Source organism: Falco cherrug, chromosome 12 (assembly GCF_023634085.1).
Source record: "Falco cherrug isolate bFalChe1 chromosome 12, bFalChe1.pri, whole genome shotgun sequence".
Lineage (NCBI taxonomy): Eukaryota > Metazoa > Chordata > Aves > Falconiformes > Falconidae > Falco > Falco cherrug.
This window is the reverse complement of record NC_073708.1, coordinates 26,343,745-26,396,548: the sequence shown is the minus strand read 5'-3', so window position 1 is coordinate 26,396,548 and position 52,804 is coordinate 26,343,745. Positions and strand designations below refer to the sequence as shown.

Below are 52,804 nucleotides of genomic sequence, written 5' to 3'. Positions count from 1 at the left end.
GGTTCTGGTAACTTGGCCAATCAAAATTGAGGTTTCTCTTGTACTTGAGGATTTTCCTTAATTACGATTTATGCATAACCCATACAGTGATGCATCCCGTGGTGCTCCCCAGTTATTACACCCAAAACAAGTGCTGAAGATTGAGATATAACCCAAGCCATTTGGAAATGACAGGCATTAAATGCTCTTAATTTTGCGTTGATCTACTATTGCGTTTTTTGGTTTGGTTTTTTTGTTTGTTTGTTTGGGTTTTTTTAATAGGTGATGGGCATGTTAAGGGATTGTACTCCTCTTTGTTGTCTTCTGGCTTTGTAGAAAGTAACTCTCCATTGTTTGAAGCTGGTACTGAAAAGCAGCATCTCAAGACTGATGGTGCCCTCCTGTTTAATAAAAAAAAAAAAGTAATTTTCCGTTACAAATCCGCTCTGGTTTCCATTCCCTGCCCCCCATAATCTTGGCCATGAGCCAATAGGTACCATCAGCCTTTAGTGTACTCTCGGTATGTAGCAGCACAGCCCTGACTGTTTATTGATAGTAGCCGTATATTGTCAGGTACTGATCTGGTCTGACGAAAGCGTTTTAGATCCGTCTCAGTGACCGTGACAGAGGACCAAAGTATTGCTGGGATTCTGTAGCTAGAGCTCAGAAACAGAAGAAAAGGAAAAGAAGGAACCAGAAACTGGTTTAAAAGGAGTGCATATTGAACTGGTTTAAAAGGAGTGCATATTGAACTGGTTTAAAAGGAGTGCATATTGAACTGGTTTAAAAGGAGTGCATATTGAACTGGTTTAAAAGGAGTGCATATTGAACTGGTTTAAAAGGAGTGCATATTGAACTGGTTCCCCTTTGCTGAGGGATGAGGCCGGAGGGAGAGGGCTTGATACGAGTGTGGGGAGGAGCAGGGAGGGAAATGTCTGCGGTTCTGACCTCAGGTGGGTCAGAAATAACCAGCTGGAGTGACATGAGTGTAAACCTGGCTGAAGTGACAGGCAGCTCAGCTCCTGGGACTCTATTTACACATGTTTGAAACAAACAAAAAAAGATGTGTTTGTTCCCCAGGAAAATCTGTTTACTTGGCATTCAGCTCATGTAAAAGCTGGAACTTCTTTTCATGGAAGACATAGAAACAAAGCAACGGACATTTCTGCTTTGATGTGAGGCTGAAGCTGAGATTTGATTTTGAAATATGAAAGTAAACTGAAACTACCTCCAATTTAAAGGTGTGGGGGGTTTAATGACCTTAAAAGTTTTGAGAAGATTTTTTTCCCCTCTCCTTAGGGACCAGAAGAAATTATAACAGTAATCTTACTTATAGCTGTAAGTCTATGGAGACAGTGGCTGCAGGTTAATGAAAAATTGACACTGCTACTTCCCTGTGCTTCCAGCAGAATTTTTTTTCTTCAAACTGATGAGAACTATTGCACTGCGTGAGCTGGTTATGAGTCTCACGTATTAAATTGAATGCTGCTTTTCTGGAAGCTACGGGAGCAAGTCACCAGCTAAACGTTTTGAACAACGTTCCTTTTTTGAACAAATCAGCAGAAATTACGGGTTTCTTAAAATGGCTACCCTGCTCCTTGTCCTCGTCCTCCCCCCCCCAGAAATAAAACTTGCTGTGTTAGACTAAACCAGCAAGTGGGCGGAGGAATTGTCCCCAGTGATCTCCATCCCAGCACCGAGGCTGGAGTGCAGTCAACCCAGCCAGTAGCCGTGTAGTAGGGAAACCACACCGCAGAGCAGTAACTGAGCGCTGCAAGTGCAGTTGCTGTTACGTTTTGCACACACGTGTGTACTGCTACACGCCGTTGTGCCCAGCCCTTGTGTGGCACTGGGACTCCTCAGGGAACACCCTGCGGCTCACAGGGCCGCGGGCAAATGTCCTCCCCAGGGGCGTTTCTGCAGCGGTGTTTGGGGACAGCTTGTTCCTCGTTCCTGGGAACCGTGCACTGAAATGGCACGAACTCAGCAGTGCCGGCTGACTTTGGTTTGTACTCTGACAACTTAACGTCTGTTGTCCTTGGCGGGGTGGTGCCGTCTGGTCTTGCTTGGACAGCTTATCTGTAATATCGCACTGCATGGTATTTCAGGTTTTGCTGATGAAATCTTGGGCTGTGCTCGAATGGCACAGTGACACCTTGATGCCAGCCTTGACCAGACGGCACATGCTTAGATAACACACGCACATGCCCCACCCCACCCCCCTCCATGTACCGTGATGGAGATGGGTACGCAGAGGTGCTGGAAGTCACGTTTGAGGTAAGTGGAGGGAAGGCGTGAAGGTGGCTTCTTGTACTATATGGGATCTCGGGTCAGGAGTTGGAGCCACTGGGTGTCCGCAGACTTCCCTGCTCCCTTTGAAGGACTAAAACCTATTACAGACTCTGAAGAGTGCCCAGTGCCTCTGCACCTCGGGGCTGAGGGGCTGTTCTGGGACAGGAGCATTCTCCATCTCTCCCGTCAGAGTTTCAAGACTCGGGTCACAGAAAGGTGGAGAAAATGTGTGACTCCGAGGATCAGGGGCCACTTGGGAAAAGGCAGTGCTGTGTGCAGCGGAACTTGGGGCAATGGCGGGCAACACCAGCAAGGACTCCTCCTTAAGCACTTCTCCAACAAGGACATCTGTATTTTCGTGTTCCCAGCGGATTTGCCATCTCCGTGGGGGGCAAAGATACATTTAGGTGATGAGGGAGCTGTCATCTTTCACTTCTCTGACCGGGCAGTGACGTTTCCTTGCAATCTTTCGCAGCCTGAGAGGGGACCTTAACCTCCATTGCAGCAACACCCTGTTGGGACAGCAGCTCGACAACTGGCTGCTTCACTCACGTTCACCTGCTTCAGAGGAGGTTGTACAAAAATCTCACATTATTGTGACACCAACGTTTCACCTATGCTAAAGAAGTCGCTTTTATCTGTTGCTCCTTGTGTTGCCTTCACAACATGCTGTATGTTGCTCTTGCTGCTCCAGGCAAACAAACAAAAAACTGTTCATACCGGGCTTTGGGGAATCACCGAGGTTGGCTGACACCTCCCACATTACACAGGCATTGGTCTGAAGTGGGGAAAATAATTTAAATCATTTGTACTAAATGTATACACGGGACTGTGAGGTGAGGCTCGAATTTGTTTTTTGCATCTGCTACATGTTGTCCCTTTCCACTTCCTTTTAGTTTTGTCCCCTTTTTTGCCTTTCCATGGTTATAAAGCCCTGTTTCTCTGCATGCACTGTCTGTGATGTTTGTTTATGTGGAGTAAGTTCATAGTAGGCAGCTGCTTAACGTAACAGAAGGGGCTTGATGAAACCCAGCCGCTGAAAGCTGGAGCGAGGTGCAGCCACACTAGAAATAAGGTGCAGATCTTTTTTATTTTTTTTTTTTAATGTAATGGGTATTTAGCTTTTAGAGTAGTTTAGCCAGAGACTGTTTTCTTCTTAGCTTGCAGCCTTTATGCCAGGATTGACAATTATGCTAAAAGAAACATGGCTAAGCTGTCAGTTTGATCAAGAAATAGGCAGCGATGTGCTGCCATATGCATTGCAGTTGTTTCTCAGTCAAAGACCACAAATTCTGCCAGTAAATGTTAGGTCCAAGTAGAAGATCAGACCTTTTAGAAGCTCAGTCTGGTCCTGCTTCAGTATGTATGGCCTGGGCATGTGCAGCCTGAGCTGTCACCTCTCTGTGAACTACTGTGTCCCCAAAGTAAGTGGAGATACAGCTCCAGCTTAAACAGAGGGACAACTTGCTTCTCTTATTAACACATTACGTTTAATCTGCAGGCAAGCCAAACCCTGCATTGGGGGATATTCAGGTTTGTCTTATTTGTTGTAAGTTTTTCAAGACCTATGCTACATTGATGACTTTTGTTTTTAATTAAAACAAAAAAATCCAGAAGACTTTGTTATACAGCAGTAAAATGTACAGTTAAATGCCAGCCAATTCAGTAAGTGCTTTTGCTGCTCTGCAGAGATACACAAATGCAAACTCGGAAATCCTCTTGCCAATATGTTAGCATTCTGAAACTGCTACAGCTTGAGGTTAGTGGGTTTATTTTCTTTTGTCTGGGGTTTAAAACATTGCTTCCAACCTGGTATCTGGGTAAGATCAGATGAATCCGCTCCACTGAAGGTAAGAAACTGACTTCATTATCTATAGGAGAAACACTTCTTGACCACGTAATTCAAAATTGTTTTAAGCAGCCTTCTCCTCTCCTGCTGGGCAAGGAAGAGGAGTAATTTGCTGGTGTTGGAAGCACGGGGCACTGAGAAACAGGCAAGTGAGCTGCAGTACCGGAGAGGGAGGGATACACCTTCCAAGACGAGGGTATGGAGGGGAGTGATGGGATTCCCATTGCTGGAGATGTCGCAGCCCAGAGCCAGGCACATGGGGGAAGTCCTGCAGAGACACAGCGGTGGGCACCTGCATGAAAATGGGGCTACAGTTGCAAGTTCGTGGGTATAAACAAAGCAATGCAGAAGCAAAGCTGATATTTTTTGCATTACTATTCGCAGTGAAAGTAGGAGGGGGGTCTGATATGTTCTTTAGTGTATTATTTGTTACCATTTTACTCAAAGGGAGGGGAAAGTAAGAAGAGAATGCAGAAGAAAGGAGACTAAACCATGTAAATTTACTGAGTTTGTTTAATTTCCTCCTAGGGACCAAAAGTGCAGAAGGGTGCTGTGCTGGGACTCTGCCAGTCCACACGTACCCTCCTCCCCCTCAGACCTCAGCGAGCTTTACCCTGCTGAAGTTTCCCTCTATAGGAACACAGGAGGACGGTGCTCCCTGCAGGGACGACAGCTTGTGATCCCAGGTAGGACCCACTTTAACCCAGAAATAGTGACTTCCAGCTGCAATTCACAGGGGCAGGTGCCCATCTGCACACACCAGGAAGGCTGTGAGCGCTGCTCCCTCCTTGTCCCAGAACACGAGCTCAGGGATCCAGAGAAAACATGGTGCCCTCTTTGCTAACTTACTCTCCACCCTGCTAAAATGCATGCTGTTTCATTTCTTTCCTTTGTAATAAACTGTGCCCACCATAGCGTATATTCTTTTAAATAACATTTTAAAATATTTTCCGATAAATTAAAGTGATGACATGTTTGTAGGGTTCATTGTTAATTTCATTTCCTTTGGCTCAGCCAGCCAGATAAAATGCAATGTTATTAATCTCTGTTTAAAAGAAGTTCCTTTGCTGAACAGTAATAAATGATCTTGATAGAATTGTCAGGAAAATGAATTATAATCATTTGCAGATAGACACAAGCCTAGTATGGCAGATTAATAAGAAAATATGTATTGACATCATTAATAACATCTGCTGCCAATGGACTTGTATATTGGTTACAGCTCTGGAAGTGATGTGTTCTTGTTAGGATATTGCAATTCATCACGTGCTGTGAGGAGCGAGGCTGTGCAGTGCTCCCGAGGCGATGACAAGCTGCTCCCCAGGAAAGGCTCGCGAGGAGCCCGGCGCCGAGGCCACGCCGCAGCCCACCGCATCCGCCGTCAGATGAGCCTGTCATCACTGAAGTGCCAGTTCTGCTGGGCTCTGACGTGCCTTCCCCCATGTCACTGGTAAAAACTCCTCCAGACCACATGAATTTGCTCATTCCTGGTTTGGGGGCTGTTGCTGGCTGGATTCGCAGACCACCCTCGCTCCCTCGGGGGCTCTGCCCTTGCTGTGTGGGCTGAGCGGCGCTGGTGGAGAAGCTGCTCCTGGCACAGAGCGGGTCGGGCTGCAGCACCTGGTGTGTGGCACACGCTCCTGCTCAGACTGCGCTCACCCCAGCCCATGTACCTCTGAAAAGGTTCCTCCAGAGCCTGCCGCAGGCATTTAAGCACCTACATGTCTTCAGCTGACACAGCATCAGAAAGTACCTCCGCTTTGTTGGATGCGCAGCGCATTAAGAGGTAAAGCTCTTCACAGATGCCGCGTGGGACTGTCATGGGCCTTGGTTTTTCAGCCTTGATCATCCCTGTTAGGAAAAGGGTGTTTGATTTTGGGCTTGTAGTCACTCCACCTGCAGAACCTCTGTTGGGTTTTCCCTCTTAAAACCCCCAGAACATACCTGAGATGGTGCAAAGAGCCGCACACTCACAACAGTGGTCTCTGCCACAGCATCATCCTTGCAGCAGCAGTGAGCCGAGAATCATCCCATCCCACCCTGTCCCCATCCTTGTCCCTATCCCTGTCCCTGCAGCTCCTTGGCAGGTCGGGGTGAGGCTGATAGGGAGCTGCTGGGGCGAGCAGGGTCCTGCCAGTGGGAGCTGGGGCTGGAGGGACTTCGTGTGTTCAGGTGCAGCCCATGGGGAGATGGAGCATAAACCAGAAATTATTGAGGCTGGGAAGGAGGGGCTGGGAGATGCAGAGGGGAAGAGCTGCAGATGGATGTAGGCAGAGCTGTAGGAGACAAGAAGGACAGAGCAGAGGGACAGAAATGAGGAATAACATGAGAAGAAAAGTCTCCATCCCCAGTCTTCAACGAGGAGGAAAAATATAATCTCTTTTTGGTTTGGTTTTAATTTTTTTCAGCTAAATATGATTTTTTCCTTGAAAAATACAAGGAAAGAGCAAGACGTTTAGAGACAACTTTATTTCAATAAGAAATTTCAGACTCCCCCTCCCCAATCATTCTTTTTTCTTTTGTTTCGCTTTAGTTGTTCAAAGCAGAGTAGTAAGTCAAATAAGTTTACCAATGAACTGTGTTTCTCCTGTGGGATGCACAGCTGGCTGCATCTGGCAGCATGGATGCCTCCATTCCTTCTGTGGGCCAAGCTCAGAGAGGCAGTCACATCTCTCAAATCATAATTTTAAAAGAAACATCATCTTCCAGGGTCCATAGGGTGAGGTGGGGAGGGGAAGAGGTCAGCATCATATCTCTAAAGATCAAAACTATTTGTGTTGTTGAAAAAAGAAAAAAGAAAAAAAAAGTGTAATAAATTTCATTTCTATTCTCTGCTAAACTGGTATTTTTTTTCAGAGGAAAAGAATAATCTCAAACATTTAAAAAACTGCCCCAGTATTCCTCATCCTGTGTCGTGTTGCTTTCCCCACAGCTTTAGTGGATGTGTGGTCCAAAAAAGCCAATAAAGTCATCGAGCTAAGTGCTGCTGAGGGGCTCTGGGGCTCAGGAGCACTCAGCACCTCACTGCTCTAGGCGAGGAGGCGAGAGCCCTGGTATTTCTAAATGCATTAGAAATGCGTCTGTTATTATTAGACATTTACCAGCTATTAATCACAGCTGGTAACCTGATTTCCTGTAAATGTTTTGAGGCACCCTCTGATGTGGGCACCACCTGCTCGAAACAGAATAGTAGAAAGGCAAGGCAAGCTCTGCATCGTGTGCCTCTCCCCGTGGAGATGGGCGGGCGACTGGCGGGGCTGTGACCTCCCTTATTCAAAGGAAATCTACTTTTTCCTCTTAGAAAAAAACAAATCTTGTACTGACCTTCGCCAACACAGCACGGACCCCATCCTGCATGGCTGAATCAGTCTCCTCCAGCCAAACTGAGGATGAATTGGGAAACCATGACCTGGGCTCCGTGTGCCAGGTGGGCACAGAGCCTTGTTTCTCCTCTGCTTGCTGCATCATGACTCATTTGCATCATCTTTATGGCACTGTGTTTCACCACATGCCATCACCTCCCCTCACAGCCCACCCCTGGTGGCTTGGCTGTACCCCTTGGATGCCGGAGTGGAGGATCTCATCCCCATGGGCATTTTTAGCCTTCTCCAGGTGAGCATCCTAACCACCAGACAAAGTTATTAACAGTGGGTACTGCCGTCTCTTCCTCTGGAGGTGGTTTAAGAGGTTATGGCCATGCCACATCACATGATGGTACCAAGACGGGTCAGAGAAGCCTGAATTTGCTCAAAAAAGCAAGGTCTAGCCTTGCACCTTGCCCAAGGAGGGATATTTCTTTTACCTACCACAGTCAGGTCACCATGTTCCCAGGGAGACCTTTGTGCGTCAGTGCAGGATATATAACCACAATAACCCAGTCGGAATTGGCTTAGTTGCTAAGGCACATTTATTGCTGGTAATGCTGTTAAGGGCAGGACTGGCCCGATGGATAAACAGGCTCAGGCTGTTGTAAGAGCCACCATTACACGGCAGAGTGGGCAGGGTGGGGGAGCCCCTCCCCCACCGCCAATGCCAGCAGCAGGGGGGTGTTGGCAGGGCCTCTGTGTGCGTGTGTGTGTGTGTCCCCAGCACAGGGTCTGGGGTAGCTGTGGGAGCCAAGGCTGAGCTAATCCAGTGATCCCACACTAACCCCATCTGAATTTTGGCCATATAAAAACCAAACAAACGGCAGGTAACACGTAAATCTCCTTCCCTACACCAGCGTAAACCAGAAGTCTTTCCCTTAAAAGCGGAGGTGCAAAGTCAGCCCCGAGCTAGTGCATGAGGGGAGCGAGGACCCAGTCATGGCACAGCTGGGCTTTCTCCTTGCTGGGCTCAGCTCTGTACCTTAAAACTGACTCAAGGTCTCCTGACTTGACCCACATGCTGTCCCACATCCCCTGCACCCTGGATATGACCGGCGTTGAGTCTTGGTCACACCTCGTCTTAGGGAGAAACTGAGCCCAACAGTCATTTCCAGCAAGCAGTGCCTCCAGGGAAGGGCTTCACCAAGGTGTCCCGGCACCTCCAGGGACCATCATGAGGGTCTCTGTCACCTGACGCTTCTGGATTAGATATGAAGATGAGGACCCCTGAAAGAAACCAAAGCCACACGCTGCCTGACCCCACCTCAGCCAAAATATGCCCACAGAAAGACATTTACAGTCATGAGGAGAATAGCGTTCACATTGCAAACAGTTCTCCACAGGGGCTTCTCCTCAATGCTGGTGAGGCTTCGCTCCAGGGCAGCTCTCTCCTCCTGGGACAGGGTGGGCACGGGGCCAGTGGACAGACCACAGAACCACAAGTACAGCATTTTCCAGCAGGGAGGCTTGGCTGCTGCAAGAGACAGACCAAACAATGGGTGTCAACGTCTAGCTGGGACTCTTCCGTCCCTTCTTCCACTGGGTTTGGAGGTGCATTGACCAATCTGGAAGCTTGAGATGCACCTTGAATGGGAGATGCAAGACGATGATGGGAGATGGGAAGGGAAGAGAAGGGAAAGAGAAAGCTCTGCCTCGACCATCTACAGCACAGCCTGATTACAGTTGGTTGATTGCAACACCAATCGCTCATTAGTTAATTAACAGACCTCTTCCCCCTCCTCCCTGACCCAGCTTCCATCCACTTTCCTGACAGCATGATGGTCCATTTAGAGATATCCTGGCTTATTTATTACACGTGACATGCCAGGTGAAGTATGTGTTTTAATTGTCAGCCCTGTGCTGTGTGTATTTCACTGGCTGTTCTTTCCAAATATAACCTTTTTTTGAAATGCAGAATGTCATAAGGCCTTGAAAAAGGTGTTACCCCGGAGAAAAAAAAAACTCATTAAACTGTCAAGTGCTGCATTTCACATTTCCTTTCCCATCAGTACTAATTACCAAAATACCAAGACATTTGTTTATAAAAATCTGAGCTAGTTAAGTGAACTAGGAATTTATAAGAAATAATGCTGAATGGCTGCATTCAACTTAAACCCAGACTTACCCTATTGGGAAACAACTTAAGAGTTTTCTTTAGATGTTCACATCTGTTTCGGTTGCCTGTAATCTGTACCGGCGTCCTTTGGACTGACCAGCAAAAGGAAGGAGTGAAAAAATCCTGTGTATGTGCCTTTCTTCTGAGATTTCTGCTCTGTAATCTTGGAAGGTTAAGCTCGAAACAAGAAAGCTGCACTTTTTTAATGGATTTACAGAATAAACCTCTGACGACTCTGAAAAGAACATTCATTTGACTCTTTGCCTTCCTTCTTATTAAATACCCTTGGTAGGACACACAGCTATCCAAGCAGTTTGGTTCTGAGTTTTAACCATAGCTTATCTCCTAAGGGCAGATGGAAGATACTATTGGTATAATGTAAATGAGAAAACTGAGGCTTGTATATTTATCCTAGGACATCCACAAAAGGCACAGCTGCTCCCAGAGCCTCATGGTCCCTTCGGTCCATGATATTACAGCATCTTATTGTATGGTCGATGCTACTTGATCTATGTGACATCTGTAACATACTTGAAACAGTGTGTTACAGCATCGCTGGGTGAGTTTGGCCAGCAGACCCCACACAGGGGTTAGGAGAAGGCATCTCAAACACATACACAAGGGGTTTATCTCCTAGCAGTGATGAAGACAGGAAGGGATGCCACTTTTGCATGCTGAAAGCTGAAATTACAGAGCCTGCCATGACTTTCATAGTGCTAGCGTAGCTGCTGCTTTGTTTACGCCTGCAGCAGTGCTATGGAGCTCCTCAAAAGGATCTTGGTGAGACAGACAAACAGATGCAGTATCATGACACAAAGCCCCAGTGTCAACAGGGCGAGGAGCAGTGTCCCAGCACCACAGACCTCCACCTTCCCAAGGATGCTCATAAGTGGCCACTGACTCCCATCCAAGGAGTCTAGCGTGCCGTTAAGTGTTCAGGCCTGAAGTGCTAAAATAACACTGTGACTTGGGCAGAACAGGACTGGGGTAGTCTGCATGGGTAAATAACTTGTTCTAGAGAGGAAGAGGAAAAACATTTTACTGAATGGTGGGGGGTTTGGCTTTTTTTAGGAATGGCAGCTCTTCTGAACCATTCAGAGGATTACAACATGAAGGTAAATGCTAGAAGATATGTTGGAAGAACCAAGGACCGCAACACTTTCATTTGCCACATCCTTATAACTGCTATACCCATAAATACAAGCCCCAGGTCCAGTAAATGCAACAGATAACCTCTCGTGAACTTTAGCAGGACTTGCATGAGATCTTGGCTGTCCACTCACATGCACACGAGTGTGCTTGTTCACAGAGAGCCACCCTACCTTCCTCCTCCTTATCGCCTGGATCTGCACTGTCGACCAGGTCACTCTCTCCGTTGGCTGGATTAATCTGTGCTGCTTCACTCTTGTAATTTTTCAGGTCAATGGCCGGTGCTTTTCTGTGTCTTGTCCACCACGTCAGGCGAGCGAGCTGCAAAGTGGGACAGAGGACAAACTGGTTATTGCCTGTCAGTCACAAACTGGCATGCCAGTCACCTCCCTCTTTGGGGGGCACGGATCCAAGATGGTGCTGAGACACCCATTCTGGGGTGACGGTTGTTCCCCCACCTTCTCTCACTTCCTTTCTGCACTGGTGCCCACATCCTGGAAAAGAAGGCTGGTACCATCCAGCTGGAGCTGAAAAGCTGGGAAAAAAAGCGTGCATTTATCTGGTATCTTTCCTTCTATTTTTTTAATTAACCTGTTCCATCCCTGTATCTACCAGGAGTAACCTTTTAGTAGACATCGAAGAAGCAGCTTTCTATTTGCTAGGCTCTCTTGATTGACATGAATTCATGATGATCTGCATCCAGGATGGCAACCCTCCAACAGAGAAGGCCAATAAAGTCGATGAAAGAAAAAAGAAAAAAAGCCAAGATAACCCTTTCTGGATACAGTCAATCAGACAGCAATCAATTGTACCGTCAGCAGAGAAAGACTGGCCGGGTGTTAGCATGCAGGTACGTGGCTGTAGGGGCAGGACACATTTATATGGCTATAAGGGCATTACACAGATATACGCCCATGGGAACACTGGTATTTGGACAGCTTCTTCTCTGGGACATGGGGAGGGACTGGAGGATCTTCTGTCTCATCTCAGTTGTTGTTTTCTAGGAAAAGAAAACCCCAAGTGAACATTAAACCCCACAGTTGGGACAAGCTCATATCAAAGCAGCAACTGGCACTTTGAGATGAGCTTATCTCAGTGCCCTGAGTGGGAAGAGTAGCAACCTTGTGTCTCTGCTCTACAGCTGCAAGTATGCCTTCAGGAGGTGCAACTATGTGAGCAGACAGAGCCACAACAGTTAATATTAAGTCACAATTTGCAGGGAGGATTATACCATGCATTAGACCAACAGGTGTAGTTAGAAGTAGAAAACCCAGAGCTCTGGGCACACACTGTAAGACTTGCACATCCAAACATCTTTTGCCTTCTTTCTTTGTTCGTTTGACTTTTTTTTTTTTTTTTCCCCCCCTCTTTTTAAATTCTAGGTTTCTCTGTTGGGCCGATACAAGACATTACCTCTCTCTGCAGTCTCTCAGTGAAAGAAACATTGCAAGCCATGAAAGCTGATCAGTCCTGGACAGGCTGCTGTGGCTGCAACCTGCTCTGCTTTGCAAAACCAGGAGGTCTGAAACTCTTACCCTAGGGCTAGCCTGGAAGCCTTCTCCTCCCTGAGACACAGGGACTGCACAGGAGCCATTATTCTTGCAAATCTGACAGTGGTCCTTTTGCTGCTGTGGGGTGGGGTGAACTGTCCCAGGGGCTCAGGTCTTTGGGTTTAAGCAGGTCTGCTACTTTGTGGCTGACCATGGGACACCAAGAAGCTTGGTGGCAATGACAATTCCTAACCCCTGCATGCTCTGGCCAAGCCAGGCAGCGAGGACCACGCTCACCAACCTCGCTCGAGCGCAGCTGCCCAGGTGCGTGGGCTGCCCTCCCACCCCAGCCCATCGGCTGCCCTGCAGAGGAGCTGCAGGATGGGACTGGGGCACCAAAGCTGCCGTGGTGACAGCAGGTCAGGCAGAACATCACATATGTGCCTGACAAGCAGCTGCCTCCCTGCTCTGCCCGTATGGAAATGAACATCTCAAATGGGTCACTTACAAAGTAACGTGAGTTTAATTTTTGAATTTTGCACACACAGATCTAGGCAGGAGTTTCCAGCTGACACAAAATGTTGCATAATTTCCAGAAGATTTATAGCTTTATTTAAATCATTTTCAACCAAGATGAGCATTGGGCAGGGCTAATCTTTCTTGTCATGATGTGCTAAATTGCTTTGATATGATGATCCTCATCTTTCTCAGGGATTCTATTATTATTTTTTTTTAATCATTTAGGAAATGTCACTGGAACATAGCAAAGTTTCAGGGTACTAAAGGATTTCCAAAACTTTTCTTTCCCTTTCTCTTCCCACATGTCACTGAATGACTGCCTCTTCACATTGCAGAAAAAATCTGCAAGGGCTGGAGCTTACTTAGGGCTCAGACTCTGCCAGGTGGGAGTGATTCCCACCTGAAAGCAGCACGGACACACAGGTAACCTCATCACATATCATCCCACTGACCCACCCAGGAGCAGCTGCTTTGACCATGGTGAAATAAAGCAAACCGCCACCCTAGAGGGCCCCTCGGTGAAGCATTACACCAATGCTCCAGCTTCTAGCTCCCCTGAGGATGTTTGGGATGGCTGAAGTCCTCGAGGCACCCCTTTCTCCTCTTTGCCATGGCCAGAAGGACACATGCCGGGGCAGACTGGCAGCACTGTGTGGCCATGGAGGCCACCACGGGGCTGGCTACGCTTCCCTGGCACAGACCCACCAAGTGATGGGGATGTGGAAGGCAGATGATGGCCCATGTTTTGCAAGCCCGGAGAGAGCAAGAAAATACATAAATAAGGAGAACTGCTGACGGGGGAGCTGTGTTAGCATGATTGACTTGGACCTTGGAAATGCTGCCTCAGGCCACCATCCCCAAGGGCAGGGGAGCAGGGGGCAGCTGTGTGGCTGGTTCTGGGGAGCCCCGTGTCCCCTCTGAGTTTGCCCCTCTGTGAGTGCCAGTTCCCACCAGAGCTGAGCATGCTTTGCTCCCAGTGGCACTAAACGGTGCTGTGGGAGCTCCAGCTGCACAGCACCTTGGAGTGCACGGTGTGGGTACAGGCCAGCCAAAGCAGGCTTGGTGCTTCTCCTGAGCTATGCACCTTAAGGAGCCACTGAAGCCAGACCTCAAGACACAGAGAAAACATCCCCGATCCCAGAGTATATCAGGTGGAATCACCAATCCATCACCTTGTCTGGGTGAGCCCTGACCCCTGGGGACGTGACCTGCTCATGTAGTATTTGTGATCTGTGGGCTGTTTCTCTCCCTTTTCACCCTCACATCCTCCTTGGACAAGGGAGTTTGCAAGAAGTAAGCAAAGTTTTTCTTCTGTTGTTTGTAAACTAGAATAAATCCTTCTGTTCCAAAACGCCATCTGGCACCTGACAGTTGTGTTTCAGCTTCACAGTCTCAAATTTAATTGTAAGCTCTTTTGCAGTGTTTTCAAGGACAGCGTGACACAATATGGACTACCTACAATGAAGACATATGAACTCTGGAGCATACCAAACAAATTCCTTGCATACTTGTTTTCCAGCACAACATCAATCACCACAGGGATGGGAGAGTGTCCAAAACAGCAGGAGAAAATGCTACAGCTTGCAGTTCTTGGATTGTAATTCATTTAAAGCCAGGCACATTAGCTGCACCACTCTAACATAACATACAAATCTCTTTTCTTCTTTTGTCCATTTACTATCTCAAAAGCATTAAGATTCAATATTTAAAGTTGTCCGGGGTAGATCCTCAGCTGGTGTAAAGCTGCATACCTGTGCTCAACAGCTGTTCCTGGTCTTTGAAGGCAATAGAGCTATGCTGATTTACATCTGCTGAGGCATGATCTATCACTATATTTCCTTGGCTTTTCCTTCGGTGGCTTGTTTTTCTTTTCTTTTTGCCTGACAAAATAAATGGTGTAATTCCTAGCTCTTATACGGTGTCTTTCATCATTAGATCTGAAGGCGCTGCACAGATAAGGGCTAGCAGCATTAGCCCCATGAGATTTTTACGGGGAAAATATCTGAGGCTCATAAAGTGACTTGACCAACACATGGGACTGGGAAGCACCGGAGCTTCAGACACCCTCAGCCAGGACACCTGCCACAGCCTCCCCCCTCAGCCGCTATCGTGGGGACATACAGGCTCTGCACAAAAGGTTTGCCCACTTGCACGCCAAAACCCAGCAACCCAAGGTTGCCAATGGCCAAACACAAAGCTCAGGGGCTATTTTTGAGCCAGAGGGTTAAAGCCTGACACATCCATCCTGTGTGCTACCTCCTGCCCTTTCTCCCTCCAAACCCTTCTGTCCTTGAGCCACGTCAGCACAGCCACAGACTAACCTGAGATGAGAAGACAAGCCCTGCTTGCAGGACACCATGAGAAACCATGCCACCAGAAGCGGTGGTCTAATCCTACACGTGTGCTCACGGCTAGGGCAAAAGTTGGGGTAAGCCTGACCGAGGGAAAATGAAAAATGTTGGGTTTAAGGCTGCCCACTCAGATTCATGCCAGCCAGGCAGAACCCGACAATGTTGGCACCTACCTCAGCTTAAACCCCACACCTTCACTTTGGCTGTTCTCTGAGGAGCAAGGTCAGACCTTTCCTGTTGAAACTAGGGATAAATACTGAATGGAAATCAGACTAAAACCAAATGGGGGCAGACTCTCCCATTCCTACCAAGTTATGGGAAGAGGGAATTATCTACCACCTAGCAGCACAAATTGCCTGGCAGCTCATCTCATTTTCCTTGTGGTGGGAAGATACTGAGGGCAGGGGTGAGCCTATGGGACATGGATGGTCAGCACATCATTAGATGATTGATCTGGGTCTCTGTGTCCAGCTTCTCACTGCCACAGGCAATATCATTAATTCTTACTAATTTTCTTCAACACAATCTCTTATACAGAGGTCAAACACTGAGCTCAGCACTATGTGGGGTCCATAGCCTACCAAAAGGTTATCCTGAACATCTTGTTTCAGGAAAACTTCTCTCAAAAATCCCAGCCTATGTTTGTTCATGGCCAGTACTGCCATTTAGCAAGCTCTCCTCCCCCTTCCTGGCTCTCCAGATGTACCTGGGGGTTCAGCCACCCCACCTCGTCCTTTGCCTGTCTGGGAAAACTGCACACAGCCGTTTCAGACAAAATCCTGTCCTCCCTGACAAATCCATTGGCCTTCCTCCCTGGACTGTTTCCAGTCTGAATCCACCTTTCCATTGAAGAATATATCAAATAAGGTCCCTTTAAGTCCAGCACCTATAAACTCACCTATTTTTACTGCACATCTCCTCTAAAGAATCTCTTACAATCATAACCTCTCTTTCACTGATGCTATTACAGTAGGTCTTAATCCTGAACTCCCCCTCTTAAAATGTGCTTTAAATGTTTTAATACCTCCGAGGTCAAACTAAAAAGCCTGTAGGTGCTGCGGCCAGTTTCTTCATTTCCTGAACTGTTGGTATGATGTTCACTATTTGCCAGTGCTATGTTAATACATCTTATCTTGCTATTGCTGTGGGCAGGGAGCACTGCACATGTTTAGTTATCACAGGTCAGATGATGAGTGGGAACTCATTAAACCACAGTAATTAATTGCTGGCAACCATCTGGCCACCCCTGAGCAGTAGTGAACAACGTAAGCAGCAGAACTAATGGTGCCTCCTTGCCCGTATTTGTCTCTCCCATGTGGATCCTCTGATAGCTAATAAAAGCTGAGACTTTATCTCAAAGCAGACACAAAGACAGTCTCTCTCTCGCCTCCTCTCCTCTATCTGAGCACCTGCTTTCACGTAATCTTTAGGAGCTGGGTATCTTTGACACCACTAGCGTTCAATCAATCATTGATGGAACTGGTTAATGCTTTACAAGTTATGAGGAAGCAACAGATAGCAAATGCTGTGATGGCATCACCGTCATTTCCCCATGCAGTTAGACAGGGGGAAAAAAAATAGGGTTTTTAAATCTATCCATTAACCTTTGTTCGGGGGTAGATGGCAGTTTTGTTATATTGACAGCTGCTTTAAAACTTGGGACTGGCTTTAAGGTTTTATTATATAAAGCCTCCCAAGGCTGAACCACTTTAATGCATTAAGTAAAAGAAAGTTGTGTCTGACCCAAAGTTATTAAAAGTAATTGAGATCACATTGGGACAAAATGTTATTTTCCTAAATGCCTGTGTTGCAAAAGATATTAATCTTGTTTGCCTGCAAGATGGCTGGCTCTGCTGAAACAGGGTAGATGCTACAATTAGATAGATTTAATTCCTCCTCAGCAGTGCTCTGTAATATGATTTCATCCTCTTCCCCTTCTTCTTTTCTTTCTATCTCAGTTATGATGGACTGTCTGCCCCTTCTTCTTTTCTTTCTATCTCAGTTATGATGGACTGTCTGCCCAGCTCTAGGCACAGCATGGGAACTCACACTCAATCTGAAGCACTCAGTGCCTTGGGAAGCATTAACACTATGTGACCTGGGGAATAGAAAGCTGAGGAGCAAGGGCTTCTTTGCAGCATTTGCATTACACACCATTTCTTAACCATGGGAGGAACAGGAAAGGACAGATTTCAGAGATTTTTGGAAACCAAATGGGGGGTCTGAGAAAAGGGTGTCACTGCAAGTCACTTACCTTTTCTTCAGGGATTGGTGGGGTGCAGAAACTAATGAGGATGATGACAATCGCAGTGAGGACACAGAGGATGAGGGCAAAGTAGAGGTAGTGCAAGTCCTTTAGCACAGCTGGTCTTCTGTCATCCTCACCACAAGACGGTGTGCTATAAATAAACTCGATGATCATCCGAACAAGACCAACAGCTAGCCCAATCATGAGGCCCCAGAAAGCACCCTGAGAAAAGGCAAGCATAAAGAAAAGGTCACTGCATGCTACCTTTAGTTGAAGTTTCCCTTCCCTTCCTTTCCCTTCCCTTCTCCTCTTTCCCCCTTTCCCTTTCCTTCCTTTTTATTTTCATCTGTTTCTTAGACCAAGACTTTTCATGCCTGATGGAAACCCACACTGACATGCATCAAAAGAGGATGTCTTCAGTTAAAAATCTTCATTTTCTGTTTCTGCCCTTGAACATGGAACATATAGAGCACAGATAATGCGAGAGTCTCCTCCTAAAAACATGCCTCCAACTAGACTTTGATACTTTGCCCATAAAGTGTGGGACAACTTTGCCTTTCATGCTTTCAAATGAGACTGCCAAACAGTACCACTTGCAGTAGTTTCTTGGAAGCAAACACACATACACCAGAGACTGGGCTAAGATCCACTAACGCATGCCAGGAAAAGGCTGCCTCTTTGTAACACTTCAGCTGGACTGGCTTTGAGTTTAAAGAGTCTCAAAGGCTAGGTACTGAGGAGAGAGTTATTTATTTATTTATTTTATCAAATTAAATATGTATATCAATTGGTTGTTGACACTCTACTTACAGGCTCATTAATCCTCTTGCAGAAGATTGCCAAGATGAAGAGAGCTGTGATCGGTGGGGCAAGATAGCTGGTTATGGACTGTATGTAGTCAAAGAGCTTCCCACTGTTGGCTGATTGAATGATCGGGATCCAGAGAATACTGATGACTATGAGGATGAGGATAAAGACTCTGGAAGACAAGGATAAAATTGTATTAGCTCTGCAGGTAGTGGACTCCACCTGAAAATGAAATCTTGCAGCAAAACAGACTTCCAACTGCTCTCAGAGTTTCCTAAGAAAAAATCCACAATCACTCCCAAGAAGAACCTTTCCCTGTGTACACCAGAAAAGCGAAAATTGTTCTCTTCCAGAAAGTCAAGTCAACCACTTCCCAAAGCTAACTTCACAGATTTCGGAGCAAGTTGAGCTGGGACTTGCCAGTCAACATGCATAAGAGAGCCATAAGGGCATGGTGGCTCCCACCATGAGCTGGATCAGTGCAAGCCCTTCAACCTGATGTGTCCTAGAGAGTGACATGTTCTTCAAAGACTAGGTCTTGGATGTGGCAGAGAGACGGAGCTGAAAGCTTATGGAAGCAATCTTTCTGCCACCTTCCCAAGTAGGTAACATGCTCAATCTAGTGCCTTTGCCAAATCCCAACTCATTTGCTGCTTATTAAAATTGCTTCTGGGGTCTCAGGTGCATACCATAGCCTTCCATCTTTGCGCTGTATGTTATAGAGGTGTCCCCATATTGCTGAACAAGCGGTACTTCCCCTCTCACTACTCTACAGTGGTGGACTATGAGATTACCTGCAGCCTTCAACCACCTGAAAGCAAACTTTAAAACTTAATGCTCATGACTGGAGAGAAAAGCACCACAAACGTGCAGAATGCAGCTTAAATTCGGCTGTCAGGAGGAGTACTTTATATGCCCCTGATATAATGCAGTACCAAAGCTTGCTCACAAAGGGCACTATAATTTATCACAGAGATAGAGAGCTGGGAGGCCCAACTCTCTGCACTTTTCCCAGGGAAAAAGAAGTAATTGTAGAGTATCACTCCTGTGTGATGCAAAAATAACATGTTCTTAGAGACCGCCGGAGACCAGTGACTCCAGAGCACCTTTGGCTTTTCTAAAAGTTGCATTTAAGGCAGTATTTTTGTTAAGTTAAAAGAAGGGAGAAGCAATGATCTACCTAGCTCAGTGGTACACTCAGTGTTTCCCTTTGACCAGCTCTATCTGAGGTGAAGCTGGAAAATTTAATGCTCTTTCCCAGGCTGTATTCCTGCTCTATATTTTAGGCACCAGTTTTTTTCTAGTGAGTCCAGACTGGGGAATGTAAATGTTGCACTCAAATCAGATGACGAGAGCAACAAGACATAAAGAAATGTATGGACCTGCCCACAATCATCAGCTCCTGCTCTGAAGCCTTTCGGCGGATCCGCTGCCAGATGTCTATAACGAAGAGAGTGCTGCTGCTGTTGAAAATGGAGGTGAGGGAACTCATCAAGGCTGCCATCATCACGGCAATCATCAAACCACGGAGCCCTAGGGAAGCAAAAAAGAGAAGGAAAATCAGGACTAGACCTTTGGCCTCTCAGCACTGTTTTTTCATCCTGATGTCTGGTAACTGTGGTAAGATTTCCTCATCCTTAGGATGGGTAAGGGCAGTCTGATCCCCTCACACAGGGCGTGGCTCAAGCCCACCTCCACAAGTATAAAGGTTTCTCACCATCGGGCATGAGTTCTATCACAAGTTTGGGGTAAGCAATGTTGGAACAACCCACTGCAGCTCCACAGACCCTTTTACAGATGTCCGGGTCCACACAGCCCACTTCATCTGTAGAAGACAGAAAAACAAGAAATCACAATAAACCCCACTGAGCCATGGGTGGTTTAATTTGAGGGAACAAATCTTGAGGCCTTGTGAGGTTTCATATAAATTCAGAAGTGCAGCTGGAATACAGCTAGAATGAGTGGAGCTAAAGAACATTTTACATCGTAAAGTAAAGGTGAAACTTCAAGATGACATTTTGCAATTCTGTTCAGGGTGTAGATATAACTCTTCTGAATGTTGTGTAATTGTAATGCTTGGGTTTTTATTTGTGGGAAATGGACTGTTTCCATGAACCTGTCAGCTAGGTTACCAAGGATGCTGCAGGCTGACTTACTCCTATTTGAAGAAATCTAAGAGAGAGGGACTTTCCTCCAGGAATGCTCCTCCCAACCAGGGTATTCTTCCTGGGAAGTGGCAGGCTCCAGAGGAACCAGCAATGAGAGCCTCTTGGGAGACAACAGGAGGGGAATCCTTGGTCTTTCACAAAAGAGGGGTGTTTTGCATAATCCACCAGGAACTGCATGAATCTGTGTGGTAGATTGCTAAAACTCTCACCAACCACCTAATGAAAATAACCCATAGGGCCTGAGGGACAACCTCAGTGCTCTGTGTATTTCATCACACTGACTTCAGACAGACAGGTGGGTGCGTGCCACATCCACAGCACAGAGCTATATGACCCCAGTGGCAAAATTGGCCCCATATGGATCCTCCCAGTGAATTCTGCCACTGTGAGAGCACTGGAGTTAGAGGAAGGGCACGGGAACACCATTGTACAACAGGAATCTATATGGATATGGCTGGAAGTCAGCAGTTTCTGAGGTGTAAAAGTGCTGGCAGACCTGTGTGGGGTTAGGGTCACGGAAGGTATAAAGCTCTGCGGCAAGGAACATGGGAAGGCTTACCTGGGTAAAGAGCTCTGCTGATCATTCCTGGCAGGACAATGAAAAACATAGGGAAGATTTTCAGATACCCTCCCAGCACCGATCCACCTTTGGCATGGGAGAGGTTCTTGGCAGAGAGAGACCTCTGGACTATCACCTGCGATCAGTGCAGAAAGGGAGCAGAGGGTAAAACAGAAGCACTACAGAGAGAGCAGGATCCATCCTCTCTCTGACTCTCGTTCCCATGGATGACTTTCATCCAGCAGGATCCCAGGGTGTTTTGCATGCCAATGGCAACTTTCCCATCTCGGTTGACTGCAGCCTGCTGCCACTGCTCAGAGCTCAGTGCACAGGCTATACGGGAGGGCAGCATGGAAATTTCCTTTACAGGAATCATTTCGCCCTTGACTGAAATGAGGCCACCCTGACGACTGGAGACAGCAGCTGTACGGCAGCAAGAGACAAGGGATGAAGCAGACTGTGTGTGTTTTGGTAAAAGTTCAGTGGTGGGTTTTCATAATTATCCCATCTCAAAGCACAAAAGCACTGTGTCTTGAGAAACAAACACCGTTTTTTCTTGTTTGTAGCTTGGAAAGGAATAAGAAATGTGAGACCTTCAGGAATATGAATGGCTTGTCTGGAGGTCATACAAGGTCACTGCAGAGCCAGCTCCGCATCTACATTTTCATACCCTTGTCCCGCTAACTGCATGAAGATTCCCAGTACTCACCAGCCCACAGCGAGGTAAAGATGAAAGAATATAACCTGCTCTCTCTGCATCTAGAAGTGCACAAAGTTAGCAGCTTGCTGGGAAGGTGGAAGGAGTGAGCTATTCTGGTCTAGACTAGTAAAAAGGTAGTAACTCCAGCACAGTGAGACACGGTTGTGTTTCAGCTGACAGATCCACCAGCTGAGGAGTGGACTGTAAATAATAGTGTGGTGGTTTGCCTGCAGAGGGAAAGACTCTTTACCTGGTCAGTGCACCAGCACCAAAGAGCCAGCACAGAGAGACCAAATATAAGGCCAGGCCAGGGAATGTCTCCTGTGACTGGATCCCTGAACAAGTGAAAGGCATCTGCACGTGGGAGGTGACAGGTTGTGTTTGGGACTATGATCTTTGGTATTGCTGTGCTGTATTTCTCCTGAAGTCCTTCATACCAGCCAACTTTTTCAAATCCTGAGAAGAAAATGACAGCAATTTAAGGTCTGGTGCATCCTACAAAGTTATTTCTTTATCTCGGTCTCATAATTACTCTTATCTTCCCCTCAGACCCTTTCTTTTCATTCCACCCTCACTCTGGCAGTCAAGGTTTCTACAGGAGTCAGTTGAATCTCACCCAGAGTCCTTGTGGTTTTAACAGTGCATCCTGGAAGAGGATCCATGCAGGAAAAACTCCATGATCCTAATCCCCACAATGTCCCCAGCATAATGGAAAATATTACTGCTTTCCATAATGTCTCACCTCTTACCGATGTTAGGATGAGGTACCTTTGAGCTAATGGATATTTGGCCAATGCCGTAAGGTAACATACATTTTTGTGACTTGAATGTCACATTTCTGGAATGCCAAGTCTTTGCTCATACACCCTCCAAGAGCTATAGCAGGAAGGTATGACATGAAATAATTTGTATTTCTGTTTGCTAAGAAGACTTAAAGCAAAGACTGATGGTGGTCAGTTCGTCGTTGCTTTTTTATTTTTTATAATGCTCAGTTACACCCAGGTGAATACACAGTAACTCCCAAAGTCAACAGGGACAGTCAGCATAATGGCTCTGAACTTACATAAGCACAGCGAGAGCTGAATTTGGCCCTGGGAATGCAGTGTTGTGAGCCCTTTGGCAACCCCAGGTAGATTCAAACCTTTGCTGTGAAGTTATGCAGAACCTCACCTCCATACAGTTAGTGCAAAGGAGGAAGCCCGTCTGACAACCTGGCAAATGTTAGTTGTGCTGGTACCACTTCTGTGAGTGGTTGAAACTCATTTGTGCATCATACGTGAAAGGGTGAGGTACCTGCTAAGGTCTAATGACCTTGGGACCATTGAACTAGCGCATGATGCGACCGCAGGTTCCCCTTACCTAAGAACATGAGGACCAAAGCTCCCAGCACCATGATCAGGGTTTGCAGCACATCTGTGTAGATCACAGCCGTTAAGCCACCTGTCAGGAGAACCAGAGACAACAGGCGGAGTGCATCACCATGTACATGAAACACGTACCTCACCTGGAAAAGCGATTTCCTTGGCCCCAGCCCTGTGATTTCAGGACAGAGCCACTGGGAGAAGCTGGCACTGAGCTGGTCCCCAGGAGCCTATAACTGTCACAAGCCCTCCCGTGAGGCACAGCCCAAAGGGCTTTTCTACATTTATGAGAGGATTCGGAAGCAGTTCAGCATCTTAATATCTAAAGTTGTTAATGTTACAAAAAAGAGAAAAAAAGAGCAAATATGGGCAGTGGTGATTATCTGCACAGAGGGAGCAGGGAACCTTCTGCAGCGTTAAAAAATCCTCTAGAAAACAGTAATGTTCCTCCCATACCAGTTTCCCTTGCAGCAGGAAGGGAGAGGGGAATAGCCAGAGGTCCCCAGCAGCTGGGAGTGACAGGGCAGGTACTACCAGCAAGAGGGAGAATCTCTCCCTCAGACCTGGACCTGAATACTTACCCCTGTGTAGGAAAGGGGAAATATATCCTAGGCTCCAGTTTATAATGTTTCTTTCAAAATTAGCTATTTACCAGCTATGGTGTAGACAGCAGTCACTGCTAGCAAGACCACAGTGGACAAGTAGAGGTTCCAGCCCAAAGAGATTTGGATGAACAATGCTCCAGAAAAAATGTCTGTCTGGAATAAAAAAAAAAAAAAACAAAACAAAAAACACCACAAGGGCAGTCTGGCATTAGTAGCGCTCCGTGCAAGTGAAATCTAATAAAGCAGCCTGCAGCCCTCTGCGGCTGAAAACATCGATGGAGGAGGACACCAGGAAGGTGAAGTGAAAGAGGAGGAGAGAGCATGGGGCTGTTGGCTGTGAACCATCTTGTTCTCAGGGTAAGGAAAATCATTCCTCCAGGTCAGCGCTTTCAGAGGCTGGGGCAGCAGGAGGGTAAAGATCAAGGTCCTACGCCAAGGGTTAAAAAGTCATCAAAATAAAGACTATCTTACAGGCAGCCTTCATGGTAAGTAACCCTCACTGGCACAGAGAAGCATTGGTGGAAACTGTCACTGCTTTTGCTGACTGTGAAGACACTCATGGGGAGCAGGAGCCCGGGTATCCACAGGTACATGGGAGGGAAAGGAGGGCAAATAGCAGAGACCAGTTTCTTCCCAAGACTACATGTTGGTGGCCTAGTGGCCAGAGGACAATCCTGCTTGAGAAACCCCTGAAGAATCACTGATGCCTTGCACCGTGATTTATTTATCTGAAAAGGTCAACAGCTTGCTTTTCTATTCATGCAGTTCAACATACTAGAATGACTCCAGAAAAACTAGTTATACCTGCTGAGGACCTCGATAGACATACAGAAACCCCCATGGGCTTTGTTTTGCTTGGACCTGCTGGCAGAGAGAGTGAAACCAGAAACTGGGCAAAACCTGGAATTATACAGATAACATCGCTGAAATGCAGAAGGCGATACGGGAGATGTTTATGTTGGGAAATGAATTTGAAGGACACCTGCAAATCTGGTATGGGGCGAGATGTAGGTGAAGACATTTGCCAAGGGAGACCGAAGGGATGGGGCAAGATTTCTATTTGCTGTGCCTGAAATAAGCACCTTAAAAACACACACCCAGTGCAACTCCTAGCCTCCGCAACCCTGAGACAGGACAAACACCGTCAGTACATCCACAGGAGTCACCGTGTCTTCCGGTTTTTTTGCTCTCCATACAAACACTCGGTAGCTATGCAGGATCAGTCCTTTGACAACACTGTTTATTGAGCTCTCTGTTTTTCTTTGCAAGCAGGGAAGACTCTGCAATGCCCTAGTTTGGGCAAAAAGCACAGGGAGAAAAATCCTTCTTGTAACCAACTGCCTGCTGTCCAGCCAGCTGCTAAATGAGCTCTCTACAAACAATAGCACCGCTTAATAGAAAGCACCTGTCATGTCCATAAAGTCCACCAGCCACATCCGTCAGCCACGCGTGAATTAGCTGCACAGAGGAGAAATCACTGAGATGAAACAGCAATGACTGAGGCCAGGGTCCTGCTCTAAAAGGCACTGGCAAATACTGCTCTGCTGAAGGTCATTTTGAAAGACTGGTCTGGTTCTGCCCATACATTGACTGTGCAGCGGTGACCAGTGTAGTGCTGTCGCAGGAGAGATCTTCGATTTACCCCTCATGGCTAAAGAGGCTTCAAATACCTCTTTGCAAGACCTCATCCTGGGCAATGTTTCAAGCCCAGAGAGCAACGCTCCCAGAGGCAGTTGTGGCAGCGATGGGTGACATGACCAAGAGCTGGCCATTAGAAGAGGAAATCTATCCCATAATCCCAGCCTGGAACTCCTCTGCATGCGCCTCCCAGGACCTGAGGCATAATAAGCCTGGGAGGAGGACCCTGAAGCCAGCTGCAAAAGGCACATGGGTGCCTCATCTCCAGTCAATGTCTTGCAAGGCAATTTGGCATCTAAACACTTCAGTAGGGTCTATGAAAACTGACTTGCACTGGCCGTGGGATGATCAGCTGGAGACAAAGGACTGACATTTTCAGACCCTGTAATGGACTCTGAAATACTGTCCTCTCTCTCCAAAGGCACAGGTAGCTCTTAGCAAATCTCTGAGCTTAAGTTCTGCCTTTTTATTAACAGCATTTAAATGAAGAGAAATATCGAGTAGCTTACATTGCTTTTTTTGGCTGCTAGCATGGTACAATGCTACAAGCAATCCAGGAAAGATGCCGAGTTTTGTCTTCAGCCAGAACCTACCTCCCTTTCACCGTACCGTTTTTATACAACACAAGTCACAGGAAGAGAGAATAACCACAACACACCTATGCTGAAAACTCAGCTATAAAACAACATCAGATTTATGATAATTTAAGAGAATTTCACACCTAAAAGACGCAGCATGCCAGATCCTCAGATGGGGTAATGCCGCAGTTCCCTTGTCTATACTGCCTAAGGTTTGATCTGATAGAAGAGGAAAAGCAGGCAGACAGCTATGGTACTTATACTGTTCAGTAATTAGCTGCCAAATCCCTGTAAAGTTCTCACTGTGCATTGCTGTTTAATGAGGGCTCTCTCTCTTAGGATAGGTCTCCCTGATCAATAGAGAGGCAGGTATTTACTGGAGCAAAGCAGCACACTAACACACTGCTACTGTTTCTGGTAGCTGAGCTGGTCCTTTCAAGGACATCGAGTTATTTCTGAGCAGCCCTGCATTGTGCCGAGATGACCTACCACTGCCCTAGACACAAGGGTCATGTTCAATTGGATACATACGGATATCTTGGTGAATATATAGAGAATGAGGGACAGTACAGACATGTAGATCTGTATCCTTTGCCCTCCAAATCTCTTCTGCAGGTACTCGGGCATTGTGACCACTCCTGCTGCGATGTAAACAGGGACAAAGATCCAGCCAAGAGCCAGAAGTGCCCAGGTAGCCTGTTAAGGAGACAGAGAAAATAAAGGTACGTGAGTCAACAGATGGGAACATCCTTCTCCTCTGTTCTTTCAGTGGACATACTAAGAAAGCAGAAAGGTATAGTGCCATGCAGTGTATTTGGGAGGCAGTCTGACTTTTTCTCCCTGCTCAGAAGATGACATGACAAATGGAGGAATTACTACAATCTAGTTAGAAGCTTTTGAAATTATCCTACTAAGCCTTGTGTCTCTCTGTCATGGGTGGCACGTCCTGTTCCATCCTCCTTTGAGGCAAGATGGTGTATTCTGTTGCTCTGGATCTCTGACCGATAGTGCGGTATTTGGTGGCCTTTCAAACCACTGATGCTGTGGCAGTGAAGAGTTAAGTGATTCAGAGAAGGATGGGAGCATCTGTTTGTTGCTTGATTAGCAAGTGATGAGGCTGAGGCAGCAGACTGTCCCTGCGGAGCATAAAAATAAGCAACAGCAAGACTCTGCTGGGATGTTCTCCTTGCAGGCTGACGCAGATGTGCTTCTGTTGCTGGTAGATAAAGGGGCAGTTCAGTTGCTTTGCAACAGGTGAAAGGTCTTTTGGAAGGTGTAAAGGCATCTCCCATCACATATTTCTTCTCTGAAACACAGCAAAAGCCCAAACAGAAGATCCTGAACATAAATAAAAGCCATTGGATTATCAAACATCACCTGGCTGTCTCAGGCCATTACCTTTCATCCAAGTACCTTACATTAGTCCAAATTTTACTTTGATCAGCTATTTAAGTTACCAGAAATGAAACTAATGCCGGTGAGCAGAGGTTGTGAGTGATTGAGGAGAACAGCCATGACTCCTGCAGTGGCAGAGGCTGGCTTAGGTAAAAGATGCTTATATGATCCCTGCAGCTGAGTGATGTCCCATGGCAAAGGGAGAGAATAACAGCATTCTAAGGCCCATTTCCAATCTGAAAGAAATGAATCTAAACTCATGAAGTTAGATTTTCCCTGACATACAATCTTGTCTCAATGGGCTTCTAAAATGAACTAAATAGATGAACTTAAAGTGATATTGGTATGTCCTACATGCACCAGGCTGAACACAGGCACCAGTTTCTTCACAGATTACTTCAAGGTGATCTTAATGGTTTAGAAAAAACAACAGTGCAGTGAATAGATATCCCAGGAAAGAGCTTTTGGTGGGCCCTGCCTGTGCTTGGCAAGTATCCGGCAGTATTAGCACTCTCTGCTGATACAGACAAGAGATTTAGAGTTAGGTGAGTGATGTTTATTGTGAGGCTGGCACTAATCTCACTCCTCATCACTGCAGCTGAGAAATTTCATTAGCATCACACACAAAGGGTCTGGTTTTCATGCTCTGTGTGGTGTCAGTGGCAATTTTCCAGGCCACTTCAATAAGGCAGAATGAGACCTGCCTTCACACCCAGATGTTCACCCAAGAGACGTCACATTTTGGCAGCTGACAGGTGAATACAGGGTTGCCGATTCTCATGGCTTTACACTGAATTTAGCACCACATGCTGCTTTTTTTGAAGCTCCCTGTACCCAGAATCCTGTGAGTATCCAAGTACCTATTCAACATTCATTATCTTTTAATTTTAATCTTCATGAGTGCAGACTAAAGCTTAAAAATATGGCCATGTGCTTCTGGGAAGGTCAAAGAGCTAATAATTTTAGTGGATTCCACTTAAACTAAAATAAAGATCTCATGTTTTTAAGGCTGTCTGAATGTCTGGAGGCTTCTCTCCTGAGGCTTGAGAACTTGTAGCTGCTGATACTGTTAAGCATCTGATTTTGGAGACAAACCCTCATACCCTTTGTAAACAGTGACATCTTAGTTGACAACATAACTGACTTACGTTCCACTCAAAGCCCCCGACAGCAAGGCCCCCAGCTGCTCCAGTGCCCGCCAGGCCGATGAATAAGCCACTGCCCACATTGCTTGACATCAAGGATGCTCCAATCTGAAACACATGACACAGGCACAAAACCCAGAAAGTCACCCTGAGAAACTTCTGTATCAGCCCAAGCATTTCCCCTGGGTACTGTCTTTTCTCTCTGGCTTCTGGCAGGTCAGTAGCTGGGTGCTAATGGAGAGTTGAGTTTTCCTTCTCCTTTTAAAGCAGCTATGGTTTTATGTCTTAAAATGGGTGTGTCTGCTCCCTTCCACCACCCCCACTCCAATGCAAAGCTTCATCTCAGAATCGAGGTTCACTTTGTTAGTGGTTCCCCTGAGATACGTGCCTGTTATGGGGAGTACGGCAAGGTGAGGGAAGTCTGGTGGCAGCCACAGACACCTGAGTGTCCGTGAAACACGATGCATTTCCCATTCCCTTATTACTCAGCCAACAACACACCTTCTCCAGCCTCACTGCCCCTTGCTCTACCTCTCCATGTCTCGCTGACAGCCCAGCCTCTTTTAAGTCTTGCACTGCACATGCACGTGGTGCTTTACACAGCTATAGCGACCGCGGTGCTCTCCTGGAGCTCCTCCTAAGGGAGGCGATTCCTGAACCATAGCAGGGAAGACCTTAGGAACATGCAGGCCTTTTGTGTTTAATGTCTACACATAGGTTCAAAGATATTCGGCTCTTCAGTAGGCTGGAAAATGCTAATGCCTCAAGTAAACTTTGACTGCAAGCTGTGGGCATGGCAGGCTGTCCCCGCCATGGCTCATTGGCACTCTAATTGGAAGAATACAAGCTCCAAGGCGCTTTGAACAGGGCAAAGACAATCTGACTTAATTACTACTTTTATTTGGCATACCGCCTCAAGCTCCTTTCTGTACACCAACGACAAATCTCTCACAGGGTCAAATGAGAAGTTACCCGGAGGACAAGTCTAGCCCTTTTGTCTCTAGTGGAAGTTTGCTTTTAGACACACGGCCTACAAGGAGCTTTTCTCTCCTCAGTACTGCTACGTGTGAAACAAGGAATGATGGAATTTGATCTGCTTCTCACCTCTGAGCAAGGTAAAACATTAATACGGCATCAACAACCACACTGATTCCTGCCAACAGCTCTGCCTTCTTGTCTAAGAAAACTCTTGATTAGAGAGCTGGCTGCTGCAACATGAATTTGCAGCTGAGGCAGGGACTGATGCTCTCAAGAAATGTAAACAGTTTTCCTAATATCTATATCAGACACACAAATACGGAAGATAAATTGCACAGGAGCAGCAATGTAATATCAGGATTTAGTTGAGGCTGTCTAACACACAGCAGAAATCTGTCACCCCTGTAAAAAAAAATAAAATAAAATACATGTAAGCCAGTCATGTACTCAAGGTGAAAGTCACTTGGAGCTGCCTGCAGGAGTGCTGCAGAGGTTGAATCAGCTCTCTGACAAACAAAACTGAAAAGCAAACAGCGTTAGAGGTTGCTTTAAACCTAGAATGGTAAGTCAGGAGAACCCAGAGCCAACACAGTCTGTGGCCACCTGCGCTTGGTGCCAAAAGCAATGAGAATGTTTTTGGGCTGTTTTTTTTTAAAGAAAAAGAGAATGATGCTGGGGAAAAAGTGTTTCATTTTGGTACCTTTAATTTTTTCCCCCTCCAAATTAGAGAAAACCCTCAAGCCAAGCTTTTCCATTAAATGTCACTTGGCCAAGACAGGAATATAAAGAACGTTTAAGAAATAACAGATTTTAGAGGGGAGGGTGTGTCACCGATGGAAGAGATTGAAAATCTAGCCTAGTGAATTTATGGGCAATGTACATCCAAAGGAAAGAAATAAAAAAAATGCAGTGTTTTGGTTGAGAAGTGCATTCTGTTACTCACTGGAGAGATATATGGTGCTAGAGTCTGGCACTGGCTGAGAAGGATCTTTATTCCTGTGGTGGTTTTATTCCTTTCAAACTTTGAATTATCTTTATATGTACCTTTCACTCCCAAGTAAAGGTGCCTTCAATAGATTTTTTTTTTTCTTCATAGTGAAAATTTATGCTTTGGTGGTTTGAAGTTTATATTCTTTACATCGTTAGTCAATAATCTCGGCTTTACTCTAAACAGCAAAGCCTCGGAAAGTCCTGGCCTTTGGGATTACTTTTTCTTCGGTTTCTAAATGCTTTTTTACTGGATAGCACATTCCTAGATTACCTAACGCTTTCCTGGCTTGGGGACAACAGTATCTTTGGTGAGTTGGGACCAAAGACTTTCAAACCCAGCTAGAAGCCAGCGCTCCCTCACTTCCATCAATGCCAACATTTTTATTGCTGACATTCGCAGAAAATTGAGAGCTGAAAAAAACTGAAGATGCTGAGCTATCCTTTTGACCCAGCAGCTCCAGGCTGTAGCCCATTAACAGAGCTGCATGGGACGATTCCGCGTGGATCCTTTTAATCTCAAGACTACAATCAAACACGCAGGGACTGGGTCCCCTCACTAGACCTGCCCTCCTTACATCCAGAATTGCTTTAGAACCATGAGGAAGAGAAGGATGCATTTCACTCACAGGCCACCAAGTCATGGATCGTCCAGCTAGGAAATAGCCTCCAATAGTCCCCCGGCTTGCTCGTATCGATGACTGGAAGCACAGGAAAAAGAAAAGTATTTTCCTCCATTCACCCACCCTCAAGTCAGACCCAGTACCCACCTTGAAACATCCCACCAGCACCCTTTTGCACCGCCCTCGCCCTACTCCTTGGGTGTTTCTGCAGGAGGCTGGCTCGCCTCGCTTAGAGCAGCACAGACAGCTCAGTGCATGGCTCTGACGCGGGGTGAAGCAAGGGCCCCTGTGGAAGGCATCTAATGTTGAGAAATCCAGGGGTCTGTCTGCTCTCAGCCATGTGAAGATACACATTTGCAGCTCCAAGAAAGGCTGCCCACCTTCTGACAATGGTATGCGTTCAAAGGAAGCATTTCCCTCCTCACTGTCCAGCACCCCTAGCAAATGTCTTCAGAGCCAAATAGGGGAGAAAATGCCACAGGGGTAAGAATCAGAGGACAACCCTGCATCCCGTGGGATGCCAGCAAGGACTGCATTGGGGCACGGCATGCAGGTGCACTCCAGCATGACTAGCAATGCCCTGCTGCAGCTCCTGCTGCCCTTGCTTCTTCCCACTGCTGTGGATTCAGGGTTCCCAGCAGCCCCACACTTGCATGGCCACATCACACCGCCTGATCCAGGAACCGCATGAGAACTTCAGTGATTTCAAGAGCAATAGGATGTCCATAGGCCAGCAAGCCCCTCCGGTGTGAGTTAGGCTGAGTGTGCTTGCTGTTTGCAGCAACCACAAACTTGCCATCAGGCACCATAATAAAATGGTTTGCTGCGAAGCATGTATGCACATGGTGGCACCCAGACTGGTGAGCAGCACTGCCACCAAGCCAGGAGAAGCCTGAATGCCTGATCTCAGCGTTAGCTCCAAAACTGCTTTTGTGCATCTGTTAAGTATGCCAGGCTTCACCCATTGCTTCTGCCTGTCTGGGTGCAGGTTTTTGATAGTCCAGCTTTGGAAAGAAGCTGCTTGTACCTATTTAATGACTTCTGCTTGAATGTACCAATTAGGAAAGAACACTTCAGCCAACCAGAACATTATAGGTCTCTATGAAAGAGGCCTTTGCAAAGCTGCATGAACAAATTATTAACAACAATCTTTCCAAAGCTTTTTAAAGTCCCACTTCAGTTTCCTCCACCCTGACCCTGGATTTTCTTTTGTCCCCTGCCTGCTGGCACCTTGGTGTGAGACAACTTTGCAGCACAGGAGGTAGTCATCATCCCTAGAACAACGTCCAGGGAATGACCCCTTGTTTGTCCCTATGTGGGGGTGGTGGTGAGGGCTCGCAGGAAGGTCACTGCCACCCCCAAACCTGCTCAATAGTCCCTGGGGTAACAGTGTGCACAGAGGATGCCCTGTGCAGGCAGGAGGGGTCCAGGGAGGATCAAAGGCTCTCCACCTTAGGCAGACCTAAACCCAGTCACCTTGAGGACTCACCCATATCCCGACAGTGAGGACAAAGGCGAAGTATAAAACCACGACGATGATGTCTGCCACCCCAAAGGCCGCTGTTGTGTCCCCCAGCAGCGCGGGCAGCTCTGTGGTGGCTGGGGTCGGCTGGCTCATGGCTGCAGGCGAACTGCTCATTCTCTTTCTCACACTGGACTTTGGTGCAAGTTGGCCTTCATTGCTTCCCTTGTAATAATTAACAAGGTGGAGAAGGTGTGAGTGGGGGAGCCGGAGCTAGGCAGGACTGTGGCTAACATTTTCCCAGCAGGCCCCAGCAGGAGCTTTGGCTCCGTGGTTCATCAGTGCGGGCCTCCCCCACAGCTTTGCAGTGTGATCATCCCTCCCAGATGCTCCTGCATCCTTTTACCAGCAGTCCCCTCTCCTGCCCATTTACCCACTGGTGACAGCCTCTGGGACAGCAAACAGATAAGTGTCACATTGTCATGTCCCCCAGCTCTTTCACATCACTTTCCCCACAGCATCCTATAGGAGAAAGTTCCTCCTAAGAGGAGCTGCCCTAGAAGGGAGTTGGTCTTTCTTCCTGGTGCAGGTGGTAAGGATACTGATCTGTGCAGGATAGGTGCAGCACTGCACCCGCACCCAAGGAGCAGGACCAGCCACAGGACAGGGCACCAGTGCCCCTTTCCTCACTGGGTCCAGCCGTGTGCTCCCTCTTCCCGTGTCCTGTGCTGCAGCTCAGGCATTGTCCATGCTGCAGAGACCACAGCCCCAGCGGACGGTCAGCAGACAGGGAATGCATGTTACAGTGCACATACACATTGCAGACAGCAACAGGGGGAGCACGGGGAGGAGACAGCTGAGTTGTCTTGGCAGACTCTCCAGCGTGCACATGGCCAGCAGCGAAGGAGTTAAGCTGCTTGCGTGGCAAGCAGAGCCAATGCCAGGTCACCTACATGAGTCAGGAAAGCTGCAGTGGCAGCAGAGGCAGCAGCTGTCCTGGGGCATGGGCTGGTAGGAGGGGGCTGTCCCCTACCACAGCAGCAAAGTGCCAGCCACAGGTCCTCCTCCCCACCCTGCCAGCCAGCCGCCTGGGGTGGCAGGGTCGTTTCTCAGGTGCGTGGGGCGTCCAGCCCTTCTCTGCCGTTTAACGCTGGGGCCTGGCATGACCCATGCCTCCACCTCCCTCTGCACCAGGGCCCTGCTCAGGGGCACCAGGAGTCCACGATGGTCCCTGCAGCTGCTTCAGTTGATGGTCATAACCCAAGAGCCTGAGACAGACAGGCACAGACCTAGCTTCTCGGTGCGGTTCTTAATGATGCTAAAAGACAGTTGCCTCCCACAGATTTTGGCTCCTGACATCACCCTCAAAGCTAGGGGAGATTGTGGCATCCATTTCCTCCTTAGTTTATAAATACAAGTATCTCCAGACCATGCCTGGCCCAGGTCACCCTCTGGAGATATCTCTCCTCCCTCTCCACTGACTGAGGAAGAGCTACTTTTCTCCTTTCTGTTGAGTGCCCACAGTGCTGTGAAGACCCCTCCAAGACAGTGTCACTGTGCCCACCCACTGTAGCACCAGGGAAATCACAGGTATGCTGGAGAGGTTTCCTGAGTGCTTCTGTGGAGGGATGATGCTGTAGAAGACAAGGCAGTGGGTTGGGCTGCAGGCAAAGGCAAGGTCTATGACTGATGTTCTGGGAGAGGTTTGGTTTGGGGCTGCCAACCTGGCAGGCTCAGCAGGGCTTACCCTGGAGCACGTGCGTAAAGAAATCACAATGGGCTGTAGCTGGATGCTAAAAAAAAAAAACCAGGGGAACGCTTGGGGGACACATAAGGTGGTTCTGACTGTGACACCAGCCACCAAGACTCAAGCTCAAACACAGCTGCAAAGGTCCCTCCGCTACCTCTGTCAGCAGCTATCTCATACCTGCCGATGGGGGACCAGGGCACACAGCTGAGGACACCAGCCTGGTTTGGAAACAAGGTCTCCAAACACCAGCCCAGCCCTCTTGACACCACCAGCCCACTGAATGAGGGTGTGGGTCACGCCGCCCCTCTGCTCCTGTGTTAGCGCAGCTTTGGGAGATTGCTCAAGGCTCCTACCAGGGTTTGCAGAGCCATGACAGAGCTGGCTGTGTGGCACAAGCCTTCTCCAGGCAGTCCTCTGGCCCTCAAAGAAGAACCATCTCCTTCCTCTGCCATCCGTGGTCCCCATGACATACCAGATGGGACATTTTAAACTGAAGTGAGCTTTGCTTGTTCTTGGGTTCAACGGAGGCAACAAAATTTCTCTCTCAATTTGTTTTACCCCTCTGTCCCAGTGTTTTCTTGCCAATGCTGCCTACCTACGTGCTCATTAACTGCTCTGCTAAAGCAAGGTGCCCATCCACCCCTGCTCCTCAGTCCGAGACTCTCTGGAAGCGGTACCTCATTATCCACAAGATGCTTTTCAAGACTGAAATGTTTCAACAAGCTGAAGTACAGTTACCAGAAATTAAATATCTGGAAGCTTAAATCCCCAGGTGTAAGCAGGCAGCTCTCCCTGTGCAGAGCTGATTTACGCTCACCCACACACTTTTCCCTCTTAACACCACAGAACCCGAAAGCAAAAAGATAGACACCTGATCTTGAAACACATTAAATTCCTGCCCAATACGCCAACATAGCCAGTATCCCCAGTCTTCCCAAACTGGGAATCTTGATCCCCACAGGGAGCCCAACCCAAAGTACTTTCCCAACCCAGACCTTCACCCCACCTTCCCAAGGCCCTGCACCAGCAGCAATTAACACTTGCAGACACCTGAAAGCTTATACCCCTGAAAAGTAAACACATCTAACAAGCCGTTCCCAGCAGCTGCGAGCTATCACAGCTCCATCTGACCCACTAGGATATTAGCTTATGGTGGCAGGATGCTGTCAAGTGTTATTACACCAAGTGGATCATCCCAAGCCCTAGTGATCAACCCCGGTGCAATTGAGAAGGATTGCAGTGGCTGTACATCAAGCACGGATGATACCTCAAGTGTGTCTGTGGCAGTCCCCTTCTTCGCTGCTCAGTAGTCTCGTGGCCCTCTACCCTCGATCCCATTCAGGCAGGACTTGCTTCTTCCCACTCCTTGGGGCTGGCTGCAGAGGCGTGCTTCTCTCATGCTTTCCCCGGGCTGCGGCCGCCGTCCCTGCCCACAGCTGAGGGGGTGACGCATACCAGCATTGCGTGACACTCACCTTGGCTGCTGCCCAGGCGAGAAGCAGCATGGATCACGCTGTAAGGTGCACGTCTCCACCAGGCCCCAGCAGCAGGACAGCGCTTACCTCCTGCTCCATGCACTAAGTCAACATTGGTGGCTATTCGCCCCCAGGAGATGTGGCACTCCTTGCCCTGGGAACCAATTGGGGAATTCACATGCCCAGGAAACAATAAAAATTCAACACAGCTGACAAACAAACAAGCAGCCATCGGAGTGAAAGCTATTACAGCAGCATAAGCCCAGCAGGTGCAAGCAGGCACTATTGATTTTGGAGGAGGCACACTGCTTTGCTTCTGCTTATCTCCCGGGCACCTGGCAAGGTACCTCGAATACTCTGGTCAACCGTTAGGGCAAACCCATCTTTCCCCGCAGGCAGAGCACCTCAAAGCCTCCAAGCGATGTAGGTGAAGCTGAATTTTGCTTCCCCAAAGCTAAGGGACAGGCTGGCTTACATTGTCTGTGTTGGTGGGAGCGGTGGCAGAGGAAGCACTGGGCACGGCGGGGAGGGGTGAGCTGGTGAACACAGGGGATGAAGCTGGTGTGGGGTGCTACCCATGGCAGAAACAGGTGCTGATGGAGGCGCTGGCTGTACTTACGGGGGTAACAGACACCGAAGGCTGAGCTAAGTAATACAGGTCTCCATCCTCTTCCCATTCCCCTCCTGAGACGTTTCTCCTCTATCTTCCAAAACATTTTTCCTCCTCTCTCCAGGACTCACTCCCTAGCACATGCCTGGCTGCGTGCAGTCTTTCTTTTGTCTTCAGGAGGGCTGAGAGCAGCGCTAGCAAATGAGGGGCAGAAGCCACCCTCTGGAGCTCCGATGGTGGGGCTTGGGGCTGCTTCACTTGTCTCATCTCCTTGGTCAGAGATGGACCCATGGGCATTGAGCCCTGCAGCCACAGCCTCACCCAGCATGATCATGATGCCCCACGGAGGTGGAGGGCAGGCTGCAGAGGAGCAGCAGCCCCGTAAAACCTCGCAGTTTAAGCAGGAGCTCCGAGCGGCAACCCAACTGCCAGAGGCCTCCTGCAGCACAGTTAATATGCTCTCCTCTCCTTGCAGCAAAAGTGACAGGACATTTAGTGTCCTCTTGTGGAGTATGCGCCTCACTCATGTCACAGCAGCTGAGAATGAGCCCTTCAGGGAATGGAAATTATAAGTGGCTTTTCAAAGTGGGCAGCTAAAAAAAAGAAAAACAACCCAAAACCAAAAAAACCCAGAAGTGTTGAAGAGCAAGTGTTTCTGGGGCAAAGGATGTTCAGTTAAGTGACAGGTAATTATTTTTGCAAATGTTAACGAATAAATGTACTTCCTCTTCATTACAAAGGTACTTCACAGTTGTCAGCAAATAGCTCCAATGACAATTAGTGAATTTCTAAATGGATTGAGAGTTTGGCTTCTATAGAGATAACAATGCAACGAGGCAAGACGTTAGCCAGCCCTCACGTCTCACCTCCCGGGGGGAATTTTTCTCCGTGCTGGGTGGGTGAGGCATTCAGCTAACCAATATTTCCCTCTCAGCCCTGTCTCGGGGGGAATGACTCTTGAATGAGATCCAGCAGTTTAATTTTGGTTTGGTATGAACGGGCGTTAGATGTCTGTAAGGTTTAAAGGCAAGCTGCTCGCTCAGGACCCGCTCCGGAGGGCCCCGGCCAGGCGCAGCCCCGGGCAGCCGCAGCAGCGCTACCACAGCTCTTTTCTTCCCTCTGCAGGCCACACTCCGCTTTTCACTCCTGGACCGGCCCATAAACCTGGAGCAAGTCCATCGCCGCAAGTCTCCTTGCGTTGTTTTTGTTTTCGTTTATCCAACCGCCGGGTGAGTCAGGAATACCCGTGCTGGAGGCAGTGGGACACGCACCACGCAGAAGAACCGGGGAAGGTGCTGGTTTCGGTGGGAATTTTGGTACGTTGGCAGGCTCCTTTGTGCACCCCTCGGACCAGGGGGAAAGCTCGCAGCTCCCCGCGCTGGAGACTACCCTTGTCCGCTTCTGGGGCAGGGAAAAGCCCCATAGAGGATGCGCTTGCTTAGTTTCAGCCCCGTGCAATGCTGGTGCAGAGGCAGGCGGGCTCACGTGGGATGTACTTTTGTTGGGCTTTCCCCTTGGCAGGGAGCTGCGAGCATGTACCGATCCCAGCAAATAGCACTGACCATCACTTATCACCCCCTCACTCTGTCCCGAAGATTACCTGTAGCCCCTGCCTGAGCACTGTGGACCTGTGACACTGTCATTTCTGTGTAGATTAAGGATAGCCTTGACATACAGGGCAGTTTCAAGTTAGCATATAGTTTTTGCTACACTTAATTGGGACAGTTAAGTGAAAGCAGTTGCCTTGGGCTAAGCATGGCATTACTAACTGGTCAGTCTAGGCTGAAGCAGACATTACTGAGTCTCATCACATCCACCTTTAACCATACAATTCATCTGCCACCCCAAACAAGGGTTTACACCTCCCTGTTCAGCTGAGCTGCCACAGCTCCTCTAGTCACCCCTTCCATCCTCATGCATCCCCACCAGGAAACTTCTATGACTGCTGGGAAACTAAAGTGAGAAGCCACAGGAGGAACTTCAAGTCACACTTCCAGCTGTGGCTGCCTAGAAAAATCGTTCTAGGACCGAGCAGACTTAGACTGGATAAAATATGTCATACTTACTGAGTGACTTTTCTGACTAACAGCCAGACTTTGAAAGATATTAGCAAGGGTAAAACATTAAGTGACAGAACAAGGACACTTTAGATGAAGGATGTTGTTCTCCCTTTAATTTACTCCCCTGTACAGCCTTGCAAAGATCTCAGCAGAGTAGGTGTCCTTATTGATGGATATGCTATCCTTGTTAAGATGGGACAATACACTTATTTACAGCTTTCATCATTGCCATGAAGGCACAAAGCAAACAGATATAACTAATGAAGATTTAGCTATTACATAATGTCTATGCCAGCTCCATGCAGAAGTCTGGGTAAAAGCCCTGGGAATAAATCTTCCTATAAGAGCATTTTTAATGAATGTAAGACATGAAGAGATCTGCTTGTAGTTGATATTAAGACACTTGGTGTTGTTTTTCTGGAAAGATGGCTCAGGTTTGGAGTAAAAATGAAATTATTCTCTGAGAAACACCAAGGAAGTGAAAGCCACATAAGCCCTATGATGTGAGCTGTGAATTAGTGTGTTCATGGTGACGGTCCACAATAAGGCTGTTGTGAGCTGTGACCATTAGCTAGCACCAGCAAGATGAAGATTCAGTAATAATGAATCAACAAGCAATAGCGATGGAGGAGTTGCAGTAAAAACAAGCCCACCTTGTTTTATCCTCTCCGGGTGCCTCTGATGACAGCCAGCCAAGGGGGAGGGCAGGAGCAGGCAAGTCATGCCGCCTGGAACAGCAATGCTCCACAGCAAAGCAGGTAAAATAATGCTTCACAGCCCCTGCAAGGGGCATGTTTGGTAGGTACCACAGGAACAACTGGTTTCCTTTGATGTTCTCCTGCAATCTACTGTCTGAGGATCACGAGGAACTTAAACCATGACTGGCAAAACCAGAGGCAGTGCACAATCACCTGGAAAGCTCCTGTGGGACAGGGAATAGGATGCCTATTTGTTTCCTGGTATGACCTTGCACAATCCTTTTACAGATCACACAGTGGGGAAGCAAACAGTCCTTGCTGAATTATTCTGAAGTGTGCTCTGTAAAAAAAAAAAAAAAAAAGCACTCCTTACGTACAATTAAGAAATGATCCAATGTATTTAAATTTTCACTGTGTAGCCCATTTCAAGAGAAAATGCCCCAAAACAAAGCCACAGATGTCAACAGCCTGAGATTTCAGAACTGCAGATTCAGATACATATTGGCAGCTTGATCCATCTCTGCTTGGTGACTATTTAGAAAGATCCTTCTTCTTCATGTCAGGAAAAAAATGGCAAGGAAGAATTAGGTCCTTCATTTTAGAGTTAGGAGGCAGGATAAGGACATTCTCCCTTGTGACAGATTAGTCAGTGTCTCAGGGTTTGGGGGTTGTTCTCACCAGGAGCTACAGCCCAGTACAAACCTGCTTATTTAGAAATATTGAAGTCCAACAGAAGGAATCAGGGAAAGGTTTCTTCCCAGCTGGCACTTTTTAATAAAAGCCCTGTAGGGCTCTGGGAAAGTTACAAGGTCTTCCCCATGATCTTTTGTGTTCCCTCTTTCCCTCCCTCATATGCAGGTCCCTCACCCACTGTCTGTTCCCCATGTTTGCACCAAGGCCCCGCAGAAAACATCTCTGCCAGCCTGACTTGGCTGCTGACCCTCCCTTGAATGCAGTCTTGGGAGTCCGGAGCAGCAGCTCCTCTTGCTCCAGTGAGCAGTCTATGAACAAGTCTAATTTCTTTTCACATCCAGGCTCAGTGAAAGACAACTGTATTTCATTGTTGCTTCCCTGTAGTTACTGTGTTACAGACTCATGGAACTGGAAATGAAATCCATGTCTTTTGAACCAAACCCCGTAGCTGCAATACCCGTTTTCGAGCTTCAGCAAGAGCTTTCTGCAAAGCCTGTTGATGCATTTCTAGTTGGAACACTTTTCAAAGCAAACCGGACAGATAATTTTTTTATAGAAAGGAGAATTTTTTAAGGATGCTGCATTTCCTTTGGCTAGTTGATAAAATAGATGTCGAAAAGCTCTAAGGATGAAGGATATATATGAAGTGAGTACAGTCTTCAGAGTTACTATCCCTAAGGAAAAGAACCAGAAAGGAAGGCTAAGCCAAAATAGTGGCTGAAAAAAATGAAAAAGGAAAAAAAAAAAATCAAACTTGATGGTTTGTTACAGTTTGCGGGGACTGAGGAAACAAAGTCTGGAACTGAAGGAGTTGTCAGACAGTGAGATAGGGTTACACTTCCTCCACACGGAGCCTGCAGTGTTGGCTTGATTAGGCGAAAGAACTTGGGACCACTACAGAGAAAGCTGCCTTGCTCCCTGTCAACTTGCAAAAGCTAATCAGCATCCCAAAATGACAGCTCCCTCCAGGGCTGAGATTTCTTACAACAAAACTACAATAAAAATAAGAAGTCTTTCTGGTCCAGTTTCAAAACTAGCTGCACTAAAAAAAAAAAGTAGAATAAGATAGAAAGACTACGACATTCTCCTGCAACACCCCCAATGCTAATCTTCACTCTGATGATAATAATAACAATAAAACTTAGATGACTCCTATACCTTAGTTGAGCAGCTTGTATCCTGAAGAATACATCAAGCTTGATAAACTACTGCCATCAACTTTCACAGTGTGATGAGACTTAACGTGGGAGGATGCTGCTGTTCCGTGATGCCCTGGAAAAGCTGAGGACAAAATGTGATAAAAAGCCCCACGCAGAGCTGGATTTCCAGGGTAGAGTTTTGCGTACATGGAAAGGGAATCATCCAGTTTGGGACACTGGCCAGGACACAAGAAATAATGCCCTTATTCTTGGCCAAAGCATCAGTGGAGTTTAATTACTGCCAACTCCAAGCCTTAAAAATTCTTGAGCTGGGGGCCAGAGCTGAATGATATTGACTTAGATAGCGTTAGAAAAATTTTTTTCTATTTTAGCAGTAAAGTTTTTTGTTCCTTCTGGTTTCTGTTCCCAGAGGGTACATTTTTATACTTCCCACCACAAGGAGTTCTAGCAGCGAGTTGCACATTTGCACGAAATTTGGGATGCTTACTGCAGTCTGATGACTCCAGAAATTCAGACTTCAGGGAAAACAATAAACCTCACCAGTTCCACAGGAGCATTGCTGATACTGCTGCTCAGCTGAGGTCCCAGTCTTACATTCCCCACTCTTCTAGCAGCCTTTGCTTTTGAATGTGTAGCCTTCGAGCTGCAGCTCCATGAGGACCCCAAGAAACAAGCTCACCTGTGACCAATTAAACTGATGAAACCTGCTTTCCTTTGGATGTATATCCTAGGATAGGAGGTGTCAGAGGAAGACAGTAGGTCTCACACATCCATTCTGGTGGTCAGAGTACGGTGCTGCTGTGTCTCCTGGTTAATGAGGGTTAAAGTTACACTTTAATTTTTCCTTTGCTGGTGGGACTGATAGGGTCTTTCTCATCTGCTCCATTATTTGTTTTCATGAACCTTGTAAGGATTTCATATATTCCAAACTATTAGCTCCCTACGACGTTTAGTTGGTATTAACCAATGCATCCACTAGGATGTGATGCTGACAAGGACCAATGAACCCTTGCCACATCCTCCCTGTGATCACCCCAGGAAATCCCCCTTCCAAATCCAGGGAGATAAATTTTTCAGATCACTTCTGTGGCTTTTCACCTCCCACCTACACAAGTGCTGCAGGCAGAGAAGGCAGGAATGGTGTCACAGGGCCTGGCACTGTCTGGGACATTTACACACCTATTAGCTTTTTACTATAACCTGAAGCAGAAGGGGTGACGTGTTGGGTTGTATGCAGAGAGGACGGATGCCTGCGGGCAGGTCACACAACAGGCCATGTCTAGCCACTGTGTTATGTGACATACCTGACAAGGTCCGAGATAAGAGGGAAAGCAGCAGGGCAGGGCTGCAGGCAGGGGGAAGGGTCTTTCCAGCCCAGCCAGAGGTGCAAACAGCACCATGAACCTACTGATCACACTGTTAGGGACAGTAAAGCATTCATGTGCTAGACCTGGGGCCTGCCTGACTTGTATCTTCTCTGGCAAATATGCAGCAGAACAGCTTCAAAGTTGCACAATTCAATTAAAAACAAACAAGAAAAACCAACACCAAACCCCCACTCGTCAAAGAAAGACCCAAGCTTTCTGTAACCACTTCACTTTTTGCTAACTTGCTTTTCTGTGCCTAAGCAACCAGAAAGCAGCAGAAGCATATTTTAACAGATTGTTTCCCACCTCTTCCCAGCCTCCTCAAGGCAGGTTTAATCTCTCTCCAGAAGAATATTAGTCTGCAATAAATCATCAAGTTCACTGCAGCGCTTAAACCCTGCTTGTCCTTCAGTGCTTTGCTCTAATAGGATTGATTCACCCACCCACACCTCGAAACAAGGTCCCTTTAGCAGAGACGGGTCTTTGCCACCTCTGGCACCCCGCTGTGCCCGGAGGGGCTGGGAAGCCGGCAGCCCCTGCCCCAGGGATGCCCAGCCCTCGCGCTAGCCCGGGGACGGTGGCGCGGGGCCCGGTTACCAGCAGATGGCAGCTGGAGATCGCCGAGGTGCCGCTTCCCGGCGGCGGGGGAGGAAAGCTGGGATCGCTCCGCTCTTGCGAGCGCAGCCTGCAAGTACCGGGGGACCTTGGCACACGCATAGCCTCGCCACCGAGCAGGGATGTGACCTTCCTGCTTTTCAGCCCGAGTAGGGGGGAACGCGCTGGGAACCCCAGCAAGGACAGAGAGAGGCTAGGCAGGACACAGTGCCTGCACCTAGAAAAAAATAAAAGAAAAAACCCACAACCAAACCCAAGAAATCAACCAAGTCACAGGCCACATTGCTCCCCCCTCCATCCCAAGCTCAACTGCTCCAGCACCACAGCCATTTAGAGCTCATTTTCTAACCTGATCCTACCCCAGACCTGCTTATGCAACTCCCAGTCTCCAAATGCATTTTGAGCAGAGCAAGTCAAAGTACAGGTGCATCCCCTGCTCCCCCCCCATACCAAAGTCTCACTCACATCACACTGCTGGGCTGCAGCAGTTCCCCACAGCCTCAGGCCCAGAAACAAGCATTAGCTTCTTGTTAGCACTTCTTCCTTTCATTTTCAGGCCCCACTGCTCAGAAACGTCCCTCCCAACGAGTCCTGCAGCAGTAGCATCTCACTGCACCATGCCACAACACCTGCTCCAGCCCCACACGCTGCTGCAAGGTGCTCTCACCCACCCTCTTCCCCTTCCTCCTCCCCCCAGCTGATAGCCTAGGCAAGCTGTCTTATAGAAGGGAGAGATGCAAATCCCAGCTAACGCGGGGCAGCTGTGGGCAGTGATCAGCTCCACCTGCTCACCCAGCTGAGCCCTCTTTGAGGCGCTGCAGAAGGGAGAGCTCCACCCTGATGCATTGACTGAGTAATTGACGCCCTGTTAAGAGCCCCTGATGGCTCTGCTAATGCATTGGGTTACCATCTCAGGCCAGGCAGGAGGAACCCTTTACATTAAAATACATACAATTCCCAGAGATACCCCTTCAGCTTAAAAAAGTCCCCCGTTGCCCAAGGGCCAGATCCACACTAGATCCCAGGGTGTGAGGAAGCACTATGCATCAGCTAGGCCCCTGCACAAATGTGTAATGCAAAGAGTAGGTGGGCTGTCCCATCAGGGTGGCTTTTGGGGAGCCTGCAGCACAGCTCCATCTGGGGCCACCATCCCCCCGAGTGGTGCTTTACCACCAGAAGGATACTTTTTTCTCCTGGCTCCTTACAGCCCTCCACAGGCAGCACAGAGATGACTCACACGGAAGCTTTTCTTGGCAAGGACAAAAAATGGAAACAGCATTTTTCCTCCCACCTCTTCCCCCACCCACCCCTGATCTCCAAAGCATGCAGAGCTCTGCAGAAACCAACGGAGCCAGAAAAGGGACTAGACTACACATCAAGCACTACCAGTTTAATCCAACCCCAGTTCCTCATTTACCAACATCAGCCTCCTATCCAAGCTTTCTTTGGCTTTCATCTCTTCTTTTATCTGTGTGCTGGCTCTGGTTTGCCCCTTCTGCTTGCTACTGCTTTGATCTCTTGAACCTCTGTAATCCAGAGCTGAATCCATGATAGCTTATGCTGAAGAGTTCATGCATTTTTCCTGTTTAAATTCTTTCTGTTTTTCTCCCCTGAAACTTCAGGCAGGTTCCTTCTGTGCCACAAATGGACATCTTAGATGTCCAGCCTAGGCAAGTGACCCTTTTACAGTTCCTCAGACCCTTGAACCTTTGCATCCCTGTTCTGCTGGTTTTTGGTTTCTTCCATTACAACAGAGTACCAGTTCCCACTGTGCTGGCTAAAGGCTGTACCTGGCTCATCAAGGTCTGCAAGAGCCCCAGGACTAATCATAGAGGTTTGCCCATGCCATGTTATCTGGTCCCTAAGTAGCACAGAGAGGGTCTATTGTTCCATGAATAGTTTCACCAGACAAGCAGGGCAGACGCAGCATGGGAACTCAAGTCTGTGAGCTCACTCATTTGATTTCAGCTATTTTCTTATCTAAAAGTGGATGGTGATTTTTTATTTCACCATGAGTACAGTGAGAAGAGGAAAACTATTCCCAGGTAGGGATGTAGCCATCAAGCAGTTACGGGAGCACCCATCTTTCCCATCCCGGAATGTGCAGGAGCATACAGCACAGCCAGAGCGCTGCAGTAACTGTGTGGATTCCATGTAAATGGCACCCTTAGCTTGCTTGCTCAAAATGCAGCCCCCCGTGTTGTTCACCAGTAGTTTTAGAATAGCTATGGTCCAAGAAAGTGCCCTCATTTTTAATTTAAAATGTGGGAAAGGGAAAACATGAAAAAACATGGTTGAGACTTGAACTTCCTAATCTTTCACTGGTAGCGACAGTGTCAGGGCAGACACTGTCCCCGCTCTCCCTTGTGGCCTCTGGCTGATAAGGACTCAGTCAAAAAGGAGCAGTGAGTCACTGCACTGAACTTTCTGCCCAGTTTTCAGTGGTACAGACCTATCCTGCCACCTCAGAGCTGCTGCAGGGTGGGGGCTCTTCTGCTCCAGCCCCCGCACCGCTGCAGGGGTGCAAACTGCTGCTCGACTTCCTCGCAGCATGAGGGGCAGCAGCCGATGCAGCAAGGTCTGCCTCTCCCTTACAACCGGCTGGCCAAGCTAAGGGCCCTGCTGCCTCTCCTCAGGCTGATTTCTTTTGAAAGCAAAGCACATAACATCAGGCCTGTGTTTATTTTCCCCTTAAATTAGGGTGGCTTGATTTTAATTGAGAGATCTGCCAGAAAAGGCATGTTTGTGCAGCTGTCATCAGAAATGCACACTTGTTTTTTTATTTTCTTTTTCCTTTTCCCTATTTTTTTTCTTTTTCCTTTTCTTTCTTCTTCTTTCTTTCTCCTTTCTTCCTGCTTTCATTCCTTCCTTTCTTCTCTTCCTCCCTTCTTTCCCTCATATACGAACTTGCCTGATGCTACCCTGCCCAGGCTAAGCTTACAGACAAGAAACAGGACAGAAGGGGAGTAATTCCCAGGGGATCCCTGGCAGACCCAGCTGAAGTGGAGGTGTCACTTTCCTCTGAGGCCAGCCCTGTTGCCCATACCTGATGTGTGAAAAGGATGCTGTGCTTCACCTTCCCCTGGCCATGGTGATCCGGCATATTTGTGCTCATATACTGGGTTGCATGCTGGTGGGACTGGGCAACCTGTGCATGGTACCCTCCAGAGAGAGAGCTGCAGGGGACAGTGTGACACAACCTGTGTCTCACGAGGTGTTTTCCACTGCTGTGGCCCAGCCTATCCTGGCAGTCTGGGAAGCCAGATGCTGAAGGAAAGCTCCACATCCATGTCATTCCCAGACCCAGAACTGAACAGCACAGCTGTGTTTCAGGGCTCTGATGGACAGTTATCCTAGATATATGACACTAGGAATGGCTCTGAAAAGAGCAGTTGCCCAACAGGGAGACAGGTCTTGCTGGTGTCTTGGATGGCATCGCCACCCTAGCATCCTCTAACCTCTCTAACCCCTTGCTTTATGTCAAAGAAGTCTACTTTATGTTGTGGAAAGCAACCAGGGAGATGCAGCCCCGCCTGATCATTTTTCTCATCTGGAACAGCTGGAAAAAGACAGTAGCCTGAGAAATTGGCTGACCTTCTTGATGCATTCAGCTGTCTAGCCTTATATTCATCCTTTAAATAACTTGCCAAAAAACAAACAAACCCAAAACAACCAATCAGCAGGAAAAAAGAGCCCAAACAAAACAAGAGAGACTTCCTTTTCCAGCCTTGCCCTTCTACAGGGGCTGGTTTGAAGTAGTTTAATCTAAACCAGGTTTCAGCAATTGATGGAGAAAGCAATGTCCGTGGTGGGTATTTAGAGACTGGGGCTTGCCTGCCATACACTATCCAGGGGTTTATTACCTGCTGAAAAAGCTTAATGTGCTTCAGGTGCTACATGATGTCCAGATGTCGCGGCAGAAGCAGCTTGGAGAGTGCTGGTGATAGAAATGCTGCTGGGTGAATGCAGAGACATTAGTGCCGAGTGTGATTCGCAGTCCCAGCTCGTCCATTAATACAAAAACACAGGAATGGCCGAACTGGTTAGGACCAAAAGTCCATCCGGGCCACTACCCTGTCTATGGCAGCCAGCCGTAGTAGGTACTTCAGGAAGGATATCAGAACAGGGCATGCAGATCATGGCTCAGGGCCAGCGATTTGTGGTGCTGCGATTTCCGGAGCCAGACATAGTGTCTTTGTATTTAACAGCCCCTGGTGAATTTTGCTTCCAGGAATTTATCCAGCTAATTCTAAATCTCTTTGTATCCACAGTTTCCTGTGGCAAGCAGTTTCACAGCTTAACAACACGTATTGTTTAGTGTTGCCCATTTTTTCATACCCTGAAGCTGGGTGAGTTTTCTCTGTCAGATGCCACTCAAGATCAGCCCTGGATCTAGCTCACACATGAGAAATGGATGGATGGGTGGATGGAGTCTGAAATAACGTGGCTGTTGTGATCAGATCTGCAGTTACCAGTGGGTCACAAGCAGGGTGTGTTTTAGGAGCTAAGACACAGCTCATCACCTGCCTGTTTGTTAACAGGACACATGTTGCTGTCTGCATTATGCAAAAAGTGAGTTTTCAAGAGCGAACAGGAACAGGAAAAGAGGGGCACAATCTGGGTGGTGAATGAAAGACAGCATGGAACAAAATGTGTTTGTCAGGTGGGCAGAGAGCAGTGTGGCTGAAGCCAGCATCCCTTGTCAGGAAAGTGGAAATAGTGTTCAAACAGCTTTATGCCCAGTTCGGGTAAGTAAAAGAGAGTTGCAGACAGTAATGCAAAGACTTTGTATGCAAAGACTTGGAAAGTGGGAAATCCTATAGGGAGAAAGGATACAGCACCCACTGTCACAGCACATGAGAGGGCTGATTTCTCTGTGGAAGTCAGTGAGACCAACTGGCAGACATTGCTGTCCCTTTCATTTGAGAGCTAACAGCTTTCCAGCTAAAGCCCACAAAGTATCTAGGCATTTGCAAGGTAGAATAGCTGTGTTTAAATTAGGTCACCCAAGAAGTTCATCTTATCAAAGTCACCTGCATCATTTCCACCATAATCAGGAACAGTAGTTGGTGGGAATTGTTCAGCAAGCTAAGACCTAGGCACAGGGGATTTTGAAATTATTCTGAAATCCACATATGGTAAAAGCGTCACAGTGCTTTATTTCCCCACCAACACGACTGGCAGAGCAGAAGTGGGAATGTTTTCTACTCAGAGTCCAATTTCCACAATCTCTCAGCTCCCATTTAGTCAACAAAGTCATTGGCCAGATGTGGGAAAGAGCCAGTCAAAGGTTTGGTGCTGAGCAATTGTATGTCACCCTTTCCTTGAATGAGAAATTCAAAGCCGCCTCAGCTGACTGGCAGCCTTGTCCGAGGGCTATTTATGGAACCAGAGCCAATTTAAAAGCTACATGGTTGACCTCAGGCACACGATAGATGGTCAGCACATTTTCTGGGGAAGTGGAGTGCCATTCAAGATTTCTTGTAACTTTTTTTGTTCACCTGACACACACGCTCCAAAGACAGTGAAAGATGAGAAAATAATATGGGCTTGATAAATGACCGAAAGAAAGTTTCCGATCTGTAGCGGTTCCCATTATTTTTCTTATTCTTGGCATCAGCAGAGTTATGGCAGTCTCCCCCTTGCTCCCCTCCCCAAGCTCTACTCCCCCTTAACATTTTTTTTTTTTTTCTTTCCTGTCAAATTCACAAGAGTGGCACCTGGGAGCATTTTGACCAAAGGGAAATTGACTGAGCAAAGTTGCCTCTTTTCAAATACATTTTCTTAAGAGACTGGAATGAATGAGAATCATAGTCATAACATGGCTAAACAGTCTTTGTTTAACTTAATGCAATATAATAACCTAAGTGTTGCAACACAGCTCCTTGCTGTGACATCCTTTTTCCATTTGCTTAATTTTCACCCCAAACACACGCTGTTAATAAGGTGCTGAGCAAATACAGCTCTTGTGACAAAATCCAGAAACTGAGACCCTGTATGGTGTGTTAGATACACAACTCTTATTTGGACTGGCAAGTGGCACTGAAATTGGTATTGCAAAATAGATCCATTTTTCTTGCTGCCAAATGTGATGGACAGATGAAAAGGGAGGGCTGGAGAAGTGGATGGCAATAAGCAGAGAACAAATAAAATCCCTGACAGAAAGTAACATGTGAGTTAGAATGGACATGTGATTGCTAGCAGGGAAATGCAGGATGCAGGGGGTGCTTTGTCAACAGCCAACGTTATAATAAATGTCACACTGGCACTAAAAAACTGCAAGATTAAACTCCTCCTCATGATTTATAATTTAAGAGAGAAAAAGGCAGACAGACACCCAGTGACTGGGCTCAAAAGAAAAACTCCTATTGACTTTAGTGGGTTTTGGAGCAGGTCCAGTGCAGTAAAGGTTCAAATCTGATCTCTGGAGTCAGAGAGTGTTTGGCCACTGATTTTAATCAGCAGAATCAGGCTCTTAATCAAAGTTTGGTTTACATTTCCTGCTTTTTTACTCGCTTTGTAGCAAATCTGGAAGTCATACTTGTTTTTTGGGGGCTAAGTGAAAGTAAATAAAGACTGCCATAAAGTTCATGACATCTTTAAATTAAAACACAGTTTCATTAAGCAATATGACTAAACCTTTCCCTTTCATTTTCTCAAACCAGCCCAATCCTTTAGAAAAGTCTGAAATAAACTCTTGTTTCGTATAAACAACAATCTTTTGAAAGTTTCATGAATTGTCCTGAAGACTGTTGGGGAAGCAGGTTTTCCCTAAAAAAATAATGTGCAAAAGACTTACTAAATGAAAGCTGCAAAATGCTGTATTTTATGTAATTTATAGAAGAGGATTTACACAAAAATTTCACAAGACCATGTGTAAAATAGGAAATGAGATGCAAAGACATTGTTTGCCAGGACTTTATCCTTCCCACACCTACAGTATTCAGTGACTTTTTCACCAGGTATTTCCAAACAGCAGTTGAAGAGTCTATTTGCTAGGCACTGAATACTGAGGTCAAACCTGCAAAAGCAAGGGCAGAATGAAAAACAAAAAGAAATTTCAACTTTGTCCACTCAAACCCTTTCTAAGAGTCTCAAGCATGTTTTAAACAACAAGGTCAGTGTTTGTGGAAGAAGTGTTCAGCACATTATTTCCTTTGTAGAAAAGGAAATGCCTTACACAGGTGTCTGTAAGAGCGGATGGTTCATAGGCATGTAGCAAAGAAAGCAGATAAATACTGTCAAGGCTTTTCACACTCTGGAAGTGACTATTCAAGGACTCTGATGCTCAAGCTGCTCTGTTAGCCCTGGACAATTTGACATTTGCACTCAAGCCAAAGCAAAGATTGTTTGGTCAACACGCTTCCTTCAGGAATACTTGGCTAGTGAGAAAATGGGAGGGAGCCAAAGGTAGACTGCAGCCCTGCCCAAGTGACCTACCAGAGATGATGAATTCAAGCATATTTTATTTGGTGTTTGATGGCTTTACTCATTTATTTATTGGATTAATAAATTTTATTTTCTGTTAGATAATCTGAAAGCTGGAGCTTCAGCAGGTGACACCCAGGCTCTTTTTAAAAGCACACACTGTGGACTTTGGTCACCAAGTCGTGGCAATACCACACATAGGTGGGATCTTCCTTCCTCATCCCCACCTAGCCCACCCCACCATGAACAAGCAACAGTTTTGTAAAATCTGTGAAGGCTCTGGTACAAGCTTAGCAGAAGGGGAAGTAGCAATGTTTCCCTACTACAAATATATTTTAAGTCCAATGAACAAACTCACATTGCAGTGCTAAGGAGTCACTGCGGTCCACAGAGAGACATGGACTTTACTGGGCTTCTTTGAAAAGTCTTAAAAACAAGCAGACTTCAAATCTCAAAAGCCTACGACTTATCAAAAGAAGAAATACGAATTTTCATTTACTACGATAACTAACAAAATTACTTAGTTTGTGCTTATTTTTCTGCAGCCTGACTGTAGATTTCTGAGGAATCTCTTATTTCTATCTGCTAAAAGCAAATAAAATGGATGATTAAAAGTTTCCAGTGTTTCAGAAGCTATATCAGGCTTTGTCAAAGACCTCCTGGGCAGTTCAAAGGGCTGTCTGAAGGGATTACAGCTCTTTCTTGTTAGTGGGATCCCCTGCATAGAGACCTGGCTCAACAAAGCCATGGCTTTGTGTGCAGAGTCTTTTCTGAGAGTCAGGAGAAAATTCTGCTCTGTGCCATGCTCCTTCATGGTTCTGACTCTTGCATAGAACTATTGATGATTCTGGAGCAGAAATTTCTGGTGGACAAGAGCTGACATATGGCACAGGTATTGTTCTGGCCCAGAGACCATGGCTGTGATCATCCAGGAGAAGAATGACTAACACAGTGGGTCAGCTAGAAATCACATAGCCGAGATGGGAATGTCTTAATACCAACACTAGGAAAAGAAAGAAAAGCTAAAGACATAAAAGAATGTAAAAGGTTGGAAAAAAGTTTTTATAGCAGTTGCTTTAAAGCATAAACATTAGCAAAAACCTCTAGGAAAGATCTCTACTTTGAAGAAGGGAGACATCTTCATCATGAGATAGAGTTCCTTGCTGCTGGAGATGAGAGCTTAGCACAGCTGCAATGTCTTACAGGCCTTTTACTCAGGAGAGCATGGGCAACCTTGCCCACATAAGCTACAAGTGGAGACAAACAGGAATCACTCAGACAAATAAAAACTCCAAGAAGCAACACCCAGAAATCTAGCAATGTCTGTCTCTGGGAGACTGGGATTAGATCACACATTAATTGTGATTTTTGTTTGACGTTAAAAATAGCTTTGGAGCAAGCTTTGTGTAACAGCAGCATTGCTGGAAAGAGAAGGTCCTAAAAAATGTCTTCATACTTCTCTATATATGTGTATAAATATTAAACTGCCTTCCTTTCAGACACGCCACTGAACTCTGCGCTTGTTTGGATGTTGAACCTGGAAACTTCTCAAAAGTTTTGCGTATGGATAATTCATGAGTTAAAGCCCAAATTGAAATGCCATGTTACAACTTGTAGAAATGTTAGACAAATATAATGACCATATTTTCCAGTTACCTAATACCCACTCAAAATATAAAACCCAAAAGAACAGAATTGTTTTCATTGCTGTTAACCAGACAATATCACTCCGACTAAATATAGTATGTGATGAAACCAATTTAAATATTGTCCAAGTATTTAACACTGTAAATATTAGACTTAACACTCCATAAAAACAGGCTTTGATGATGCAGGCTGACAAAAGGAGACTAGTTAATTGCAGATTACATCATGGCTAGGACAGCATCACTGCTAGGACAGCCATGATAAATGTGAGGTGCAAAGTAAACCTAATAAAATAAAAATAGTCTCTGTTCAGTGTTCACCTTTATCAGTTTTGCTAACCTTTCTCAGAAAAGGGGTGTGGGGGGGAATGTAGTTTTAGGTAAAGGAGTATCTGGAGTTCAATGTATTCGTGAAGCATGTAGGGCCTGATTCAGTGAAACATCCAAACCTGTGTTCGACTTCTAGGATGTGTTTATGTCCCTTTCACCACAATGGGAATCATATGTACATCTGACATTTTCCTATGGTGGGAAGCTTTCCTGAGTCAGGGTCTGAAGTCTGTTAAACCTATATAAGGTTCACAAGGGATAACCACATGTTATTGTAAAGCATGGCACGGCTCCACCAGAGCTGAGGAAACAGAAGTTTAAAGCTTTTGGTTATTGATAACTTAAATGGATTTCTTAAACATCTGAGCTCAGATAACTCTGTTGAAAATGGGGACAACTTCCTGACATTACAGGCCTGGTTTTCTCTTCATAGCAACCCTGCATCCTCATGTGTCTATCAGCTTGAGTTAACGTTCATTGATATCTGCCCAGATATTAATGTCAAGATGGATTCTTCCCTGTGTTTTAGGAAGACAGGTTCTGAGGTACCGGGGTGCCCCCAAAGCCTGGAGGTGAGATGTTTCTATGTGGGGTTAGCTTCAGGCCCA

General features: G+C 46.9%; 1 protein-coding gene across 1 annotated transcript; it reads right to left on the bottom strand.

The window, feature by feature from the left end:
- Window positions 1–6,574: 6,574 nt before the first annotated feature.
- SLC5A9 (solute carrier family 5 member 9) lies at window positions 6,575–35,739 on the bottom strand. The gene is made up of 15 exons (XM_055724575.1): window positions 35,382–35,739; window positions 32,392–32,589; window positions 30,909–30,980; window positions 28,318–28,422; window positions 26,306–26,470; window positions 23,606–23,711; window positions 22,952–23,032; window positions 21,843–22,048; window positions 20,893–21,028; window positions 19,883–19,990; window positions 19,548–19,698; window positions 18,169–18,337; window positions 17,365–17,580; window positions 10,924–11,071; window positions 6,575–8,959 (listed from the first exon to the last, which is right to left on the bottom strand). Exons 2-15 carry the CDS (start codon window positions 32,539–32,541, stop codon window positions 8,751–8,753), a joined length of 2,022 nt encoding a protein of 673 aa, XP_055580550.1. The 5' UTR covers window positions 32,542–32,589; window positions 35,382–35,739; the 3' UTR covers window positions 6,575–8,750.
- Window positions 35,740–52,804: the final 17,065 nt, after the last annotated feature.

Coding starts and splice junctions, on each gene's coding strand:
- SLC5A9 (XM_055724575.1), bottom strand. CDS start 32,541: ATGAGCAGTTCGCCTGCAGCCATGAGCCAGCCGACCCCAGCCACCACA. Junction 26,471..28,317: donor TCGGGGGCTTTGAGTGGAAC/GTAAGTCAGTTA, acceptor TCTCCTTAACAG/GCTACCTGGGCACTTCTGGC. Junction 19,699..19,882: donor GATAGAACTCATGCCCGATG/GTGAGAAACCTT, acceptor TTGCTTCCCTAG/GGCTCCGTGGTTTGATGATT.